Genomic DNA, 72,089 nt, shown 5'->3' with positions numbered 1-72,089 from the left:
GCTGGGGAATGGGGTGGAACACCAACTTTGGGACATGCCATGACCACTGCACCATTACACCCACAGCAGCTAAGACTACATACACCAGACTGCCAAACAAACATGTTGTGGAGGGTGAAAGAGCTCATGGGTCTTTCTCTTCCATGAGGGCTTATACATAGAGAGCAGAGCAGTTCATGGGGAGGGAGAGACATTTTCTACAGTGCTCCATCCATTTAGAAAGGTATCCTGTAAACAACCCCTTTCTCATGCTCTTGTAAGCAGCCACAGTGAAATACATCAGGTTATCAGGAGAAGAAAGACATAAGCCATGAATGAACAGGGAAGGAGACTAAAGGAGAATAACTGAAAATATATGTAAATAAAAAATTAAATAAAAGTGGAAATAATCACAATATAATCATAAAGAAAAGAAAGAATTACATATTAAAGGTGTGTTTTTGGCTTAGATGATTGTGTGACTTTTTGAAGATTGACAGCTTGAGCTTTGATGTGACACTCATCATTTCTGCCAGTTTCCTAGGTTTTCATTCCAACAATTACTCAGCTGCTCTGGTATGATATGGTATGTATAATCTTGCTAGTGTTTACACCTGAATTTTCATTCTATGATCGTGGTTAGGTTAGGATCATGTTGGAGGATGTGGAAACATACAGCATATGGAAATTGATAATTCAAATGTTGGTTTACCAGAGAAGGGATTCTGATGGAGGTTAATCCTCTCCACATAAGGTCTGCAAGACGATTGACTCTGAAAGCTGTTGACCACTTTTGTTGAAGCAGCTTGGTGTCTCCCCTATACCTGTACTGTAGAGTGTAATCTCATGTGATATGGATATGTAATTTCATGATTACATCTCAATCTCATGGGCACACATATCTGGGGGTGGTCAGAAAGATGACTTTTCATTATCTATTTAATTTTGTTATATAGAATACATGCTTCATAGCTGGATCTCTTTTTCCCATGAGGACTGTAGACACTTAGAAGCTCGCTTTGTTCCTTTGTGATCAGGCTAACTATGCACAATGAGCTCACTTTAACTTCCAAGCAAGTTCAAACTTAGACTAAAGGATTTTTGTAACTGTATCATAAGTTTAAAACCTTACAACTATGCACAAGTACAGGGTCACAGATGTCTAACCAGGTTGCTATACACAGCACTCTTAGAAAAGCATGCCAATTCTTTGCCTGTCTGCTAACAATAGACATATGCCTCAAAGTTTGTCACAGGGCTCATAGTCTGTAGCCTTGTAAACTTGTGTTGTCATGGGAATGACTCAATTTCCTATTGCTTACCCTAGGAATGTGCTTTTGACCAATGAGAAGTAACTCACAATTTCTTTTGATCACTTCAAGGCTCCTGTAAAGAAAAGAGTTTTTAGAAGAAGAGAGGGAGAAATTAGAAGTAGGACAGGAAAATTAGAGAAGCAGAAGAATAAAGAGACTGATTTGGAAAAACACAATTGGGAAAGAAAGTTTGTTTGCCCTCAGACAACCTAAGAAAAAAGTCCCTTTTCACTTGCTGTTGCATCCAATCTGAACCCTGCAGAGAGTCTTGGGGCTGGACCCCAAAGGCACATGATAGCATCGATAAGCCAAAAAGCAAAAATGAAACCCTTAACTTTTGGGATGTTTGATTTGAAAAGCAAGTACTACCCTTTTCAGTATTTGAGGTAGACTTTATTAACGCTTCATGCATACAGAAAAATGAACAGACATCTCAGTTTCCAAAAAGTGAGCATGCCTGTACAGTTCTCATGAAGCAAAGAAATCAAGGTTAAACAGAAGTTAAACACACAGAAGTGAACCCTTCTACATATTGCCAGAGATCACATCTGCCTCTTTGTAAAATTTATACGTTGCTAAAATCCATTATGCCCGCCTTTGTGTTTGATTTAACATGGCAGTCAAACTTTTCTAGGAACACCAAATATGTACTAATTATGCATTTGGCTATTGCTTTCTCAATAAAATTTTATTTTATAGTCTATGATCACTATAGACAATTTGAAACTTTACTATAGAAAGTAAAAACAGCAACAAAAGCAAAGTCCATTCTTGTTCTCATCATCCCACAGGCATTCATTTTGACATTTCGACATTTTGGCACCTTGTTATATTATCTATACATTTATTAATTGATAAATTTGTGAAAGAAATCTAAAGTTGCCAGCATTAGAGTTGCTGGGGACAATACATCTGCAAAAGGCACACAAACTCAGGTGGTTAGGGAGCAAAGTACTTGCCTAGGATATTCTTGTGGCAACTATAACTTAAGGTTGTCCTACAAACTTTTTCAGAGGCAGCTGCAATATTGCAGAAAGGTGCTCCTTCAAGGACATATGCTGAGCGTTTGTCTTTTCAACATTAGATTGACAGCATGCTTATCATATGCACAGAACCACTGTGAAGTTGGTCTCAAAGAAATGTCATTATGCTTTGGAGAATACCTCTATGATTTGTTGGTTTTTATAGATTGACAGATATATGAATCAAATATTTATAGAATTTCCACAAAATGTAAAATATATGCACTATGTTGAAAGCAAAACAAAGCCCCTCACACAGCCATGGTTACTTTTAAACAGGTATAACAACGAAGCACTTTGCATTTTACTGCTCATTTAACCTTGCAGTATAAGTCCATTTTTCACTTCCTGGTATCCCCCTTCTCCCAAAGAAGGTATTTTGCCCTTCACATAAGAGTGTCTGTATGATATTCTAGACTGTGTTGAAGGCATTTTTCTTTGTGACTTGGTAAAAATGGCTATTACTTTTTAAAAATACATACCTATAAAAACAACAAATGCAAGCATGGAAGAAAGTAATAAATATAAAATATTTGCAAAATTATTGGTGAATTTTTATCTATTTTATTGAGAAAACAGCCTATTAATATATCTCTTTGCTACAAGGGTTAATGCAAAAATGACTATATACAATTTTTAATCTAGAGTTTTGAATGTCTTTAAGTTCTCAAATGTATCTGTCAATAAAGAAATTTCAATCCACAAATGGTTTAACCAAAAACTTAAAATCCATTTTTGGCAATTACTTCACACTTTATAATACTCAAAATTGCATATAAGTATATAACAGCCCTTGATTTCTTTCATAGACTGATGCTGGCATTTCCTGCTATCATGTGAGAAGATTCAGCTCTAAGTGAACTTTTTCACGTGGACTATTTAGAAATAATGACAGTTCTCATGTGCAGACTGAGAGCACACATCGAAAGTGTCACAGGCTACATCATTATGTATATTCACTTAAGGTTCAACATGCAGGAGGAAAGGAACTCAGGGCTCTGCTGGGGGTTTGTTGCACCATGTTCTTGCATCTGGACCCCTGCCCACCCACAACCAGTCACATCTTGTATTAGGCAGAAGTGCTTGATGGCCGTTCATCCTTTGACAGCACTGGAAGCTCGGTTCTTCAGCAGCGCTGTTCTATGCAGCTGATGCCTGCTAGTCACCCTGCGTGCATTTCTCCTGACTAGGTACAGGGCAGTGGCAGTTCCTCTGCTTCTCATCCTGCCAATGGTCCAAGGTTGCTGTTTTCCAAAATGACCCAGGAAGCCTCCAAAGGGTATACTAGAACTTAAACTAACCAACTCATTCCTTTGGTCATCAGAGCCCTTCTTGGTACCTGCTGGGAGCATGCTTTGCCAAAAAAATATGCAGATTAGGAGATATGTTTGCTCTCTATATACACCTTAGGAAAATTATTTTTTTTTCCTCAAAGTTTATTAAAATACAAAAGTCTCCATTTCCGCCCCTCCTCCCAACACCCTCCCACTCCCCCACTCCCTCCCCTCCTCCCTCTCCATCTCCAATAGCAGTCAGGGTTTCCCGCCCTGCGGGCAGTCCAAGCTCCTCCCCCCTCCCTCCAGGTCCAGGAAGGTGAGTATCCAAACAAATTGGATCCCAAAAATCCAGTATATGCAGAGGAAACAAATCACAGTGTCATTGTCAATGGCTTTTCAGAAAGACTCCGGGCCAGCCACATTCAGAGAAACCGACCTCAATCAGAGAATCTGGCTGGATTACTTGCTCGCTCAGTCCCAGACAACTGGCCTTGGTGAACTCTCATTAGATCAGTCCCCTTGTATCAGTGGGTGATCGCACCCCTCGCGGTCCGGATCTCCTTCCTCATGTTCTTCCTCCTTCTGCTCCTCGTTTGGACCTTGGGGGGACTCCGTCCAGTGCTCCAATGTGGGTCTCCCTCTGTATCGCCATCCATCGTAGGATGAAGGTTCCCTCTGATCTTGCCTTCCTTGCTCACGTTCTCTTTCCTTCTGCTTCTCGTTTGGACCTAGGGAGTTAAGTACAGTGTTCCAATGTGGGTCTCCGTCTCCATCTCCATCCATCGCCAGCTGAAGGATCTATGGTGATAAGCAAAATATACATCAGCATGGTTATGGGCCAAGGCCAGTTCAGGCACCCTCTCCTCTATCCAGAGAACAATCTGGGGATCTCTCCTTGGACCTTGGATCCCATTTATAATCAAGTCTCTAGTAAACCCTAAACTGACTCCCTTAGTTGAGAAATATTCTTCCCTTATCCCATATCTATCCTTCCTCCCTCCCCCGCTCCCAGTCCCACGAGCATTCCCCATTCCGCCCCTGCTCCCTTCTCTCTAACCCTCTCCCCTTCCAGCAACCCTCCCACCCGCCCCAAGCACCCGAGGTTACCTGGGACTCTTGTCTATTTCCAATCTCCAGGAGGAAAACTACCTGAATTTTCTTCAGGTTCACCCTCCTATCCAGCTTCTCTAGGATCATGAATAATAGGCTCAAAGACCTTTAATTATGGCTAGAATCCATTTATGAGTGAATACATACCATATTCCTCTTTTTGGGTCTGGCTTACCTGACTCAGTAAAGCGTTTTCTTTTTTTTTAATTATTATTTTTTTTTATTTTTTATTTAATTTTTACTGGGAACCCCTCCAGAATCAAGTCTCCTGCAAACCCTAAAATGGTTCCCTTAGCTGAGATATAAACCTCCCTGCTCCCACAGCCATCCTTCCTCCCTCCCTCCCTCCCCTTCCCCCAAGCCATCCCCAATCCTCCCCCTCTCCCCTCTCCCTGAACATCTTCCCTTACTACCACCCCCCACCCCCCATGCACCCGCGTTTGCCTGGCAATCTTGCCTAGTTCCACTATCCAGGGGGATAACTATATGATTTTCTTCAGGTTCACCTTCTTATTTAGCTTCTCTAGGATCACAAATTCTAGACTCAAAGACCTTTAACTATGGCTAGAAACCACTTAAGAGTGAGTACATACCATATTCCTCTTTTTGGGTCTGGGTTGCCTCACTCAGTAAAGCGTTTTCTATTTCCATCCATTTGCATGCAAATTCAAGATGTCATTGTTTTTTACCGCTGAGTAAAACTCTAATGTGTATATGTTCCACACCTTCTTTAACCATTTTTCTATTGAGGGGCACCTAGGTTGTTTCCAGGTTCTAGCTATTACAAATAGTTCAGCTATGAACATAGTTGAACAAATACTTTTGTAGTATGATAGGGCATCTCTTGGGTATATTCCCAAGAGTGGAATTGCTGGGTCCTGAGGGAGGTTGACTCCCAGTTTCCTGAGAAACCACCACACTGATTTCCACAGTGGCTGCACAAGTTTGCATTCCCACCAACAATGGATGAGTGTTCCTCTCACTCCACATCCTCTCCAGCATAGGCTATCATTGGTGTTTTTGAGTTTAGCTATTCTGACAGGTGAAAGATGGTATCTCAAAGTGGTTTTGATTTGCATTTCCCTGATCACTAAGGAGGTTGAGCATAACCTTAAGTGTCTTCTGACCATTCGAAGTTCATCTGTTGTGAATTCTCTGTTCAGTTCAGTACCCCATTTTTTAATTGGGTTAATTAGAGTTTTAGTGTCTAGTTTCTTGAGTTCTTTGTATATGTTGGAGATCAGACCTTTGTCTGATGAGGGGTTGGTGAAGATCTTCTCCCAGTCAGAAGGCAGCCTTTTTGTCTTACTGACAGTGTCCTTTGCTTTACAGAAGCTTCTCAGTTTCAGTAGGTCCCATTTATTCATTGTTTCTCTTATTGTCTGTGCTACTGGGGTCCTACTTAGGAAGTGGCCTCCTGTGCCTATGTCTTGTAGACTACTTCCCACTTTCTCTTCTATCAGGTTCAAAGTGGTCAGATTAATGTTGATGTCTTTAATCCATTTGGACCTGAGTTTTGTGCATGGTGATAGATATGGATCTACTTTCATTCTTCTACAGGTTGACATCCAGTTATGCCAGCACCATTTGTTAAAGATGCTTTCCTTCTTCCATTGTATACCTTTAGCTCCCTTGTCGAAAATTAGGTGTTCATAGGTTTGAGGGTTAGTATCCGGGTCTTCTATTCGATTCCATAGGTCGACTTCTCTGTTCTTATGCCAATACCAAGCTGTTTTCAATACTGTAGCTCTGTAATAGAGTTTGAAGTCAGGGATGGTAATGCCTCCTGAAGTTCCTTTATTGTATAAGATTGTTTTGGCTATCCTGGGTTTTTGTTTTTTTCATATAAACTTGATTATTGTTCTCTCAAGATCTGTGAAGAAGTTTGATGGGATTTTGATGGAGATTGCATTGAATCTATAGATTGCTTTTGGTAGAATTGCCATTTTTACTATGTTGATTCTCCCAATCCAAGAGCAGGGGAGGTCTTTCCATTTTCTGGTATCCTCTTCAATTTCTTTCTTCAAAGACTTAATTTCTTGTCAAATAGGTCTTTCACTTCCTTGGTTAGAGTAACCCCAAGATATTTTATGCTATTTGTGGCTATCGTGAAAGATGATGTTTCTCTGATTTCCCTCTCTGCTTCTTTATCCTTTGTGTATAGGAGGGCAACTGATTTTTTGGAGTTGATCTTGTAACCTGCCACATTAATAAAGGTGTTTATCAACTGTAGGAGTCCTTTGGTAGAGTTTTTGGGGTCATTTATGTATACTATCATATCGTCAGCAAATAACGAAAGTTTAACTTCATCTTTTCCAATTCGAATCCCCTTGATCCCCTTATGTTGTCTTATTGCTATTGCTAGAACTTCAGCTATGAACATATATATGTTCTATATGAACAATATAGAACTTCAAGCACTATATTGAAGAGGTATGGAGAGAGTGGACAGCCTTGTCGTGTTCCTGATTTTAGTGGAAAGGCTTTGAGTTTCTCTCCATTCAATTTGATGTTAGCTGTCGGCTTGCTGTATATTGCTTTTATTATATTTAGGTATGATCCTTGTATCCCCAGTCTCTCCAACACCTTTATCATAAATGGGCGTTGAATTTTGTCAAATGCTTATTCAGCATCTAGTGAGATGATCATATGGTTTTTTTCTTTCAGTTTATTTATATGATGGATTACATTGATAGATTTGCGTATGTTTAACCAGCCCTGCATCTCTGGGATGAAGCCTACTTGATCATAATGGATAATTTTTCTAATGTGTTCTTGGATTCGGTTTGCCAGTATTTTATTGAGTATTTTCGCATCGATGTTCATAAGTGAAATTGGTCTGTAATTCTTTTTTTTGGTTGTGTCTTTGTGTGGTTTTGGTATCAGGGTAACTGTAGCTTCATAAAAGGAGTTTGGCAATGACTCTTCTGTTTCTATATTGTGGAATACGTTAAGGAGTATAGGTATCAGCTCTTCCTGGAAGTTCTGGTAGAATTCTGCATTGAAACCATCTGGTCCTGGGTTTTTTTTTAGTAGGGAGATTTTTGATAACAGCTTCTAATTCTTCGCGACTAACAGGTCTATTTAGATTGTTCACCTGTTCTTGGTTCAACTTTGGTATATGGTACTTATCTAAAAAAATGTCCATTTCTTTTACATTTTCCAACTTTGTGGCATATAAACTTTCATAGTAAGATCTAATGATTCTCTGAATTTCCTCTGTGTCTGTGGTTATGTCCCCCTTTTCATTTCTGATCTTATTAATTTGCATGTTCTCTCTCTGCCATTTGATTAATTTGGATAGGGGTTTGTCAATCTTGTTGATTTTCTCCAAGAACCAGCTTTTTGATTCATTGATTCTTTGGATTGTTTTCTATGTTTCTATTTTGTTGATTTCAGCCCTCAGTTTGATTATTCCAGTCTTCTAGACCTCCTGGGTGAATCAGCTTCTTTTTTTTTCTAGAGCTTTCAAGTGTGCTGTTAAGTCTCCAATGTGTGCTTTCTCCATTTTCTTTAATTGGGTACTTAGTGCTATGAACTTTCCTCTTAGCACCGCTTTCATAGTGTCCCATAGGTTTGAGTATGTTGTGTCTTTGTTTTCATTAAATTCAAGGAAGACTTTAATTTCTTTCTTTATTTCTTCCTTGACCCAGGGGTGATTTAGTAGTTGACTGTTCAAATTCCATGAGTTTGTTGGCTTCCTGGAGGAAGCATTGTTGTTGAATTCTAATTTTAATCCATAGTGATCTGACAAGACACAGGTAGTTACTGATATTTTTTTTGTATCTGTGGAAGTTTGCTTTGTTACCGAGTATGTGGTCAATTTTCGAGAAGGTTCCATGAGCTGCAGAGAAGAAGGTATATTCTTTCCTATTTGGGTGGAATGTTCTATAGATGTCTGTTAAGTCCATTTGATTCAATACCTCCAATAAATCTCTTATTTTTCTGTTTGGTTTCTGTCTGATTGGCCTGTCCATTGGTGAAAGAGGTGTGTTGAAGTCTGCTACTATTAGTGTGTGTGGTTTGATGACTGCCTTGAGTTCTAGAAGAGTTTCTTTTACATATGTGGGTGCCTTTATATTAGGGGCATAGATATTCAGGATTGAGACTTCTTCCTGATGAATTGTTCCAGTTATGAGTATGAAATGTCCATCTCCATCTCTTCTGACTGATTTTAGTTTGAAGTCGATTTTGTTAGATATTAGAATGGCCAGACTTGCTTGGTTCTCACGTCCATTTGCTTGGAAAACCTTTTCCCATCCCTTTACTCTGAGTAGGTGTCTGTCTTTGTGGTTGAGGTGTGTTTCTTGTAAACAGCAGAATGTTGGATCCTGTTTTTGTATCCAATCTCTAAGTCTGTGCCTCTATAGGTGAATTGAGTCCATTGATATTAAGTGATATTAATGACCAGTGGTTGTTGACTCCAGTCATTTTTTTTGGGTAGTAGAGTGTATGTGTTTTTCTTCTTTGAGTTGTGCTTGTGAAGGGTCGCTAGATGTTTGAATTATTGTAGGCTGTGTTGGGAATGTTGGATTCCTTGGGTTGTGATTTTGCTTCTAATATTCTCCGTAAGGCTGGATTAGTAGCTACGTATTGTTTAAATTTGTTTTTATCCTGGAATATTTTGTTTTCTCCGTTGATAGTGAACAATAGCTTGGCTGGGTATAGTAGTCTGGGCTTGCATACATGGTCTCTTAATTTCTGCAGTACCTCTATCCAGGACCTTCTGGCTTTCATGGTTTCCACAGAGAAGTCTGGTGTAAGTCTGATAGGTTTACCTTTATAAGTTACTTGACCTTTTTCCTTTGCAGCTCTTAATATCCTTTCTTTAATCTGGATGCTTTGTGTTTTGATTATTATATGGCGAGGGGATGTTTTTTTCTGATCCAGTCTATTTGGCGTTCTGTATGCTTCTTGAACCTTCATAGGAATATCGTTTTTTAGGATGGGAAAGTTTTCTTCTATAATTTTGTTGAATATATTTTCTGGACCTTTGATCTGCAATTCTTCTCCTTCTTCTATTCCTATTATTCTTAGATTTGTTTTTTTTATTATGTCCCATATTTCCTGAATGTTTTGTGATGAGAATTTGTTGGATTTGCTGTTTTCTTTGGTCAGAGCATTTATTTTCTCTATGGTGTCTTCATAATCTGAGATTTGTTCTTCTATCTCTTGTATTCTATTGGTTATGCTTGTTCCTGAAGTCTCTGTTTGTTTACCTAGATTTTCCATAACCAGCCAGCCCTCGGTTTATGTTTTCTTCACTGCCTCCATTTCAGTTTTCAATTCTTGAATTGATTCCATTACCTGTTTGATTGTTTTTTCTTGGTTTCCCAGGGTATCATTTCCGAATTTACTCATTTCTTCAAACTTTTTGTTATATTTCTCTTCAATTTCTTTACTCATTTCTTCCATTTTTTGTTATATTTCTCTTCTATTTCTTTAAGTGAGTTATTCATACCCTGTTTAAGAGACTCTATTGATTTCATAATGACACTGTTTTCCACTTCTCCCGGAATAGGGTGTTCAAGTCCTTCTGTCGAAAGATCGCTGGGATCTGGTGTTTTCATGTTGTTTTTCAGATTGTTGGAGGAATTCTTGCCTTGGCACCTGCCCATCTCTTTCTTCAGATGCTCTCCAATGGCTCTTCCCTCTGCTTGGTCTTCTGCTACCGGATTATTGCCCCCTTGCTATCCAGGAATCACTTTGCCTGCAGTCCTACTTTGCTGCAGACAATCTATTAAAACAAAGGAACTCCCTCCCATTTGCACTCACCGCCCGTCCTGGCCTCGGTGCCCACCCAGATTGAGTTGGAGGAATTTAAGCCCCGAAAAAGGGAGAGAGGAAGGATAGGGGTTCCAGGCAGAAAGCCGGGATGGCCTGGGACGAGAGGGGGTTTAGCTGGGGGAAGCTGCCCCTTTGGAGTAGCCAGGGAGATAAGGATGGTGGGAAGATTGTGTGTTCCCTTTTCCGCAAAATTATTTTTTAAGTATCTAGCTTCCGGTCTTGCTGCTTTGACCCAGAGTTTTACCGAATGTTCTTAGAAACAGCTCATTTGGCAGGACAGAAGGCAGCAATGCGAAGCTCCTTGGAGGACAGGTCCTTCTGTCAGACTGGCATGTTTTAGATCTCAGGCAGCTGCTGACTGCATGCCTTCTGCACCTCTCCTCATCTGTGGAAAATGGGAATAACAACGGTGCTACGCCCATAATATTGAGAGGGCTTCGACCATGGCAATGCTCTTTTCTTGCTTCAGAGTTGACAGCACAATACATGTCCAGTAGTTGCTGATGATGTTTGAATTATGCTGATCAGAACACCATTATTAAGACGTCGACAGCCTCTAGTCTTTATCTACTTTCCGCATATGATATTGTTTGCTGGTTCTAATATTATCTCATTCACATAAGTCTCTCAGGCATCAGGATAAATATTATACATTCTCTTCAGTCACCTGTAACAAGATGAGAAACAATACATAAATTTAGGAGTGAAGCATGAAATAAAATCTGGCTACTTACCAGTAAGGGCAAGTCTTATATCACTGAGTTTGCTAATGTAACCTGAAGCTACTAAAAAATTCTCACCTAGTACAGTGACTTAAAATTAAAAATGTCTTATACTTTCCTTAATACTTTTAAGGAAACAGAAAGCAATTAAATCCATGTGCATGTTTGTGTGTTACATGCTGTGGCAGGTGTTTGGAGACCAGAGGATAACTTGTGAGAATTGTCTCGTCCACCATGTGGGTTCCATTGCTGGGACTCAGGCTCCACTGAGGAGCCTCTATCCATTGACCATTCTCATCCATCCAAAGACTCATCTTGAGATGACTTTGATATTTTGAAGCATGAACTTAAGAAGCAACTAGGAGGCCACATACAATTTTAGTCTTTTTAAAAATTATTCAATAGAAAAAGAATAAGTTTTCTTACATTTTATATGATCATGTCTTTTACTCACCATATTTCTCCCAGATCCTGATCACCTCTCTACCTACTCCATGGCCTTTCTTTCTCTCTCCAAGTACAAACCACACACACATGCATGCACACACACACTCTCACGATCAAATCATAAGCCAATATATACAATGAGAAGACCAGTATGACAAAAAATACACAAAGGTATATAAGACAAAATGTCTACAAAAATACTGCTGATTTTGTTTTGTGTTGACCTGGGCATAGGGCTTCATGTGATTAATATACCCAGTGAGACTCCTTTGGAGAAAACTAATGTTTCCTTTGCAAGTCTGTAACAATTGTAGATAGCTTCTAGGTTACAGGTGAGAGCAGTATCTACTTCCCTCTCTCTGTTCAAAATCCCAGGCTTGAACCAGTGCCTGTCCTGTGTGTACTGTCCCAGTCTCTGTGATTTCGTATGTGCATCAGTCCTAGTGTGTCTGGAGGAGAGCTTCCCTGGAGTCTTCTGTCACCTCTGGCTCTTACAATCTTTCTACCTACTCTTCTGCATAGTTCTCTAAACCTGGGAGGGCTTGGTGAAACATCCCACTCAGCACTGAGTACTTCAGTATGTCCAGTGCTCTGCAAATTTCCAGTTGTAGGTCTCTGTGGTAGTCCCCATCTATTGTGGTAGTCTATCTATTGCAAGTGGATCTAGTTTTAAAATCCAATATGCCATTCTCTGTCTTTTTTATTGGGAGATTAAGACCATTAATATTGAGAGTTATCAGTATTTATTGATTCCCACTAATTTATTGTATGTTTTTATTTCTTCCTCTATTGACTATTGTTTTGGTATTATTTGTTTTTTTGTGTGTCTGTCTTAAGGTTTCTATGGCTATGAAGAAACACCATGACCACAGCTACTCTTATAAAAGAAAACATTTAATTAGTGTTGGCTTGAAAGTTAAGAGGTTTAGTTAATTATTGTTATGGCCAGAAGCATGGTGACATGCAGGCAGAAATGGTTCTGGAGAAGGAGCCGAGAGTTCTGCATCAGTGGGAAGAAAATGCACACTCAGCCTGGTTTGAGCATCTGAGACTTCAAAGGCCACACCTAGTGAGGCATTTTCTTCAACAACACCATACCTACACTGCCAAGGCCACATCTTTTAGTAGTGCTGTTTCTTATGAGCCTATAGGGGACCATTTTCTTTCAAACCACCGCAGTGTCTTATAGCCTGTGATTAAACTTTATATGACTTAAGTTTTCCTTCCAGTGCCTTCTGTAGAGCTGGATTTGTAGACCTAATTTTCTTAAATTTGGTTTTATTGTACAATGTGTTCTTTTGCTGATGGCGATTAATAGTTTTGCTGGTTGTAGTAGTCTGGGCTATCATATGTATACTCTCAGGGTTTGTAGAATATCTGTCCTGGCCCTTCTAGCTTTCAGAGTCTCCACTGCTCACTGAGAAGTCAGATATAATTCTAATTTTAATAGGTCTGCCTTTATATGTAACTTCGTCTTTTCCTTTGCAACCTTTACAATCTTCTCTTTGTTCTGTACATTTAATATTTTGATTATTATTTATGAGGGGGAATTTCTTTTCTGGTCCTGATTATTTAATATTCTGTATGCTTCTTGTGCCGTCATAGAAACCCCCTTTTTTTAGATAGGGAAGATTTTTCTTATGGTTTTGTTAAAAAAAATATCTTCTGTTCCTATGACCTTAGTTTCTTCTCCTTTCTCTTCCCTTTTATTTGCAGATTTCATAGTGTCTCAGATTTCCTGTATGTATTGTGTTTAGAAGTTTTTGGATTTAACATTTTCTTTGACTGAGGTATCCATTTCTTCTACCTTACCTTCAAGATCTGGGATTCTCCTTTCCATATTGTGTACTCTGTTTGTAAGTCTTCTGAGGTTTTGTTAGACTTCCTAAATCTTTTATTTCCTATTTATTTCAGTCTGGGTTTTTAGATTCTTTCTAAAATTCTACTTTTTGTCAAATTTGCTTTTATTATTTCATTCAACTGTTGCTTTGTGGTTTTAATGTCTTCCTTAAGGTATTTATCTGTATATTTAAGGTCCTGAACATATTCATAATTACTAGTTGAAGTCTTTGTCATGTGCTTCAGCTATATTGCATTTCTTTGGGCCTACTGTGGTGGGATTAGTGGCTTCTCCTGGAAGCATATTGTCTTGGATGCTAATATTTGTGTTTTGGTGTTGGTATTTAGGCATCTGAAAAACACTGGGGGGGGGAGTGTTTCCAGGTGATGATATCTGCTATTTTATTGGATGGGCTGGTTGCTGTTGCCTTCTCTGGATCATAGGCAAGTGTGGTGCCTGTGGAATTCCTGGTAGTCAGTATTTCTCTGGGTCAGTGGAAGACAGAAAGGAAAGGAGATGGACTGGAAGAAAGGTTGAGAAGGGCTGAGGAAAAGAGCTAGTAAGGTCAGGTTCATACCCTAAAGCAGAGTTCCCAGGAAGCAGAAGTATGGTGGGAATAGGTCCCAGTAAGACAAAGAATAAATCTGGAGAGAAAGGAGATGAAAGGAACAGGGAACCATGGGTCAGTACCAAGAGTAGTGGTCTTCAGTGAATGGAGCTGGGGTGGCAGGAGGGGAAGCTACAAGCAGGGTGCTCTAGGACTGTGAGAGAGAATGGATTATAGTGGAGGACTGTTGACCAATGTTTCTGTCCCACCCAGTGCTGCAGCCGTTCTGTCCCAAAGAAATACACAGAGGTCTACTACATTAATTATAAACTGGTTGGCTTACTAGCTCAGGCTTCTTATTAACTAACTCTTACATCATACATTAACCCATTATTCTTGTACGTGTTATCTATGTGACTTGGTACCTTTGTCAGAGAGGGATTCTCATCTTGCTTTCTCTCTGTCTGGGTGATGACTGCAGCCTGTGTCTCTCCTCTTCCCAGAATTTGTTCTTGGTGCCCCTCTACTTCCTGCCTGGTTGCCCCGCCGATTCCTTTTTGCCTGGCTACTGGGCAATCAGCATTTTATTAAAAATAATACAAGTAACAGAATAAAAGACCATTATCCCAGAGCAGAGGACAGAAAGAAAAGTGAACAACACCTTCCAGAGTCCAAGTTTGGTTATAATTTTTATTTTAACTAAACATGTGTTGGCCTGGCAATTTAAATTAATATTTACAGAGGGAGTCGATATTTTATATTTTATATCCTTTGCTTATTTTAAGTTTTGCCCAAGAAAATACAATTGACATAGCAACACTTTGTAAATGGGCATTAATAAATGCCAAATCACCACTGAATTCCGACCGAACTCCACACACCAGATACTTTTACATTTAGAGTTTTTTCTCATGATTAATGTTATTGTAATGAATACCAAAGAAATTAATAACCACTTGCCACCATTTGCTGATTAATATTATGCTATTTTTTATTCTCATTTGTCATAAGAATGAGGAGCTAGAATTTTAATGTCTAATATGTAGTGTGAATTAAAGAAGAGGCTTTGTCACACTGACCTTTTCAATATTCCAATCACTGTGTTGCTGACCCTTCAGCCTTCTCCTTAGCAACAATGTGGTTTCTGAGGGGAGTGATGAGCAAACCTATTGGGTAAATGAATCCAATGAGGAAATTCTGTAAGATGTACTTTCATATTTTACCATCTGTACTGGAAATTCAGATTTTAAACCTTTCATTATCTTGACAAACATTGCATTGTGTGCAGAATGTGGCTCCACATAAATCTCTTCTAGTGACAAAGAATGTAACAAGTGTGGGAAATAGCAGAAAGTCGAAATAATAATTCACAGTTTGGGTAGTGCCAGAGTACCATCGGGTATCATAGGAGCTCCTTTTGGCCTTTCCACAGTTGCTTTCAACTGACAACACAGCATGACACCAGTAATCCATGTGCTCAGAGTTTTAGTTTGGACCTAATTACTTGGAATGTGGACTCCACCTAATTAGAACATCATTAGTTTAATGAATTAATATGACATACACTCCATGGGACAATAGCCATCATTTATTTATACTGAAAATAATTTATCTTTGTTCTGATGAGAAATATACTCCTCAAGCATGACTTATTAATTTACTTGTTTATATGACCAACTATTCAGTGAATAGTCATCAAACAGCTAAACAGTATGTCATTATATTAACATTATATTAACAGTGGTTTAACAGTCTAATAAGATTAAATGTGGATGGATGGAAATCAAAATTAGTAAAATTTGTAACTAATTAGTAAAATTAGTAACTTCGGAGTTAGAAATCCTGGCTGCATCTTTCTGCAAGTATGAGGAAGACCTATGCTGGTTTAAAGTAGGTCTTCTGTCTAGACACTCTGCCCTTTAAGGGGAATAGGAGAAGGTAGAGAAAAGACACTCTGAGCACAAGATCTGAGTAATGTATCCACGCATGTGCTAGGATTGCCACCTGCCCTTTGAAGCTAGGAGATGAGAATCAAATGAAATGTCCCTTAGAGAAGTCACGAGGAACCATCCTTACTGTTACAGACAGGGGCCTTCAGACGTGCAAAGGAACAGATTCATTATTAGAAAGAACCTGTTGGTTAGCAGTTTGTTAAAAAGGCCATAGGAAAACAATGCCCATAATCTTGCTAGCTAAAGAGCTGGGAGTAATAAATGTAAATCTGAGTGTGTAAAACAGCACTTGATGTGGCACCACCATCTCTTTTAAGGTAGGAAGTGTTTGTCACATTTGAATTACTGCTACATCAATCACTGGTCTACTTGAGCGTGGGTGTCACCCATACTACAAAAATCTGGTGACCTGATTTAGGTAGAAGAGGAGGCTAGTGAGTCAATCCTATGTTTATCTTCATCTCAAATCAGTCCATATGACAAAGCAGCTATTTGGAGCAGTCCACTCCAGACCCCTTCAGCATCTGTCTGTGTTTGTTGCCAAGCCTCAGTCTCTGCTTTCTTTAATCTATTTTCATTCTGTTCAGCACATGTTATAATTTCTATTTTCCTATCTTCAGAATCACTGAGTTTCTTCTCATGATCACAAATTTGCTGTTGAAGTTTATCTTCTGTGTTTTTTCCTTTCTTTGTTTTTTTTTATATTTCTGGTTTCTCTAAGAATCTGTGTTGGTTAGATGAAGGATGTCGCCTTTGTCCTTAAATCAATGAGCAAATTTAAGAACACTGCATTTAAATGTTCGTTTTAATACCTTTTGTATCTTGACCTTTTTATGGCCAGTCATAATGAATGTTCTTTTCCTTACACATGAACTACAATTTCCTGACTTGCCCTAACTCTCCTCAGTAATATAATATTTGATTGAATATTTTTTGAAATGTAATTATTCTACATTTGTATTCTGATTTTGTTTTTCTTCTCCCTTTTTTCCTTGTCTTTTTTCCTTCTCTTTTCATTTCCTTTTCAGTCTTCAGCCTTCCTCCTTTTCTTCATGTTTATTTGTTTCCTATTCTCTCCTTTCTTCTCTCCTCTGTCTCTTTCTGTCTCTGTCTCTCTCTGTCTCTCTCTCTGTCTCTCTCTCTGTCTCTCTCTCTCTCTCTCTCTCTCTCTCTCTCTCTCTCTCTGTCTGTCTGACTTTCCCCTTATCTTTCAAATACCTTACTCAGGTACAAGTTCTCAATCAACATGGATACATAAGGAGTTCGTGTCTTGGTCCTTCAACTAAATGATCGTATCTGGAGGCAAAGCCATTGCTCTTAGAGACACTGAGGTCAGCACATATTTCTGCCTCAGACAAGTTGGTAATGTGTTGTTACGGTTATTAGTCAAAACATAGAAGTTTTCTGTAAATACACATTTTGGAATTTGTTTCTTGTACTTGCTCAGTTTTCAGAGTTTTCAGATTTTCTTTTCTTTTCTTCCTTCCTTTCTTTTTTTTGACAATTTAGTTGTTAAATCCCTTTTGGCATAGGTATAAGGAGAATTTGCTGACCTCTCTTTTCCTGTAAAGTTATAAAACCATTTCCTTGTGTTTTATAAAGGCAAACTTTTAGGTAGTTATACTCTTGCTAGAAGGAATGCTAGAAAGAATTCATTGTTTCTACTGTAACTATTTTTACATATTCAGCACATAGTACATTATTGTTTGCTTCATGCTTCAGCTTTAAGTTTAACATGACAAATTTTTCAAGTGTTGTCTTTGATTATATACACACATGTATGCATACATATATAATAATCTCTTCTATTAAGTGCTTTGCTTCTTGAAAATATTACCATATTAATAATTACATATTTAATTTACAATAAATATGTAAGTGTCTTAGAGTAACAATATTGATATATCAACAAAATATAGACAGTGTATGTTTTGATGTTGAGTTTTTATGCTATGTGAATATTTTATCTTATTATTGTGTCTGTGTGCTTGCTCATCTTGGAAAAAAATCTGTATATTTTACTTTCCAAATCCATAGACACATTATGCTTCCTGCCTGGGAATGATGATGTCAGTCAGTGAGCTTCCATGCTGTCTGCTGTGCTACACATTCTTCTTATACCATAATTCTGTTCACAACTTACACCTTTTACATTCGGACTTTATGTCAGGTGTGCTGATGTACTTTTAAAATGTGGGATATTAATCATTTGCAATTCAAGTTGTAAAACTGGTTATTTTCTGGCTCCTACAGCTTCTTTCTCTTCGTGAAAGCCTCACACCATCAACCTATAGATCATGATGACCTATAGAACCTGAAGAACATATAGGTTCTATAGAACCTATAGAACATGAAGCATGTGCTGGATATCATGCCTTCACAATTCAAGGCAAGTGGGTAGAGAAATATTACTTCCTGAATTTATATACAAGATTGTGACAAATGAGAACATCTGGTTAGAAAATTTTATTCAAGTGTGGCTTAGTTAGGGTAACATTACTGTGAAGAGACACCGTGACCACAGTAAGTCTTAGAAAGGAAAACATTTAATTGGGGCTGGCTTGCAGCTTCAGAGGTCTAGCCCATTATTATCATGGTGGGAAGCATAGCAGTGCGCAGGCAGACAGGATGCTGGAGCAGGAGATGAGAGTTCTCTATCTGGATCTGCAGGAAGTAAATGCCACAATAGGTCCATTGTTAGCATATCAGGACCTCAAAGACCGCACCCACGGTCACACAATTCTGTTATTTTATCTTCCGCACACTGGCTATGCCTTAATCTACGGCTATTTCAGTCAACAATTGTGACTCCACAGTTACTGGCCTACTTCTCTGGCAGTGGATTGGCTGCTCAGGCCACAGTCTGGTGGTAGTTCTATTCCCTCTGCTGCTGTTAAAGTAAGCTTCAACACAATCTCTACTGTTTTTTTATTTATAAATAAGATTGAGACTCAAAGGCTGGTATGAACATCTACTAGCATAGGGAAACAGAGTCACACCTAGCAAACCTTCTCTCTTTGATGGCACCTCCCAAAGGGAGTATTCTTTCACTTCACCACCAAAAACACCCCGCGGCACTTCAAATCCCTCCCCAATCTTTCTGGAGCATCTCTCCTTCTCTTCCAGATGCCCTCTGAGTGTCTATGATTACTTTCTGTTAACTACTTGCTAACTCAGCCTCCTGACCCAAGGTTAATTTTATCTAATTAATACAAATGCAAACTCAGTGTTCATAGTGTGATCAAATATTCCCCAACACACTTACTCAACAAGGCCATACTTCCTAATAGAGCTACTCCCATTGGGTCAAACATTCAAACACATGAGTCCATGGGGGTCATTCAGGTGCAAACCACCACAAAGCATGAGTCAGAGCTTATATATTGTCTAAACTCAAAAGAATAAAGCAACTGGGACCCTACCAATAAATAAATACATAGACCTTCTAAGTATTCCTCCCTTAATGAGCAACTATTATATTGTTTATCAAAACTATTTCTCTTCATGTAATGTTATAGAAGTTTCAATCAAGTATAATGTCTTAGGTCATTTTCCATTGCTGTTCATAGAATATCCAAGACTAAGAAATTTATGAAGAACCTATACCATCGCAAAAGCATACAAAAGTAAAAATAGTGGTGAAACAAACTTCAGGTACATCCAACTCAGCTTCAGAAATTACACACTAAGACCAATACGTCTTCAGCAATGCCCCTGCCTCCCTCTCGACTTTGCTTTATCAAGAAATTCTTATGAAGCAAACCCTAGAAGTCAGACTATTTATTCTGCAAACATTTTTAGTATTTTTCTAAAAGATATATAAAAATAACAATTGCATTGTCATAGGCAAAAGTAATCATTGTTGTGATTTCGAGTTGTTCCATAAATTTCCTTGTTTTACAACAATTTGTATGAATCAAGTCTCAAATTTTTAATGTTGAGGAAAACTGGACACTTGTCCTGTAATTTTAATACTTATATTGTTGAAGAAAACCAGACATTTTTCTATAATTCTTCAGAATCTGGGTTTTGCAGATTGTATTTTTGTTAAATGCTCAACAAGATTTGAAACTTCATTTTTATTATTTTTTTTTTACTTTCTTTGTTAACTGGCATTGGGTAAAGTGGTTTAATAGACTAATTCAGATACTGGGTTTGAATAGGAAATATCCCATATAAACTCATGTATTTAAGTATTTGGCTTTAGGATGGAGACAGGCTTTAATATGGGGCCTAACTAGAGGGAGTAAGTCACTGGGTTGGACACTGAGGCTTCCTTTTCAGCCCTGCTTCCTAGTCTTTCTACTTCCTGGGTATGGAAATATTTTGATAGTGGCCTCATGATTATACCACTATGCCTTTTCTGCCATATGGGCTGTCTACCACAACTGGAAAGCAAAATAAATGCTTCCTTCTGTAACTTACTTTTGGATCATGGTAATGAGAATAGTGACCAGTACGCCAGGTAATTTTTCAGTGACAAAGCTGCTGGACATATATCAGTGAGTTTTTCAGTATCAGATATTGCCTGGTAGCCTCTCTCTCAGCGACTCAGGGAGTGGATGACTGGATCCTTAAAGTTACTATTCAAAGTTGCAAAATGAAGTCATTCCAACTCTTCCCTCATATCTTGGGTTACTTACAAATACATGTAAAAGTCAATATATTTTACAATTGATAGAACTATATTTATAAACAAAGATTTTAGATATAAAATTATATAGCTTTCACATGAAGATCACAGTACATATAAAACACTACACCTCAAAAATGAACCACAAGTATCAAATCATGATTTGAAATACCTTGCAAAAGTTTTGCTTCTTGTGTTCTAGAAAGCTCTTTGTGTCCCCTTGCTCAAGAATTCTAACCACACAGATTGACAGTACTACCAATAAGATCACGATTGTGGTGTGCTTACATGTACAATAGTTGCATATGCGAATTATAGGAAGCAAAGATGAATACAAAGAAGAAAGGACATTATCTATAATCTATTACATGGAGAAAACTCCCACATAGTTCTCTTATAGTATTATTAATCTGTCCACAGAGCTTCAGTGTTTATTAAAAAATCATGGCCGTCAACAGTAATTCTTGAGCTGTTGAACAGAGAAGAAAATTTGGTGAAAAACATCAGTTAAATATTATTATAAAACATATGCAGTTTCCTTAGACCACCAAAAGAGCAGACCCATCCAGAACCTCCAGAAGAGAACTATTATGCACAAGGGATAAGCTGGAGCAGACCGATCATTCCCAAAGCTGTTTGGCAGCCCCAAGAGATGGCAGTGTAAGAACAAAGACCAACTTTCAGAACTGTGTCTTCCTGAGAGACAAACTGATAGGAATAAAAGGAAAATCTCTGTGGAGTTAGATAAGGAAACTTTTTGGAAGTCTACTTCAGAGTTAAGCCTCAAGAGGGTTAGGTTTAATTGGAACAAGAATTGGTGCAAAGGACAGTCAGTCCTGGTCAAGGTGTGATGCCTTGATCATTTTTTTCCAGCTTGAGTTGAAAAAAATGTGTGGGTTGTCCTTGATCCTTCTCTATAATGCCCTCTTCATTCCCACTAAAGGCCACATTTCCTCTGACGACTCACTGATCAATTGGGAAGACCCTGGATCCAAAGAAACTGCTTTTTCTCTTGTTTTTTTACTTGAGATACATTGAGCTGCCATCTATTCCTTTGATTGTTGGAACATTAACAAGTTTTGGGAAAACAGATTTTGAGTTCAGTTGCCTACAATAATTTGTGGTTAATGAATTGTCTTAAGGGTTTTATGTGTCTCTCTCCCACTGCTTGGCAAGGTAGTGGTCTCATCTCCATTTAAAGCCTTTTCTCATTTGAACCATTTCTACGAGTAAGGGCTTTTTCACTTTTCACAGCCTATTTCATTTTACTGTCTTTATTGCATTTTAACAGGGAGACAAAGGACAACACACACAGAACTGTGGGAGCCTCACTTGCCACGATTTTGCATGTTTGGACTAAGCTCTATTCATCCCTTAGCTCTGGTAGTGAAGACCTAAAGTGCAGGTCATAAAGGAATAGCCAGGCCTGAAGGTCTGTGAAAGAGCTCCCTGATAGGATGTAAATCATGCTCTTAGAAAAGTATTTGTTCTCTAAAAGTGTCCAAGAAGTTGAAATGACAGTATTAATTGTGCCAGTTTCATAGTAAACATAACACTAAACATGGGGTACATGAATAGAAGCAAACATTTATTTATAATCCATTATATAGGAGGCATTCTGTATACTTTCTTTAGCATTAAAATAATATACACTTATGATGACAATTTTAATGTTACAGGAGTGTATGTAATCCAAGGTTGGTATTATTCTGATATTTTTCTCCCAGCAGAGTAGTTACTGACAATTTTATTTGTATGTGCATATACATATTTATAACTTCATGTTCTGGTTTGTCAATAATGTGCTCAATGTTCAAGTTCACAAATTTAATGTAATTCATTTTTCCTTAGAATTAAAAAAAAATTCTTACCACTGTCTTCTTATAAAAAAAATCCCCTCTCTCTTTCTTTTTTTTTTTTTTTAGCATTATCTTCTTTCCTCAATTTAATTATTTTTGCTATTGTTGGTACAGTTAAGGCTGAAATGAATATCCTTTAACATCTATCTTTTCATAAAATACATTTCTAGAAGTGAAATCTAAGGATTTGGGGATCTTGCCGTTGCTTAGACATGACAAACCTCTCCCAAAAGGTGCATCCTTCAGGTCACACACGGCGCTGCAGTGTCACTCCAGGCTCTTAGCTTGTCCTTCTAATCCTCAGGATTTCTGACAAAAGAAAACTTTAATCCCTATTTTTGTCAACTGAGAATAAAGGCTTCAGATGTCTTAAATGAAATAGCCCGAGGTTACAAAGTGGCAATGTGGAAGGCATGTTTTATCCAGTACAAAGACCCAGCTCTTCCATAGTCAGGACTTGCTGACACAGAATCCACACTGATTTTGCCACTCCATTGGTTTTATGTCTTGAAGAAGCCGGATTGTAACTAGGGTGCTAAAACAACGGAGCCCAAAGAAATAAAGATGTTTCTAGGAACTCCATGCTGTGAGGGGAAAACCCTAAAGCCCCTGTCAGAGAGAGAACTTGCTTCCAAGAAAGGGATGCCACAGAGTTATGTCAAGTCAAAACATGTGTGTTTCCTGGATTTTGTCTTTTTTATAGTATAGTGTAGTAATACTGCTAGAGGAAAGACAGGGTGGAAATAAACTCCCATAAAATTTTCATGTGAAAATTTCTATTTTCTATTTTCTTCTGAAAAGCGGGAATATAAATGAGAGTGGTGGGCTTCTATATATAAGTACCCAGAAGTAACGCCATGTTACTCATTCTGTTTTCCTTCTCTAGAAACTCAAGTCATTAGACTAGATGATTTTAAATCAAGTTTGAGATGACCTTTAACTTAACTTTAGGTGCTTCTGTCCCAGGCTTCCAAGTGCTAGATGAAAGTCATGTACCATAATGCCGTGCTTTTTTCTTCCCTTCAAATTCTGCTACTTCTATTTCCAATTGAACTTTTAAAAAAGAAAAATCATTACAACTGGAGCTAGCTTTAGTGAGATTAATATGGTAGCAATGAATTTAAAATCTCATGCTGTAGGTAAACTTTCTGAATGTGTCCTATCTGTTGACTCTACTGCTCACTAAATGTTTCTCATTCACTAACTTGTGTTGTCCTTCCTGTTCTCTCAGGAGTAGTGTACAGTTCCTGCCTAAGTTTTACAGATGAATATGATGACAGAAGACAAATATGTTGCCTAAAATTATACACCTCATGGCAAGTATTTGAATATACTGTCAACCATCAGGGATTGAACTACCAAATTGTCTTGTTTTTCAGTCTGGAAGGAAGCATTGGATAGGAAAAAGATAACATTTCTCCTTCTTCCTCTTCTTTATCTTCTTCACATGACTTATAAAAGGTCAATCATTTTCTAGACAACCAAACTTACCTTTGTTGTGAGGTAGGCCCACCAGAGACCACCACCTGGACGTTTTTTAAACTGTAAAGAAAATATTTATTACCAGCCAGATGCTGCATAGGAACTTGCCTAAATTATGCATCCTTGAGCCTTATAATCCTTTGTCATTTATGCACAAAAACTATTTCCTGATTGTTACATTGTTACATTTTAATTAGCAAGAAGCACAACTACAGAAGCCAAAAAGCAAGGTCATGCATTTAGGAACTTTCTTGGATCAATGGAGGAAGTCTTTGATAGAATAGGTATTTGTTCCCATTTTGTCAGGTATTGGGGTGTACATGTTTGTCAGAATGTTGCCTCTAATGTGTCTTCATTTGTGCTAAGGTCTGGGGGTGTGTTATGCTATCTTGAAAGAAAATTAAAAAGACAGTATGAGAGTGAATGTTTTCCCATGCTCATGTGTTCTCAGAATTAATATTGTGAAAAGACTACGTTACCAAAATTATCTGTAGATTCGATCTTTATCAGAATTACAATGGTGCTCTTTGTGGGTCTAGAAAATTCATTGAAACCAAATGGAAGCAGAAAATATCCTCAGAGAACGAAGGACTTTTAAGTGGTAAGAAATGCTGGAGGTATCACAATACCTAATCTCAAATTGTGCTGTAGAGCCATAGTAACCAAACTGTGTGATGATAACAAAGACAAGCAAGCAAGCATATAAACTTTGAAAAAGACAGTTTCTTCAAAAGAAATTTTACTCATAGAGAAACTAACCTAGACCTCCATCTCTCATTCTGCATAAAAGCCAATTCAAAATGGATAGAAGACCTACAAGTAATATGAGAAACTTGGACCCTGCTAAAGTAAACCGTTGATAAAGCACTTTAAGATATGGACATAGACAAGGACTTTCTGGAAAGTAACACAGGAAATAAACACGGGAATTAATTAATTAATTAATTATCAATTAATGAAACTGTAAGCTTTTGTGCAGAAAATATGCAATCAGCTAAGTGAAGAGGCAGCATACAGACTGAAAAACAATAAAACCCCGTTTGCCAGTTGTGCACCTGACAATGAATTAACATTTAGAATGCATAAAGTGTCACAAAAATTAAATATACACCCCCCCAAATCATCTAATTTATAAATGAGCTAATGGGCTGAATAGACAGTTCTCAAAGAAAGAAATGCAAACGACCAATAAATATTTGAAAAGAGCCCCAGCATCCTTAGCAAGCAGAGAAAGCATCAAACTCCTTCCACATTTCATCTAGCTCCAGGCAGAAGGTCTATCATCAACAGCAGCATGAAGGGCAGCAAATACTTGCAAGGATGCTTAGTTTCTTTTCTGCCACTGTAATAAACACCATGACCTAAACCAACTTGTCCTGGTTGTTTTGTTTGTTGTTTGTTTGTTTTTGTCAAGCTAGAGTTACCTGAGAAGAAAAAACTGTAATTGAGAAAATGTCACCCTTAGGCAGCCTTAAGCAAGTCTCTGGGAACATTTCTTAATTAGTGATTGATGTGAGAGTGCTTAGCCTATTTTGGGTGGTACCAGCTTGGGGAGGTGGTCCTTGGGTGCATAATAAAGCAGGCTAAATAATCCTACAAGCAGCATCACTTCATGGCCTCTGCTTGAGTTCCTGTCCTGACTTTCCACAGTGATGGACTGTTAATTTAATGTGTAAAATGAAGTACACCCCATACTGCACACACACCAAAGTTTCCTTTGAAGTCTTAACTATGAGAAAAACTGATGGCAGGATTGTAGGATATGTCTGTGACAGATCTGACTATGCTGTTTTGGGAGGATCATAGAAGGACTTTGGAACTTTGGTCTAAGGAAACTATTGAGTGTTCAGAGTTTAATGGGCAGTTGTGGGAGCTGGGAAGATGGGAATGCTTAGAGATTCCTAAAATCTTGGAAGTTAGAATGCAGATGATGGAGATTTGCCTAGTGGAGTTTTGCAGGAAAGCAAAGAGTCTAGCAGTAATATTTACATGGCATTTTGAATTACAGATTTGTAGCTCTTGTCATTTGGAGGTGAAAAATTGGCTAGAGTTAAAAGGAAACTAAAAATACTAAAGCAAAATCTTTGTTTTGCTGGGACAGTTGAGACTGTCTAGCCAGGATAGTGAAACAGTTGTGACTGAGAAGAGACTAACATCACTGAGGCAAAATCTTTTGGGAAGTGTTTCCCTGGAGTCAGCACACAGGTGGTGTGGTTCAGAGGAGGCCAAGACTGCACCTTATACTGGCAGCTGAACTTGGTATAGTGTGGTCTCACATCAATCATCCAGTAAGACAGTTCCTTGCTGACATGGCCATGGACTAATCTGACCAAGACAGTTCCTCAGTTGAGACTTCCAGTTCCAAGGTGGCTTTAAATATAATTGACAACTTAAATTAACCAGCTCATGGAGAAAGGGGCACACTTACTGTTGGTGGGAGTGTAAACTGGCGTGATCAGTATGGAAATCAGCGTGGAATTTCCTCAACAAACTAAAGTTAAATCAACCGTATGATACAGACACACTACTCTTGGCTACATACCTAAAAGATCTGAAGTCAGGATACACAGATTTTTGCCAATCATATTTATTCCTACACTAATCATCATTGCTAAGGAAAGAAATTTGAGTAGATGCCGATCAACAGATAAATAAAAACCTGTTTTCTCCCCTCTTGAACACCATGCTGCTAATTTGTTGCAAGAGTAAGAAACAATTTGTACAACTGTAGGTGTCATCTGGTGCTGCTGTCACACAAGTTGCTGAGAAGGACCAGATCTTAGACAGTGTCCACTCATTGCCTGCTAACATTATTGCCATATAATTAGCATCTTGCTTCCTCTTAACACATTTGTTTCTATATCCAGCTGTTCCCCTCTGCATCCCCTTCTTAGCTATTGACAGTCTGATATGAGAAATAGAAAGTGAATCTCCCAGGAATCTGATAAAGTTTCATCTCTGAATCAGAGATAACTTTTCCCCTATGTTAGTTTTCATCTCTAGCTGCTTAGAGTACTGCTCTGCCTTTGTGCACAACCTAAGTGACAAAAACTGTTTACAACTGGCCACTCTACTGGTGATGGCTTTTGTGGAAATTCTAGGGGAAAGAACACAACAGTTTGACTCCAAACGGTTTTTAAATATTCAGGTAGTTCAATTCATAAAAGTTAATTTCCTACCTCTTCCCATGGAGGGAAGCAGTGAAATGGGGTGGAACAGAAGCCTTATGTCATCTGAGAATTTGGGAGGTGAATTTGCAGCGTGCACAGAGCTCAATAATCTAATTTCTTGCTTCCCAGGAAAACAAGGCATATTTATAATTACTAAGAGGGACATGAACTTAACTGTACTTTTTAACATAAAGGGCAAACAATTACATGAATATGTAATGCACTTTGGTATCAAAGGGGCATGCGAGGTAAATTAAATGCTGCTTTAATTTTCTTGTGTAGTTTAAAATATCAGAAATTGATTTTTCGTTGGTTTCGGTGTAGGAATTGGAGCAAAAGCTGTATCTGCCTTAGTGCTTTATCCCTAGTGCAGGCCAGACACATGGTAGACTCTCATATGCTAATTAATTATGTAATGAGGATACAGTTGAGAATAATAAAATCTGCAGAATTCAAAGTTTCACTGTTCTTAATATCTATGAGCATGTGCACAAAATAAAGTAGTGTTTGCTTTGTTCATCACCATTTTCAGATAGCCTGGTAACATGTTCTTAGCAAATCGGGCATTTTAAGGGACTGAAGTACTCCAGCATGTGAGTCATAGTATCTGCTCAAACACACTCCTGGTTACACCGTACTGATTTGTTCGGTTCCATTACAAAGACAAGCAAAGTGTCTACAGCACAGCAGTCACAGTGCTGTGTGCAAGGTGTAGCCAAAAACAAGCTATGGTGAATGACAGACTGCATAGCTTTTTAATACATATTTATTTGCTTCATGTGTATGTATGTGTCCAAGTGTATGTATAGTGTCCTCCATGGACATTACACGTAGGCATCAATCCCCGGAACAGGAGTTCCAGGTACGTGTGAGCCAGCCTTTGAACGCTGAGAACCAAGCCCAGATATGCAAGATCAGTAAACACTTAGTCTTTGAGCCTTTTCTTCAGCCTTCAGACTTCACAACTGTGAAACTGTGAAAATCTCCAATTTGGCTTACCACCACTACTGGGTAAGGCAATGTACATACAGGGTGTTGGTTTGCACATGGGATGTGTTCATGGGCTTGGTCCTGAGCTGGTAGTGCTGTTTTCAAAGACTGTGGAAACCTTTAGGAAGTCGAGCCTTTGCTGGAGGAAGCGAGTCACCCGGTGGGTCTTAAGGATTTACAGCCCAGTTCTCCTTGCAGACAGAGTTCTGCTTCCTGACAGTGGTACAATGTAACCAGTTGGCTCACGTTCCTGTTGCCACAGCTTGCCTCTCATGACTTCTCAAACCATGAGTAAAGACAAAAGAAAAATCATGTTGTTGGGTATTTGGTCACTGTTATGGTCTCTGTTGTCCAGTGTTCCATAGTTTTATTTAAACTTTTAGGCTTCTTTCTGTCCCAGGAGATGAGTCCTTACTTAAGGTCTTCTTTCTGAAACAGCAAGTGCTCCTGACCACCATGGTGAATGACTAACAGAAATACTGGTCCACCCTACTCTTTTTTGCCAGCTTTTATTGTGCTTAGGTGCACGTGTGTGCAAATACATAAACTTTCAACTACTCTCTCTAATGATGGCGAATAGAATGTGGGTAGGCAAGCTCAGCTAAACATTCACACCGTGGCGTAAGGTTTTAGAACATGATCAGGTATCAGCAGTCACACTCCTTGCCTTGTTTTTCCTCCCCCCCGTCTCTCTCTCTTTCTCTTCTTTTTTTTGTATCTTCCACTGTCCTCACTACCTAAAGTTCAAAAAAGTAAGTGTGTATGTGTGTGTGTGCCCATGCGCATGTGTGGAGAGTGGGATTGGCATGGTGCATGTATATAGGTCAGAGGGTAACTTGGCAGAGTCAGTGGCCTCCTTCCACTTTTATGTGAGATCCAAGGATGAACCTTGGTCAACAAGCTTGCATGGCAGCACCTATACCCACTGAGCCACTTCACCAGCCCTTTACTTGTTTAATTTCTGCTGGCACCTTACATGTTGACAACTTTCTATGCCCCAGTTCATGCTATTTCTAAAAGGGCTTTGCCTCTAACGTCACTTTCTATACTTGAAATAGCTCCCATTCAAGTTATAAAAGTAAACAGAAAACAAATATGTTTATATAGTTCATAAAAATGTGCAGGAAGAATTATGAAGCCCCAGAGCAGGAATTGATGGGGTCCTCTGTAGAATGAGTAGAGGGGATAGCTTCATGGGATGATAGGATGCACAATGATTCTGGGTAGGCATTAGGAGTCCTGCCATTTCCTGAAGCAATCTCAGGCAATGTGTTAGAACTCTTAGGATCATTTTAAAGCTTGCTTTCTCTAAAATGACTCTAAGTTTAGGAAGACAATTTAGCTTTTTAGTGTCTCAACTTCTCTTCACTGAGAGGCAGATAAGGATCTTCTCTGCTATAAAGACAGAATACAACAGTGTTGAGAAAGCTCTTCCATAGGTCTAAGGAAATTATAAATGTCATCTTTCTCTTGATGGTATGACCATAGCAATGATGTTCCCTCCTAGTCAACTCATGTCTGTGCATCTCTCTGCAGAGCTCCAGGAAAGACCAAGGCCTTTTGACAAAAGTCATTCCAAGGGAAACATAGAGACTTGACCCAAGCCCTTCAAATGCCTGGAGTCTGACACAATGATAAACTTGGCACTGCTGTATCTCTATGGGACTATCCACGTTTCCAGTAACCTCGGATGACAATTGGGTGGGAACAGTTGTTACCTTCTTCTGTTTATGGAAATGTCTACTAAGAGACAAGGAGAAAAAAGGAGAAATGATTTTATTTTAAGGTAAGACTAAGAGACCAGGATTATGAAAGGCAAGAAAGATGTCTCAAAAGTAAGAGTACAATCAAGCAGGGAAACGGGAGAGAAGAGGGAGTAGTAGCTACTGCAAGGTTTCATGGTAAACTAGCGAGCACAGGTGGCCTACAACTAAAGCTCTGTGAGTCTTAAAGCTTAAATAACTGGGTTATAACTTTTATGCAGTTTGTCAGTCACTTTCTTCTGTATCCTGCAGAATGTCTGGCAGACTCCATCATGAAGCAGGAACCCTGGATTACTGTGTCCCCTGTAGGCAGGTTCAACAGTCATTTTTCTGTAAGTCCTGCAAGTCCAGTTCATTCAGCATACCACCAAGCAGTCCAGGCAAGAGCAGTTTCCAAATGGCTAACCAATTCCATAAGGAGTCTTTTCGATGCCCATCATCCTCTTGAAGCACATTGGTGCTGATAGAAACAGATGTGTCTCATTGTCATGAAAAGTACTAAGTTTTTAAGACATTTTAAATACAATATTCTGTTAGTTTTTGAAAGGTTTGAAGAATACCTTTCCATCTGAAATATATCTCTATAATCTAGAAAACCTAACTAACGTGGCTACAAGCTTGACTATTATAGATGACTACCTATTAACTTGTATTTTTTAATTATACATTACATTTTTAAATGGGCTGCACAAACACAATACCTTAATCAAAGGCAGAAATATACATATAAAAATAGACCTTAATTTTATATCAATAGACCAAGATCCAAACCAATGTAAAGTGTTCATCTCTGTAGCATATCCCCTTTTAAATGTAAACAAACATTTATAAACAATCACTGAGGGAATTTAGGCATTGTTCTCTAGACTACTTCCTGTTGATTGGGGGTGCTGTTAATCAGATCTTTCATGGGGTATCCCGTGTGGTAGGTCCATCTCATCCAGCAGTCCTGAAGCTGTCATGGAAGTTGGACCATCTGGGCCATTGATTCAGGGACTCTTGTTTGGTCAAACCATATTATCTGGTAAGAAATTCAAAGCTTTCTATCCTCTGTGGAAACCAAAGCAGAACCTCTTTTCCAAAGCAATATATCCTTAGACCCAAATTTTGAAGTCAAGTTACCTTTAAAATATATATTTTTGTTTAGCTTTGCAGCCCATACAACGAGATGTCTCTCTGTACTTAGCTCATTCACAGTCAGAAACTTTAAAGAAACCCCAATAATATAAACAATCTAATCTCTGTGTATTTTCCATCTTTTCATGGTTTATTTTTCTTTACTCCTTTAATCTATGACTGTCTTTTCTCTGTCTATTTAAAGATTTTGTTTTTTTACAATTGTTTAGTTTTATAACTGTCTATACTCTTTTTCTTCTCTCATTCAAGCCTATATACATTTTTAAACACACTGTGACCCATTTAGAGGTTTATTTCTGTCTGAATCTGTCTTTATTGTGTATCTGTAATCATTTCTGACCAGGAGACCTTTTAAAGTGATAAGCGGCTTGGTTTCAGTGGCCCTGGGTGCTGGCTCAGCCGCTCTCAGCCTTTCAGTATGGCAGAGGTAACTTTACCACCAGCATTGCAACTGCAGGGTAGGAGATGGACTTACCATTGCTTTCTGGGAAGAAGCATGCAGCACATAAAACATTTTTATCTGAGTAAAAGCTAAATCTGCTGTGCAGTGCACTGCCCAGCCTAGAAGTATCTCTGTGTATGGCAGAGGGAATTCACCATGCTCTCCTGCCTGTGCATGCCCAGCAGACCTGATCTGGTGGTTGCCCAGGCAGAGAGTGCTGAGCTGCTGTCATTCTCTCAACTAATTTCCTACTTTCTCCCGACCCCTGAGCAGGTGTACAAGGACCCAGACCTGAAGTGGGAGGCAGGCCATGTGTTTTAACTTCAGTCATTCCGGCGCCACTTTGTAGTCAGAGACTATTCTTTGTTTCTGGCTGCCTGGACATGAATAATCACACAGAAGCTATGTTAATTATAACACTGGTTGGCCAATAGTTTTTGCATGTTTCTAGGTAACTCTTACATCGTAAATTAACCATTTCTATTAATCTGTGAATTGTCATGAGGCTGTGATCTACTGGTAATTTTCTGGCTGGTGGCTGGTATCTTTCGACTTAGACAGCTACATCAGCTACATGGCATCTCTCTTTCTCTCTCTCTCCCTCTCTCTCTCTCTCTCTCTCTCTCTTTATATATATATATATATATATATATATATATATATATATATATATATATATATGCCTATATGCCTTATGGGGACCACCCCTTCTCCTTCTCCTTGCTGTTTCTTCTTTTACTTCTTCCCCTTACTCTTCTTCTTCTCCTTATTCTCCTCTTTATTATTTTTCTCCTCGCTACTTCTTCTTCTATTTCTTCCCCTTCTTCTTCTCCTTCTCCTTATTTTTCCCCTTATTTTTCTTATTATCCGCAACTTTTCACTTCAACTTTTCCCCTCGCATGAAAAATAAAATAAAAAAAACATGCAAAAGTAATGTACTTGAGTTAATTTTTTACCCTCAGATCCTCACTTACCATAGACATCCAGTTCTGAGCCTTGAGGGGGTACTGAGGCTATTCCTCAGGGCCCCTGATAAACTACTCTCCCAAAATAATTCTATTAGGTATAGTTTACATTGCCCATATAATCTTGGGTATGTGGCCTTCCATGGAGTTTTTGCTGTGTTTACTATTCTGAAGTTGTTCCCTTCACACTATAAATACCCTTTGACCATGTATACTGGGTACTGACATTTACTAGAAATTAGAGAAGTCTGTTTTTACAAGTTTGTTATCAAACCACTAACCCATTTCAAGTCAAGTCCTTTTGGGACTAAAACATGGTATGAGCTGAAGACAAAGCTCGCTGGAAAGTGGTGAAAATGTTCACAAAAGTACACCTGGTCCAGATGTTAACAGTTGCACACCCTACAACTAGAATGCCAGGCAGGAGTTGCTCCTCTCTCTCCTTAGACTACCAGAGTCTGGACTAACATTTATTCAGAATGCATGAAACCTCATTGCCTCTTCTGAATGCTCTGCATGTTGTTTAATCTCCATAACAACCCCAGAGAAACTGTCAGTAGCAAGTTCTAGTAGGAAAGTGCTATCATTCCCTTCCACTTCCAGATAACCTGGTTGAGGCAACAAAGGGACAGGAAACCTGCCCCATTCGTTAACAAGAGTCAGGCTTGGGGTTTGGGCTGCTACATTCTGTCACTGGTTTCTCTCTATGCACAGTATGGTTCTTCTTTTAGGAAGAAAGAAGGTAAAGGAGGGGGTGGGTCTTCTTTCATGATGGTGTAGAGATGTCGGGAGTGATGAAATTATGGCAGGCCAGCCACACGGAGGGCAATGACTGTGACTTTCTAGGAACCTGGAAATCACTTTAATCTTAATCAGGGAAGAAATATGACCAAGCTTGCCTCCTCGAATGATCATGTGTTTGCCAATCAACCAAGTTACGGAGGTATTTCTTCGGTCTCTAGCCCCTGGCCCTGGGCCGCAGTACAGCTACATGCTCTTTCCAATAAAATAAAATAGCTCACAAATGGAAACCGTTGCTACAGGGGGTTAATAAAATCGCAGGAGGCCAGGAAAGTCAAACCACAATTTAAAATCCTCCCTTCACAGTTGGCAGCTGGGGAGTGACTTGTGAGCGTGGGCTCTTGGCAGCGAGGCCTTCCTTGACAGTATATTGCATCTCCTCCTCCTCTTAAACCTTTCTGTTTATTTTGTGGGAGGGTAAAGTGCCTGACAGACCTTATCCAGCAGGAAGCCTTAAAGTTTTCAAATTCCAGCAACCTCTAAGCCAATACAAAAGCCTTGTAACTACGACACTTGCAAATTTGGGGACCTGACAGGTATGTGCCTTGCCTGCCTGTCCCCCTCTCACCCTCCTCTCCTGCTTCTGTGACACCCTCTCCATTTTTCATCTTTCTCTGGATCCCACTCCCAGGGGTCCAATGTTCTCCCATTGCCACAGTCTCTGACTGCAGCTCCCTAGGGCAAGTCTGCCCTTTGCACAACTGCCCACCTTTCAAAATTACTTTCCTACATTTCTAGTTACAGGCATTAAACTTCTCCTGAGACTGAGCTCAAGTACATGTTAGAAGGAGAGCAATTTAATTAAATTGCCTTCCCACAAGGTATAAATAACTCATAGCGACACCCTGCCTTATACATCTGATGGTTCCAGGTATGTGGGCAATTAATGAATCAACTGAAACCCAATTACTACGTAAAGAAGTGTGGTACAATAGCATCTTCTACATGAGGCCATGCTTTAGCATACTGAACAACAGGCATCCTTCATAGCCACCCTGCATCCTGCTAAGGCAGTTTCTATCCTGCATGTAATTAGATTTACTCCACAGTGCTGGACACATTCATCAGCTGTGACCTTCTCATCACTTGGGTCTCTCTTGTCTGAGTCCTACAAACCCAAGCATGACTATTTGTCTTTGTTCTGTGAATGACATCATATAACAGGACGAGTAAGCAAAAGAGTTAGGCAAAAGATAAGATAGAAAAGAAGTGTGAGTGAGCACAAGTTGGTCTATGTCCAAATGAGAAAAACAGCTCATTTAAAAAGTGGTAAATAATCATAGGGGAAGTGTTGGTGGGCACAGGGCAGGATGCATGGAAAGAATGCTTTCATATACTGTATTATAAAGACATATTTGAACTTCACACTGCAAAAAGGCATCAACACATACATGTAATCAATAACTCAGCATGCACATGCACCACTAAGGGTTTGTTTATTCTGAGAGAATCTCCTTTCATCCCAAATGCCCCTGGAGGGATACAACACTACTAATAGCAAATATCAATAGACTCAACATTCCAAGATGTGCCTAAACCCAGACATTCACAGAATGAAGGTAGAATATGATGTACGAAAGTAAGACAAGAATATGCGCCACGTGCCTCAGAAATGTGGATTACTACCTGAGTAGAGATGGAGACTGAGTTATGAAGTGACTGACAGCCTTTGTTCCTATCTTCTCCCAAAGTAATCTACTGGATAGAGAGTAGATGGAAGACAGATCTTTAGGCTGTTGATCCACTGTCTTCTCAGATTGCCTGCTCTCTGATAAAATGCAACTTTAAAGATTCAATTTCTGCCTCTGCTTATTGACATACATACATGACAACCACATGTGGACTCTGCGATCCTGATTTCCCTTTGAGGAAATCATCAAACTAAGAGACCAAATTCATGGGTAGGCCTTGATTTGAATGAACAGATAGAGAGATAAACCTTCCAATCTTTTATAGGTTTGCTAACACTCCTGGGTCTAAGTGTCATCGTTTGTAAAATTAGGGGTTGGTGGAGGTAGCTTCGGGTCCTGTGAGAATGTATTGGTACTTACCCCATATCAGCTATCATGTAGAGAATCTGGACTTATGGGTCTCAACCCAAGCTGCTTTTCATATGGACTGAGGACCAGAGATTTTTGTTATTGTAGTCTGGAAGAAAGGTCATCTGCACAGAGAAACACTGTAGAAAGATCTCTGAACCTGTAGCCAAAGATTTGAGATCTTGCCCCAGTTCTTCTGCTCACAACAGCTGAACTTTGGTATAGTAATACAACTATGCTGAAACTCATTTTCTTTGCTTATAAACAGGGATTAGAAACATCTCCATCCCCTACTTTATTATAAACCTTGAAGCTACACAATTCCTGACTTCTCTTATTTTTCAGACCAGCTTTGTCTTGGTAGTCAGGGGTAAATAGCCTATTGCCTGGTGACTTCCAAGGAAAGCATGGACAAACAGGAGTGATGTTATAGTTTCTTGACTTCATATTTAAAAGAAATTGGCCTGCCAATGACTTGTAACAAAGTTTCTATTGAAAGCTCTATGTTAGAAAACCTCATTATATTTCTGAAAATACAGTTTTTATATTAAATTCTAAATGAATACAGTTATTATAGAATATAATAAAAGCCTTGCAGTTTCATGAGATAAATAATGCAAGTGTTTCTTTTCCTTATATTTCTAAAGGGAATACTACAGAAAAGTAAATAGACAAAACATTATCTAAGACAAAGAAAATGACAGTTTAGAAAGTAAATGCAGATCCAGGCTGTCAACTGTGTTAATGGCAAGGTCATGGAGGTGACATTTGCAATATTTGTCTTATTTCCCTCTCTTCCAGGTATGGAGGAGTTTTGATTATTTTTTTCTAGTTTTACCCATCACTGGAAATATACTCTTAGACTATATAAGCTTAATGTCTTCCCTTAGAGAAACGTAAGATTGAAAACCACACATTTCTCATCACAGACCAAACTGCTGATTTCAGGCTAAAGGAAAAAAGTCTTAACCTCAGCCCTCTTCAACAGCAGGGTCCTTAGAGGGTCAGATTTGCTCTGCATGGCCTGGAATTGCTTAGCAGCGCTTCTTCTTCTGTCATGTCTCACACTGCAGAGTTTGAATGTCACCTGTATGTGACAAAAGCCACCTAGGTTTCCTCGGTCACTGCCCTCATTTGCACTGTGCTGTATCTGTTTACTTACCCTAGCAGAAAATCATCTGTGGTATTGCACTGGTGCTGCTCATGTGCCTGCCTAATGGTCGAAGGGAGATAATAAGTTTGTCTGGATCAGAGGCTCTGCTCTGTATGTCTCTTTCATCCTGTATTAAGTTTTTAAATCAAAACCTCAGATGTGAAAGATGTTGAGAAAAGGATAGAGACAGGAAGGAAAAAAGATCCCTAACTACATTGCTATTTTTATAAGTGAATTAATTGTCTGTTAAAATGCAAATAAATTGAAGGTAAGAAAGGAACAGCTATCCTAAAAGGCTCAGAAACAAGATGTACTGTGTAATTAATGTTTAGGAACTAGTATTCAAGACAAACTTCACTTTGGAGTGAGTGATAAAGAATTACAGCAATATCTATGTCAGTCACAACTGGGTCAGTGCACACCATCTATCAACTTCTGCTTTCAACTATAATCATTTACGTAATTGAATAAAGCTCTTCTGACTTCCTTAGATCACTGGGCCTTTTAAGAAATGATGTGTTTGACTGCCACGAGCCTACTTGTTTGAACTTCCTTCCCTTTGTAGTTCTTATTTATTAAGCATCTCCTATGTGCAAATGCCTCCCTGGGAGGTTATGAGGCACACCCTCTCTTCTGGAGGATGACAGGTCAAATGCGAGGCAGAGAGATGAGTATCTATCATGGGCTGAAGTTCCCCCTTTTCACCCACTTCATATATTTAAAATTGATAACCACCAGGACTTTCAAATGTTCTTATGCTCAGAAAGAAGATCTATAAAAAGACAAACAAGGTTAAATGACATCATTGGAGTAGGCATTAGTCAAAGTGACTGATGTTTTCATATGAAGAGGAGATTGGGGTGCAGACATTCAAGGGGAAAAGAATGAGCCAAAGAGAGGGAGGGGTATTAATGATGCCATCCCTGGCAACACTGTAAACTTGGCTCAATGTTAGTTCTTTTTATTTTTTTAATTTAAGTATGATTACATCATTTCCCCCTTTCTTTCCACCCTCTAACCACTCCCATGCACCTTCCCTTGATCTCTCTCAACATCATATTCATAGCCTCCTTTTCTTTACTTATAAGTATATATATATGTATATATACATACAACATACTGAGTCTATATAATATTACTTGTATGTATTCTATGATTTTAGTACTGAATACTTTGTATTGGCTATTAACTTTCCCTGGGGAAAACTATTCCACTCCACCACTCAGTCCTCTGTATTCTTCAGTTGCCTGTAGTTCTTTGTCTAGGGTTGAGTCCTTGTTAGATTTTCCCTTCTATATTAGGATATCTATTGTTATCATTCTTGTTCAGATCTACATGCTGATGATGTAGCTTCTTTGACATTTCTAAAAGACACAACCTCACAGCAGACTTTCTATTTCTCTGACTCTTAGAACATTCTTCCGTCTTCCATGATCCTGGAGCCTTATTGCGGGAGTTGTGCTGTAGATGTGTCAGTTGGGCCTGGGTACCACGTGATCACTTGTTCTCATCATTTCAGAGCTTCTTGATAAGTAGATAAATTTCTGTTGTTAAAGTTTCCATGGTAGTTCTAAAAGCATCCCTTGCAATCTAATGCATATCAATTAAAATATCTTGGAAGAATGGACTGTGAAGGATAAATGTCTCTGGGTGAGAGTCAAATGTAGAATAATGACCTCCCTTTAACAAACAACTCACATACTGCATAGAGAGGCAACTGCTAAGGAGAATCTATAAGGGAACTTTACTGCTATTCTTACTTTGAAGATAGGAAACTGAGGCACACAGTGTTTATGTGAGTTGCTCAGATAACAGAGCTAGGAAGTGTCAGTGCATGCATTTAGACCAAGGCAAACTTTTTCCAGTTACTGGTTTTATGACTACAATATGTTTTTCCTACTTAAAGTTACCAAGAGTAGTATGAACTGGGGAAGGGGATAATCTTTAAATCAACCATTTTAAGAATTTAAAAAAATATGCTTTCTCTTCTATAAATAGAGTGCAAGAAAAAGACATATAGATAAAGTAATGAAAGCTATATGAAATTCAGTGCCTCAAAGACAATTGCAATTTATTAAGTGTCAACATGACACTGTGTAGGGCTACCTGGAAAGGGGTTGGCCAAGTGGCTAGCAATGTGTGTGTGTGTGTGTGTGTGTGTGTGTGTGTGTGTGTGTGCGCGCGCGCGTGTGTTCATCTTGATTATGTTAATGGATGTGAGAAGATCTGCCAACCGTTGTCAGCACCATTCTCTGAGCAGAGGATCTGGGATGCATAAGAATGAAGAAGGTGAGCGGAGCACCAGTTCAGCATTAATTCACTGCTCTCTGTTTTGGGGGTGGGTGTCATGGGACTGGCTACTTCACGTTCCTATCACCTTGACTTTCTCAAAATAATGGATCACAACATGAAATTGGGAGCCAGAGAAACCCTTCCTCCCTTAAATTGCTTTTGTCTGGGGTTTTCGTCACAGCATCAGGAAAAGAAACTAGGACGATGGCCATTGTGACCTGTTGGGACCTAGCCAAAAGAAGGATACATGGAGAGCAATGCCTCCGGGAACTGTGAGAGAGAATCCAGCAAAAAAGGCAGAGGGCTTTTCACCTCAGGTGCATTTTTCCCCCCTGGATTGTTCTTTTTTTTTTTTTTTTTTTTGAAAGTAAATTTTATTAAATTATAAAAGTTTCCATTTCCGCCCCTCTTCCCAACACCCTCCCACTCCCCCCACTCCCTCTCCTCCTCCCTCTTCGTCCCTTAGGGCAGTCAGGGTTTCCTGCCCTGTGGGAAGTTCAAGTTCCTCCCCACTCCCTCCAGGTCCAGGAAGGTGAGTATCCAAACAGACTGGATCCCCAAAATCCAGTATATGCAGAGGAAACAGGTCCCAGTATCATAGTCAATGGCTTTTCAGAAAGACTTCGGGCCAGCCGCATTCAGAGAATCCGGCCAAATTCCGAGAATCTGGTTAGATCACGTCCTCGTTCAGTCCCAGTCCAACTGGCCTTGGTAAACTCTCATTAGATCCGTTCCCTTGTATCAGTGGGTGATAGCATCCCTCGCAGTCCTGATTTCATTTTTCATGTTCTTCCTCCTTCTGCTCCTCATTTGGACCTTGGGGGGCTCAGTCCGGTGCTCCAATGTGGGTCTCCGACTTTATCGCCGTCCTTCGCCAGATGAAGGATCTATGGTGATAAGCAAAATATACATCAGTATGGTTATGGGCCACGGCCGATTCAGGCACCCTCTCCTCTGTCCAGAGAACAATCTGGGGGATCTCTACTTGGACCTGGGATCCCATATATAATCAAGTCTCCTGTAAACCCTAAAATGACTCCCTTAGTTGAAATATATTCTTCCCTGATCCCAAATTCATCCTTCCTCCCTCCCCCCACCATCCCAGGCCACCGAGCTTTTCCTATTCCTCCCCTACTCCCTTCTCTCTAACCCTCTCCCCTTCCATCAACCCTCCCACCCCCCCCCCATGCACCCGAGGTTACCTGGGACTCTTGTCTATTTCCTACCTCCTGGCAGATAGCTAAATAATCTTCATCAGGTTCATCTTCTTATTTAGCTTCTCTAGGATCACGAATAATAGGCTCAAAGACCTTTAATTATGGTTAGAATCCACTTATGAGTGAATACATACCGTGTTCCTCTTTTTGGGTCTGGCTTACCTCACTCAGTAAAGCGTTTTCTATGTCCATCCATTTGCATGCAAAATTCAAGATGTCATTATTTTTTACCGCTGAGTAAAACTCTAATGTGTATATGTTCCACACCTTTTTTAACCATTCTTCTATTGAGGGGCACCTAGGCTGTTTCCAGGTTCTGGCTATTACAAATAGTGCTGCTATGAACATAGTAGAACAAATGCTTTTGTAGTATGTTAGGGAATCTCTAGGGTATATTCCCAAGAGTGGAATTGCTGGGTCCTGAGGGAGGTTGACTCCCAGTTTCCTGAGAAACCGCCACACTGATTTCCACAGAGGCTGCACGAGTTTGCATTCCCACCAACAATGGATGAGTGTTCCCCTCACCCCACATCCTCTCCAGCATAGGCTATCATTGGTGTTTTTGACTTTAGCTATTCTGACAGGTGTAAGATGGTATCTCAAAGAGGTTTTGATTTGCATTTCCCTGATCGCTAAGGAGGTTGAGCATGACCTTAAGTGTCTTCTGACCATTCGAAGTTCATCTGTTGTGAATTCTCTGTTAAGTTCAGTACCCCATTTTTTAATTGGGTTAATTAGAGTTTTAGTGTCTAGTTTCTTGAGTTCTTTGTATATTTTGGAGATCAGACCTTTGTCTGATGAGGGGTTGGTGAAGATCTTCTCCCAGTCAGAAGGCAGCCTTTTTGTCCTACTGACAGTGTCCTTTGCTTTACAGAAGCTTCTCAGTTTCAGTAGATCCCATTTATTCATTGTTTCTCTTATTGTCTGCGCTACTGGGGTCCTACTTAGGAAGAGGCCTCCTGTGCCTACATCCTGTAGACTACTTCTGACTTTCTCTTCTATCAGGTTCAAAGTGGACGGATTAATGTTGATGTCTTTAATCCATTTGGACTTGATTTTTGTGCATGGTGATAGATATGGATCTACTTTCATTTTTTTACAGGTTGACATCCAGTTATGCCAGCACCATTTGTTAAAGATGCTTTCCTTCTTCCATTGTATACCTTTAGCTCCCTTGTCGAAAATTAGGTGTTCATAAGTTTGTGGGTTAATATCTGGGTCTTCTATTCGATTCCATAGGTCGACTTCCCTGTTCTTATGCCAATACCAAGCTGTTTTCAATACTGTAGCTCTATAATAGAGTTTGAAGTCAGAAATGGTAATGCCTCCAGAAGTTCCTTTATTGTATAAGATTGTTGTGGCTATCCTGGGTTTTTTGTTTTTCCATATAAACTTGATTATTGTTCTCTCAAGGTCTGTGAAGAAGTTTGATGGGATTTTGATGGGGATTGCGTTGAATCTATAGATTGCTTTTGGTAGAATTGCCATTTTTACTATGTTGATTCTCCCAATCCAAGAGCAGGGGAGGTCTTTCCATTTTCTGGTATCCTCCTCAATTTCTTTCTTCAAAGACTTAAAGTTTTTGTCAAATAGGTCTTTCACTTCCTTGGTTAGAGTAACCCCAAGATATTTTATGCTATTTGTGGCTATCATGAAAGGTGATGCTTCTCTGATTTCCCTCTCTGCTTCTTTATCCTTTGTGTATAGGAGGGCCACTGATTTTTTGGAGTTAATCTTGTATCCTGCCATGTTACTAAAGGTGTTTATCAGCTGTAGGAGTTCTTTGGTAGAGTTTTTGGGGTCACTTATGTAAACTATCATATCGTCAGCAAATAACGAAAGTTTAACTTCATCCTTTCCAATACGAATCTCCTTGATCTGCTTATGTTGTCTTATTGCTATTGCTAGAACTTCAAGCACTATATTGAAGAGGTATGGAGAGAGTGGACAGCCTTGTCGCGTTCCTGATTTTAGTGGAAAGTCTTTGAGTTTCTCTCCATTCATTTTGATGTTAGCTGTCGGCTTGGTGTATATTGCTTTTATTATATTTAGGTATGATCCTTGTATCCTCAGTCTCTCCAACACCTTTATCATGAATGGGTGTTGAATTTTGTCAAATGCTTTTTCAGCATCTAGTGAGATGATCATATGGTTTTTTTCTTTCAGTTTAATTATATGATGGATTACATTGATAGATTTGCGTATGTTGAACCAGCCCTGCATCTCTGGAATGAAGCCGACTTGATCATAATGGATAATTTTTCTAATGTGTTCTTGGATTCGGTTTGCCAGTATTTTATTGAGAATTTTCGCGTCGATGTTCATGAGTGAGATTGGCCTGTAATTCTCTTTCTTGGTTGTGTCTTTGTGTGGTTTTGGTATTAGGGTAACTGTAGCTTCATAAAAGGAGTTAGGCAATGACTCTTCTGTTTCTATATTGTGGAATACGTTAAGGAGTATAGGTATTAGCTCTTCCTGGAAGTTCTGGTAGAATTCTGCATTGAAACCATTTGGTCCTGGGCTTTTTTTGGTAGGAAGATTTTTGATAACAGCTTCTAATTCTTCGCGACTAACAGGTCTATTTAGATTGTTCACCTGTTCTTGGTTAAACTTTGGTATATGGTACTTATCTAAAAAAATGTCCATTTCTTTTACATTTTCCAACTTTGTGGCATATAAACTTTCATAGTAAGATCTAATGATTCTCTGAATTTCCTCTGTGTCTGTGGTTATGTCCCCCTTTTCATTTCTGATCTTATTAATTTGCATGTTCTCTCTCTGCCGTTTGATTAATTTGGATAGGGGTTTGTCAATCTTGTTGATTTTCTCCAAGAACCAGCTTTTGGTTTCATTGATTCTTTGGATTGTTTTCTCTGTTTCTATTTTGTTGATCTCAGCCCTCAGTTTGATTATTTCCAGTCTTCTAGACCTCTTAGGTGAATCAGCTTCTTTTTTTTCTAGATCTTTCAAGTGTGCTGTTAAGTCTCCAATGTGTGCTTTCTCCGTTTTCTTTAATTGGGCACTTAGTGCTATGAACTTTCCTCTTAGCACTGCTTTCATAGTGTCCCATAGGTTTGAGTATGTTGTGTCTTTGTTTTCATTAAATTCAAGGAAGAGTTTAATTTCTTTCTTTATTTCTTCTTTGACCCAGGGGTGATTTAGTAGTTGACTGTTCAGCTTCCATGAGTTTGTTGTCTTCCTGGGGGAAGCATTGTTGTTGAATTCTAATTTTAGTCCATGGTGATCTGACAAGACACAGGTGGTCACTAATATTCTTTTGTATCTGTGGAAGTTTGCTTTGTTTCCGAGTATGTGGTCAATTTTCGAGAAGGTTCCATGAGCTGCAGAGAAAAAGGTATATTCTTTCCTATTTGGGTGGAGTGTTCTATAGATGTCTGTTAAGTCCATATGATTCAATACCTCCAGTAAATCTCTCAATTCTCTGTTTGGTTTCTGTCTGATTGACCTGTCCATTGGTGAGAGAGGAGTGTTGAAGTCTCCTACTATTAGTGTGTGTGGTTTGATGACTGCCTTGAGTTCTAGAAGAGTTTCTTTTACATATGTGGGTGCCTTTATATTAGGAGCATAGATATTCAGGATTGAGACTTCCTCCTGATGAATTGTTCCAGTTATGAGTATGAAATGTCCATCTCCATTTCTTCTGATTGATTTTAGTTTGAAGTCGATTTTGTTAGATATTAGAATGGCCACGCCCGCTTGTTTCTTAGGTCCATTTGCTTGGAAAACCTTTTCCCAACCCTTTACTCTGAGTAGGTGTCTGTCTTTGTGGTTGAGGTGTGTTTCTTGTAAACAGCAGAATGTTGGATCCTGTTTTCGTATCCAATCTCTAAGTCTGTGCCTCTTTATAGGTGAATTGAGTCCATTGATATTAAGTGATATTAATGACCAGTGGTTGTTGACTCCGGTCATTTTTTTTTTTAGGTAGTAGAGTGTATGTGTTTTTCTTCTTTGATTTGTGCTTGTGAATGGTCGCTAGATGTTCGAGTTATTGTAGGCCGTGTTGGGAATGTTGGATTCCTTCGGTAGTGATTTTCCTTCTAATATTCTCTGTAAGGCTGGATTAGTAGCTACGTATTGTTTAAATTTGTTTTTATCCTGGAATATTTTGTTTTCTCTGTTGATAGTGAACAATAGCTTGGCTGGGTATAGTAGTCTGGGTTTGCATCTATGTTCTCTTAGTTTCTGCAGTACCTCTATCCAGGATCTTCTGGCTTTCATGGTTTCCATAGAGAAGTCTGGTGTAAGCCTGATAGGTTTACCTTTATAAGTTACTTGACCTTTTTCCTTTGCAGTTCTTAAAATTTTTTCTTTAATATGTATGTTTTGTGTTTTGATTCTTATATGGCGAGGGGATTTTTTTTCTGATCCAATCTATTCGGTGTTCTGTATGCTTCTTGAACCTTCATAGGAATATCGTTCTTTAGGTTGGGAAAGTTTTCTTCTATAATTTTGTTGAGTATATTTTCTGGGCCCTTGATCTGCAGTTCTTCTCCTTCTTCAATCCCTATTATTCTTAGATTTGGTTTTTTTATTGTGTCCCAGATTTCCTGAATGTTTTGTGAAGAGAATTTGTTGGATTTGCCGTTTTCTTTGACCAGAGCATTTGTTTTCTCTATGGTATCTTCAGATTCTGAGATTCGTTCTTCTATCTCTTGTATTCTATTGGTTATGCTTGATTCTGTAGTCTCCGTTCGTTTACCTAGGTTTTCCATATCCAGCCGGCCCTCGGTTTGTGTTTTCTTCATTGCCTCCATTTCAGTTTTCAATTCTTGCACTGTTTCCTTTACTTGTTTGATTGTTTTTTCTTGGTTTCTCAGGGTCATTCACGGATTTACTTATTTCTTCAAACTTTTTGTTATATTTCTCATCTATTTCTATACTCATTTCTTCAAACTTTTTGTTATATTTCTCATCCAATTCTTTAAGGGAGTTATTCATATCCTGTTTAAGGGACTCTATTGCTTTCATAATGGCACTTTTTTCCACTTCTTCTGGGTTAAGTTGTTCAAGTCCTTCTATTGTATGGTCCTTGGGATCTGGTGTTTTCATGTTGTTTTTCAGATTGTTGGATGAGGTCTTGCCTTGGCGTCTGCCCATCTCTTACTTCAAACGTTCTTTATTGGAACTTCTGTTACCGGGTCAGGTTCCCTTCTTGGGCATGGACTTCACTGACAGAATGCCCACCTTTCCTCAGGCAGGCTATTGAAGCACAGGCACTCCCTCTTTCCGGGATGCGCTTACAATGCAGGCTCAGCTTGCAAGGCAGCTGAGCTGGGGAAAATTTTATTGCCCCAGGGGGAAGGGAGAAATATAGGAATTCGTACCTGGATGGGAGCTGGGATGGCAGGCAGGAGGGGGTAGCCAGCACTGCAGGGCAACCTGGGCGTCTATGGGGTCGGGGAACGCCCAAGCTCCTCCTCGCTGGGACCCTGCCACGGCCCGAAGCAAGCTCACCCCACCAATGGCCCTCTGCTAGAAGTCAGGGCCCCTGCTGGTCAGGAATGTGGCTGAGCTGGCACCTGGTCCACCTGTCCTCAGGGAGGCCTTTAAGACCCAGGAACTGCCTCGAGCCGGGCTGTGCCTACAGCCCAGGCCCAGCTCACAAGGCAGCTGAGCTGGGGAAATTTTATGGCCCCAGGGGGAAGGGAGAAATATAGGAATTCGTACTTGGATGGGAGCTGGGATGGCAGGCGGGAGGAGGTAGCCAGCACTGCAGGGCGACCTGGGCATCTATGGGGTCGGGGAACACCCAAGTTCCTCCTCACCAGGACCCTGCCACGGCCCGAAGCAAACTCACCCCACCGATGGTCCTCTGCTACAAGTCAGAGCCCCTGCTGGATGGGAGCTGGGATGGCAGGCGGGAGGGGGTAGCTAGCACTGCAGGGCGACCTGGGCGTCTATGGGGTCGGGGAACGCCCAAGCTCCTCCTCGCCGGGACCCTGCCACGGCCCGAAGCCCCCCCTGGATTGTTCTTAAATGTGATTTTGTGCCTCCCATGTTAAACATTTACATTCAATTTATAAAACATCTTTATTCTTGTTGGAGGTCAGATCACAGCTATAGAACCCAATCTGGCCATTATACCCTGAATCTGGATATGGCCCTATGTCTTGCTTCATGCTTTCCTGGAAATAGTCTATAGTGCATGCCAGGCAAATGTGTTTCAATCGGTCTGTCCTGAGAAAGCTCTGGGGAAGGGCTGCTCTGTTACTATTTAGTATGTGGTTATTGTTATTTATTTACATGTTTCTTTCTGAACTCAAACACCCTTCCTCAGATTGTTGTTTTCTTTGTTAGATTTGTATATAAAAGTACAATGAAACTGAAGTAAGGTTGTCTACAGCATTAGACTGTAGTCCACCCCCTTCTTTCAGGTCCTCAGATCTCCGGTCCAGCAGAGAATATCTGCACAGGCCGACAAAATTCAGCAGTGAATATCTTTCCAGATAGCGTCCTGTAGCATAAAATAGAAATATGCTTATGTAATCATATCAGAACTATACCATACCACATATGCTGTTCATTCTGAAACCTGCTTTTCTAAAGGTATCAGAGCAATGGCACTAATTTAGAGTCTGCACCATCACTTTAAATGGCTGCATGCCATGTACCTCTGTAATATTGTTTGTTGACTACTAGATAGTGGATGTTTCTAATTATTTCACCTTGTGCACAACACAGCAATAACAAGACGAATTCATCTATCAGTTCCTGTTTCATGAGAGTTAAAGCATGAGTCCTGAACAAAGAATGATTAGAGGTCAGAATTTACTTAACTTAATTATCAGGAAAAAATCCTGATAGTGGTGCCAGTAAGAAAGAGGCCAGGTGATGCAGTTTTGCTTGGGTTGAGAGGACGCCTCAGGACAGCATGACTCAATTTTTTTGTGTTTTACTTCTATACCAGACAGATTATTTGCACAGTAATATACAAGTCAGCATGCAAGATATCAATGTCTGGAATGTAAACAGTGAGTTCTATTCCAAAGCAGAGACATTGTCTTAGACCTAATCATTGTCTTGGAACATTTACATAACAGTGCCCCAGGACAATGGCTGAAGGATCTGCGATACTTTCATCATTATTTCCAAATTTAGGGTAATTTTTTCCTGAGATATATTTGCTGTTATATGTTGACATATTGAAAATGGGTATAGAAGAATGTAGGTTGAGAAGGTCCATTCAGCAGAATGGCTGAGATATCACATCTCAGGTATCCTGTGATGAACAGTATCGGGTCCATTGTAACATTTGTTGATCCTTGATTTTCAACTAAGTCATAAAGTTGTCATGAGTATGAATTTCATCTTAAATTGCTCCTATATTTGTTATAGCAGTTAAATAGGCTCATTGAAATAGCCTGTTTGAACTAAGAAGAAATTTGGTTTTTTTTTTGTTTTTTTTTTTGAAAGTAAATTTTATTAAATTATAAAAGTTTCCATTTCCACCCCTCTTCCCAACACCCTCCCACTCCCCCCACTCCCTCTCCTCCTCCCTCTTCGTCCCTTAGGGCAGTCAGGGTTTCCTGCCCTGTGGGAAGTTCAAGTTCCTCCCCACTCCCTCCAGGTCCAGGAAGGTGAGTATCCAAACAGACTGGATCCCCAAAATCCAGAATATGCAGAGGAAACAGGTCCCAGTATCATAGTCAATGGCTTTTCAGAAAGACTTCGGGCCAGCCACAGTCAGAGAATCCGGCCAAATTCCGAGAATCTGGTTAGATCATGTCCTCGTTCAGTCCCAGTCCAACTGGCCTTGGTAAACTCTCATTAGATCCGTTCCCTTGTATCAGTGGGTGATAGCATCCCTCGCAGTACTGATTTCGTTTTTCATGTTCTTCCTCCTTCTGCTCCTCATTTGGACCTCGGGGGGCTCAGTCCGGTGCTCCAATGTGGGTCTCCGACTTTATCGCCGTCCTTCGCCAGATGAAGGATCTATGGTGATAAGCAAAATATACATCAGTATGGTTATGGGCCACGGCCGATTCAGGCACCCTCTCCTCTGTCCAGAGTTTGTTGGCTTCCTGGGGGAAGCATTGTTGTTGAATTCTAATTTTAGTCCATGGTGATCTGACAAGACACAGGTAGTTACTAATATTTTTTTGTATCTGTGGAAGTTTGCTTTGTTACCGAGTATGTGGTCAATTTTCGAGAAGGTTCCATGAGCTGCAGAGAAAAAGGTATATTCTTTTCTATTTGGGTGGAGTGTTCTATAGATGTCTGTTAAGTCCATTTGATTCAATACCTCCAGTAAATCTCTCAATTCTCTGTTTGGTTTCTGTCTGATTGACCTGTCCATTGGTGAGAGAGGAGTGTTGAAGTCTCCTACTATTAGTGTGTGTGGTTTGATGACTGCCTTGAGTTCTAGAAGAGTTTCTTTTACATATGTGGGTGCCTTTATATTAGGGGCATAGATATTCAGGATTGAGACTTCCTCCTGATGAATTGTTCCAGTTATGAGTATGAAATGTCCATCTCCATTTCTTCTGATTGATTTTAGTTTGAAGTCGATTTTGTTAGATATTAGAATGGCCACGCCCGCTTGTTTCTTAGGTCCATTGTAGCATGAGGGCCGGCTTGTTGGGGTTTCTGTCCCTTCCGGTACCCCAACAGCCAGCAAGCAACAAAGAAAATAACAGAGAGTCTACATTAGGTTATAAACTGATTGGCCCATTGGGTCAGGCTTTTTATTAGTCCTTGTAACTTATATTAATCCATTATCATTATCTATGTTAGCCATAATGGCTCAGTACCTTTTTCAGCGGGGGCAGCTTACATGTTGCTTCTTCAGTGATCTGCGCAGGAGTGGCGAGGGAGCTCTGCTTCCAGAATACTCCCAGTCTCTTTGCTCCACCCCTACTTCCTGTCTGGCTTTTCCGCCTATACTGCCTACCTGGCCAATCAGCGTTTTATTAAAATGATTGACAGAATACAGACAATTCTCCCGTATCATTTAGCTCCTTTAGCCAATCGTCGCTGAGTTACCAGCCCATTGGGGCGTGGTCTCTCTCCCTTTAAAAAAAGCAGCGGCTGTCCTCCACTCTGTCTTTGTCTTCCGGCTCCGTTTCCGGCCCCTGGACTCCTTTCCTGTTCGCGCGGAGGGGCTGTTGTCTGGGACGGTAATCTGTAAGTTTTTTCCCCTTTAAATAAATAACCATCTATTAATCATAATTCCAAACTGGTGTGGGATTGTCTGTGACTTACGCCTTCATCTGGCGCCCCACGTTGGGCGCCATATGTAACATGAGGGCCGGCTTGTTGGGGTTTCTGTCCCTTCCGGTACCCCAACAGCCAGCAAACAACAAAAAAAATAACACAAAGTCTACATTAGGTTATAAACTGATTGGCCCATTGGGTCAGGCTTTTTATTAGTCCTTGTAACTTATATTAATCCATTATCATTATCTATGTTAGCCATAATGGCTCAGTACCTTTTTCAGCGGGGGCAGCTTACATGTTGCTTCTTCAGTGATCTGCGCAGGAGTGGCGAGGGAGCTCTGCTTCCAGAATACTCCCAGTCTCTTTGCTCCACCCCTACTTCCTGTCTGGCTTTTCCGCCTATACTGCCTACCTGGCCAATCAGCGTTTTATTAAAATGATTGACAAAATACAGACAATTCTCCCGTATCAGTCCATTTGCTTGGAAAACCTTTTCCCAACCCTTTTCTCTGAGTAGGTGTCTGTCTTTGTGGTTGAGGTGTGTTTCTTGTAAACAGCAGAATGTTGGATCCTGTTTTCGTATCCAATCTCTAAGTCTGTGCCTCTTTATAGGTGAATTGAGTCCATTGATATTAAGTGATATTAATGACCAGTGGTTGTTGACTCCGGTCATTTTTTTTTTTAGGTAGTAGAGTGTATGTGTTTTTCTTCTTTGATTTGTGCTTGTGAATGGTCGCTAGATGTTCGAGTTATTGTAGGCCGTGTTGGGAATGTTGGATTCCTTCGGTAGTGATTTTCCTTCTAATATTCTCTGTAAGGCTGGATTAGTAGCTACGTATTGTTTAAATTTGTTTTTATCCTGGAATATTTTGTTTTCTCCGTTGATAGTGAACAATAGCTTGGCTGGGTATAGTAGTCTGGGTTTGCATCCATGGTCTCTTAGTTTCTGCAGTACCTCTATCCAGGATCTTCTGGCTTTCATGGTTTCCATAGAGAAATCCGGTGTAAGCCTGATAGGTTTACCTTTATAAGTTACTTGACCTTTTTCCTTTGCAGCTCTTAAAATTTTTTCTTTAATATTTATGTTTTGTGTTTTGATTCTTATATGGCGAGGGGATGTTTTTTTCTGATCCAGTCTATTCAGTGTTCTGTATGCTTCTTGAACCTTCATAGGAATATCGTTCTTTAGGATGGGAAAGTTTTCTTCTATAATTTTGTTGAGTATATTTTCTGGACCTTTGAAATGCAATTCTTCTCCTTCTTCTACTCCTATTATTCTTAGATTTGGTTTTTTTATTGTGTCCCACAGTTCCTGAATGTTTTGTGATGAGAATTTGTTGGATTTGCTGTTTTCTTTGGTCAGAGTGTTTAATTTCTCTATGGTGTCCTCAGAGTCTGAGATTCTTTCTTCTATCTCTTGTATTCTATTGGTTAAGCTTGTTTCTGAAGTCTCTGTTCGTTTACCCAGATTTTCCATATCCAGCCAGCCCTTGGTTTGTGATTTCTTCATTGACTCCTTTTCAGTTTTCAAATCTTGAACTGTTTCTATTACCTGTTTGATTGTTTTTTCTTGGTTTCCCAGAATTTCATTTACGGATTTACTCATTTCTTCAAACTTTTTGGTATATTTCTCTTCCATTTCTTTACTCATTTCCTCAATTTTTTTGTTATACTTATCTTCCATTTCTTTACGGCAGATTTTCACCTCCTGTTTAAGTTCCTCTATTATTTTCATAAAGAAGCACTTAGAGTCGATTTCTTCTATTTCTTCTGGAGTAGGGTGTTCAATTCTTCTAGTTTCGAGCTCCCTGGATTCTGGCGATGTCATGTTGCCTTTCAGGTTGTTGGAGGAATTCTTGCATTAGCGCCTGCCCATCTCCCCCACTCTGGATGAAACTCCTCAGCACTTTCTGGATAGAACTCCTCAGCACTCTCTGGGTAGGACTTCACAGCACTCTCTGGATAGAGCTCCTCAGCCCTCTCTGGGAAGAACTCCTCAGCAATGCAACAGGGCTAGCTGGTCTTCCCAGGACCCGGGAGACAAAGGGCCCGCAGCAGTGGGGGGAGGGGAGGGGTCCCTTGGAACACCGAAGACCCTGCCGCAGAAGCTGAGGGGGGAAGGGCTATGCTCCTTTCCCGGACAGGCAGCACCCACTCAGCTCTCTGGGAAGAGCGCCTCAGCAGGGCAACAGGGCTAGCTGGTCTTCCCAGGATCCGGGAGGCAAAGGGCCTGCAGCAGTGGGGGGGAGGGGAGGGGTCTCTTGGAACACCGAAGACCCTGCTGCAGAAGCTGGGGGGGGGGCTGTGCTCTCTTCCTGGACAGGCAGGCTGCCCAGGTGAGCACCCACTCACCTCTCTGGGAAGAACTCCTCCCTAAGAAGAAATTTCAACACTCATTTTTTTAAATGTGTTTTTTTTAAATGGTGATGGGTGTGGAGTTACTGTCTACATAAATTTATGAAATGTTTCAGAGACCACTAAGCATTACAGAATAGGAAAGCATTCTCTTATGTGGATGTCTTACAGCTGAAAATTGTGATGTACGCTTGTAACCTCAGCATTTGAGAGGCTGAAATAGGGGGCCAGAGAAGTCAAGGCCAACCTGAGCCACCTAAAAAAAAAAACTATCTCATTAAAAACATGAACCCAAACACAGTGTATTAAACAAATAAGAGAATGATTAAATATTTTCTCTGGAAGATTGTGCTGCCTGCTGGAGTGTGCTTGGAAGAACATCAGCCATCTTTGTGCCATTGGCCTTCCTGTCGATCCGTAACCAAAGCTCTACCTGCTGTAGTTCCTGGAAGAAATAAAACTGTGTGCCAATGTTCTATCTTCGCGTTTTCCCTCCATTTCAGTCATAATCTTGGCTTTAGAATGACTCATGATTCACTGAATGGAGTGAACCAACACTGTTATTGTGGCTTGCCAACATTTTCTTGGCTTTAGCAAAAAGAGTTCTGTCTGACAGTCGCTTGTCATGCTGCAGCCTCATATGTAACAGCCCACTACAAGGTCTGGGGCCCATGACTCATTTATTGCTGCTGTCCTCTCTAAGATGTTCCCCTGGGTCATTTACCACCTCTAGTTTTCCATTTTTTTCCAGTCGGATAACCATTATCAAGAAATCCCTTAAACAAAAACAACAATATAAATTGCTGTAGGAACATCACCATTGCTCAGCCAGGTGTTTTTCTTCCTGGATTAAGTCACTTAGGATGGTATCATTGAGCAGGACAAGTGACTGGATAGACTGGCCCAGCTTGTCTGTTTGCTCTGAGTCTTGTGGAAGACTTAAGCAGAAGACTGGAGAAAATTTTCAATAGGTTTTGATAGGCACCTCTGCTTTGGACATCATAACATCGGTGCTCTTCCTTTAACGTTAGACATTTTATAGGATAACTTCTCACGTGCCTTGGGGAGGGTATGTGATTCCTTTTAAATTGAAGTAAGATCACCTGGTGAAACTGACTTGCTGCGTAGAGTCCTTCTTCCTGAAACCACCTTGAAAGGAGAATTGTAAAATTTTCAAGGTTTATTTTAGAGCTTTATTAAAAAGGAAAGCATAGTTTATATGTATTCCTCAGAGATCAATACAGATTGATGCCAATCTGCAATCACCTCTTCATTTCTATGTGCAAGAGAAAAGCCCATGCAAGCAGAATCATGTGGGAGGCATTCATGAGCTAGTCCTGCCCAACATGCTGGACTGACCGAGGAGGAAGAAACAGCTAGGCTGTTTTAGATCTTCAAATCAAAGGGTAAATGCAAAATCTGGGATCGGATGACTTGAGAATTTGGTTATTTTCTTTGAGAGACATAATTTTGAAAGAATAAAACCTTAGAGTCCCAGTGTCTCACTGTGAAACATAAAGATGAGGGTGTCGTGGTCTCAGTACTACAAGCAGCGCCAGCACCAACAGTGAGCCGCTGGCTGAGGTTCAAATGGCAGGCTGTGTCAGAACTTTTACAGACATCTCTCCTGAGGTCCTAATATTTCTATGAAGAAAACTAAGCCCAAAAAAGAGAAATATGACTAAAACCTCAACTTCCCCAAGTACTGAGCTTTGTTTATTTACTATAGACACACAGTTAAGTACAAACAGTTCCCTATCAGCTGGTATAATTCACCTAGCAAAGTTTGAGGATGCCTCAGCTCCATTCTTCATTTTCGCCTCGGGAGGAACGGGCTCATCAACTCTTTCCTGAGACATGCCAACAAATGAAGTGCTGTGGACTGGCAGCCAGGAAGGGGATCCTAGGAGATGGCATTAGAGTTTCCTTGGAGGGAGAGGACAGGTCAGGATTCCTGGGGTGAGCAAGAGAATGAAGGTCCCTCTGGTGAAGGGCAGAAAGGAATGCAGTTTGTGGGAAGTGACAATCAGCAAGAGTTCATAAAGAAAATTTTGAAATTATAGCTTATAATTATAAAAAACCTAAGCATTTAGAACGTTCTTAGAATGCGTCTCAAGAGAAAGTGTTTGTGTCTCATCTCCTTAAAGACCAAAGAAAAACAAAAATGTAACAGAAACCATAAATGAAGTTTCAGCAGAAAGGGTGATAAGGAATGGCTTCAGCTTACCTTTCTGGGAATTTTATGATCGTTTAAAATAGTTCTATTTGAATTATTATTTCCTTTAGGCAACAATGCCCAATTAAGTAGGCTTATTAATTAGCAAGTGTTGGTAAATAGTTTGAGGAGAAAGCCACAGTTCAGGAATGACAGACACATCTTTGTCTACTGTTTCCTTATGGTTTGTTTTGCAGCTTAGAAAGTCAAGTACTAATTTATATAAACAACCAGAAATTATAGCTAATAATAATGGATTTGTGAGAAATGTGAAATTTGTTTGAAGTGACCTCCTCATTCCTTCCACTCTCTAATTAGTTTGTGTCTGTATATCTACATTGGGGTGATTAGCGACTAAAGTTTGAGAACCAACTCAGCCATGGTGCTACTAAGAAAAGAAAAATGGGCATTTCTTGTAAGCTTAAGGGGTGCATAGTCTTAGGTGGAGCAGTGATTTGTAGTTTAATGGCAGCTTACACTACAGGTCACAGCCAAAGTCTTGGTTAAAATTCTATGTGGACTGTGATTTTTTTTTTTAAAAAAGGTACATTTTAGTAGTCATTTGTTTACAAAGAGATCCAGGGCAGGAATATTAATCTGAGTAACAGATTAACAGTTTATGTTTTAACAAATTAACCTAGAAAGCATAAGACAGAAGAGATATTTTAGTCTTTCCCCATCCTCCCAAGGATGCTTATACCAGAGTTTAATGCTCAGGAATAGAGGCACTGAAAGACAGCTGCTCTGTAAAGGAATTGCCACCTGCTGAAGTGGGAAATTTCATCTCAGTGAAGTGTCCCCATGTAGGCCAGCAGGCTGCCTGGCAGGGCAGCCCCAGCACCTCCGGTCACACTGTACAGATGGGAGAGGACTGCCCTAGAAGTGATCATGGTTGTTTCTAGAGGGTTCTCCAAATTTAAATTAGATATAGGACGATCATAGGAATTGCTGATGCGTGCTGCAGTTTTTGTGTGGCTTCCGGGACTCTAAGGCTTCACAGGTTGAAACTGGATGTTCATTGAGGTTCCAAAAGTTAGGAAATTAATTCAACTCTGATGTTTAGAGATGATGACTTTGGAATTATAGTGAAATTTGGGTGGGATTTTTAGAATCTAGGAACAGGTGCCTCACATAACCTTTGAACTCTGCCAGTGAAATCTCATTGGAGGCTCCTCGACTTATCACCTTCAACATCACAAGCCAAATTAAATCTCTTATCTTTATAGAGTAGCCTGCCTTAAGTATTTTACTATAGTAACACAAACTTGGCAAATAGAGAGGAGACAGAAGACAATGAACCTGATGATAATTTTATCATTAAGGCTGCTTTCCTTTCCAAGGGGCTGGCAAGGATGGTGAAAGCAAAGAGTGCTAGAAGAACAGTTACTCATGTTAGAGAATTATTTGTGAAAATAGAATGAATATTGATGGTACCTGAATAACTCCCAGATACTTCTAGAAACATACACAGTGGGCTGAAGTTGTTGTGATTTAAGTTTGTCTCTTATTATACCCATAAATTTTGCCTAAGTATTTCTCACCATCCTCTCTACAAGAACCAGGTGACCCCAAGTTCTACTTTCCTTAATCATTTTAGGCAGAATTCTGAATACCGAATCACAGCATTCTCTTTTCCTGATTACTAAATTAGATTGCTGCTGGAGCCAAATAATGAGCTGTTGAGCAACTTTCCATGGCTCTCTGAGTAGGTTCAGTGGAACTGTCCGTGGCTTTAAACATGTACCTTTTTCCATGCTGAGACCACGCAGAGCAAGAGATTTGGAACAATATCAGGTCAGGGAAAATATAATCATGGGAGAGTGTTGACTGTCATTTCTGGCTTTGAAGATGAAGAAAAGATCCAAATAGTGAAATAATGTGAGCAGGCTCCAGAAGTGGAGAATAGCATCTACAGAAGGGATCCAAGGTAATGCACCCCACTTCTACAACATTCCTAGAGTTCTGCCAACAGCCTCATTCGTAGGGACTCCTGAATGGCATAGAACTCTACAAACGTCTTTACTTTGGCTTTGTTAGGCGAGAAATACTGACACTGGTTTACAGACCTGTGCGATGGTAGATGGCTATCACTGAATGAGGAAATCAGTGGTCTGTTATTACAACAGCTATTGGAAGCCAAAGCAGCAACAAGGCAGTTCCTCCTAAACTCTGTAAGAAAATGAAATATAATTAAGATTCGACTGGTATGACAGCTCAGAGCACCTGAGATGCACATGTGAGACACTTGATTTCTATCTTCATTCCTCAAAAAAACTAACCAAACAAAAGAACTTCATTAATTAATGGGACTGGTATGGTAAGGGAGTTGTTTTTAACCTTTATGTTTTCCTCTCTCTTCTTTGATGCTTAAAAGAAAGACCCATTAGTAAAGAGTAAGCCCTGAAAACATACATACATACAAGTAATACTTGATGGAACGAGCAGGTTAAAATGCAATAATAATTATTAAAAGAAGAGGCTGTGAATTTGAAGGAGAGTAAAGAGGAATATATGGGAGGGCTTGGAGTAATAAAAAGGATGGGAGAAATCTAATTATATTATAATCTTAAAAATAGAAAATAAAAAATAAATCAGGCTGAGCAAGTCATGGAAGAAAGACAATAAGTGGTATTCTTCCATGGACCCTGCCTCAGCTCCTGTCTCCAGGTCCCTGCCTCGAAATTCTGGCTTCCCTCTGCCCAGGGTCTAACCTGAGAGCTGTAAACTGAAATAAACCCTTCACACCCTAACAAAAAATAAAAACTCATTAGTCAAAATCATGTTTCTAGTCTTTCAGTGCAGAGCTGTGATTCCTTCTGCTCTCTGTTTGCTCAGATTTTTTTTCCTGTCCACATACTAACCAGGGCCAACCCTGCTTAGCTTTCAAGACTCACTTTAGCACATTCTAAGTGGGATAGCTGAAACCTCTGAATTTTTATGCACAGCAGTAAATGCCTTGATACCCTTACCTTCACACACTCTCCTTGCCTCTATATTTGGAGCACACACACCACAGAAAACCAAAGAGTCTGGGGACCATATTAGCAAAGCTACTGACAACCTGACTTGATCAAACAAATTAAAAAGTTAAAAGTTAAAAAAAAAACAGAAGACTGGTTTTCTTTATATTTTACTCTTCACTATCTTCAGCCTTTATAAAGGGGGGGGACACTTATTGATTAGATATGTGTCAGCGGTGCCTTTCATATGCTACTACTCAGAATTTGGAAGGAAACCAGAATCACTGTGTTGTTTCATTGTTGTTCTGGTTGGTTTTGTGTCAACTTGACACAAGTTAGGGTCATCAGAGAGGAAGAGGCCTCAGTTGAGGAATCTATAAGGTATTTTTTCAATTAGTGATCAGTGGGGGAAGGCTCAGTCCATTGCGGGTGGTGCCAATCTTGGGATGGCGGTCCAAGGTTCTATGAGAAAGAAGATTGAGAAAGCCAGCAGAAGCAAGATAGTAAGCAGCAATCCCTCCAATGCCTCTACATCAGCTCCTTTTCCTAGGTCCCTGCATTCTTTAAAATCCTGTCTTGACTTTCTATGAAGATGAGTAGCAATATTAAAGTGTAAGCCAAACAAACCCTTTCCTCTCCAACTTGCTTTTTGGTCTTGGTATTTCATTACAGCAATTGAAACTCTAACTAATACAACATTTGTGAATTAATGTAGATTCTTTTTATCTTTCTGCAATCCTCCCCAAATTTAATTCTGTGGTCAGAATTCCATGTCAAAATCTTTTTTTTTAAAAAAATTTACTTTTAGGAAGACAAAATCCATCTTGAAGCTTAATTCTTATTTGATTACAGATAAATACAAAACTTTGACAAAAGTTAATTTAACAAAGTTAATTGCAGTAAGGCTGACATTTCCTAAAAGACAGTCTTCAAAACATTACAGAGGAATCCGAATTTTGAAAGTATACGACAATTGGAATGAGCAATGTTTTTCTAACTTCTATGTACCTATGTCTCCCAAAGGCTCACGTTTTACCACAGTTGCTTTTTCTCTGACTGACCCTCTGGTATTGTATGGTACACAGATAGTTGTGTGAGCCCTGACACAAAGAACTATGGCAGCCTGTATTGGCCATGCTAGTACAGTCTATGGGTGAGAAACAACACCCTGTTGTTAATGCAACCAGAGTTGATAATCAGTTGATCCAGTGTTCCTATTTTGGAACCCACTTTGGTCTTTCTCTTTTGGAAGGAACACGTACTATCTCTGTTAAATTAAGAGTCATTAAAGTAGCCAGAAGTGGTGGTACACACCTTTCATGCCAGCACTTGGGAGGCAGAGGCAGGGTGATTGTGATATGTTCAAAGTCACGGTCAGCCTGGTCCACAAAGTGAGTTCTGGGACATCCAAATCTGTTACACAAAGAAGCGATGTCTCAAAAAACCAAAAGGAAAAAAATCATTAAAATAAATATGACTGGAGATAAAGTCATTCTTCACTGTAAAGAAAAATATTGAAAGGAATGTGAGGGAGAGTGGCTGTGAGGGTAAATGATTCTCAACAAAGTTATCCTCATCTGGTTTATTTAGTCAGGTCTGCTAGGCACACTAATTTGCCTGCATTCAAGTGCCACCTCTTCAGAAGCAGTCAGCCTCTCCATCCACACCTGCTTCCATCCCACCCACCCTCCTTCAGCACACCTAGCATCTGAGATTGCACTTGTTTCCCTTCTAGAACACTGGATTTTCCATCTCACTGAAAGGAGGATTCCATAGTGTCCGAAACTAGTTGTGATAGAGTAGAATCCATGCACAGTTTTAAAGTAGAAGAACAAAGAAAAAAATGCATACCTTGGTGGACAATGTTGGGGTTCCGTGAGATACCTACTGGGTTGTTTTTGATTTTCTCTGGTCCTTCCATTACCCTGTTTCTTGCCTTTACTTCTTACTAATGTACTCAGACCACAAAGGATTATCCTGTTGGAAGTTCCCCCTTTTTTACTTTCATTTGAAATTAAAGGGGATAACTCAGTTATGTCCTCAAAGTTCCCTATAGTTCTCAGTTCTATTGTTTTTTTCATTTTTTTAAAATTTACTTATTTATTTATAAAAATTTCCACTTCCTCCCTTCCTCCCAATACCCTCCCATTTCCCCTACTCCCTCTCCTCCTCCCTATCCAGTCCTAAGAGCAGTCAGGGTTTCCTGCCATGTGAGAAGTTCAAGTTCCTCCCCCTTCCCTACAGGTCTAGGAAGGTGAGTATCAAAACAGACTAGGATCCCAAAAATCCAGTACATGCAGACGAAACAAGACCCAGTGCCATTGTCAATGGCTTCTCAGTCAGCCGCCTTGTCAGCCACAATCAGAGAATCCAGTTTGATCACATGCTCGTTCAGTCCCAGTCCAGCTGGCTTTGGTGAGCTCTCATTCGATCAGTCCCCTTGTATCAGAGGGTGAACGCACCCCTCGCGGTCCTGACTTCCTTTTTCATGTTCTCCCTCCTTCTGCTCCTCATTTGGACCTTGGGGGCTCAGTCCAGTGCTCCAATGTGGGTCTCCGTCTCTATCTCCATCCATCATTGGATGAAGGTGCCCTCTGATCCTGCCTTCCTTGCTCATGTTCTCCCTCCATCTGCTTCTCATTTGGACCTAGGGAGTTAAGTCCAATGTTCCAATGTGTGTCTCTGTCTCTATCTCTATCCATCGCCAGATGAAGGTTCTATGGTGATATGCAAAATATTCATCAGTATGGTTATAGGCCAAGGCCAGTTCTGGCACCCTCTCCTCTGCTGCCCAGGGAACAATCTGGGGATCTCTCTTTGGGCCTGGGAACCCCTCCAGAATCAAGTCTCTTGCAAACCCTAAAATGGCTCCCTTACTTGATATATGTACCTCCCTGCTCCCATATTCTTCCTTCCTCCCTCCCCTGCATTTTATTCCCCCAAGTCATCCCCAATCCTCGCCCCTCTCCCTAACCATCTCCCCTTACTTCCACCCCCCGCCGTGCATCCAAGTTTGCCCGGCAATCTTGTCTACTTCCAATATCCAGGAGGATAACTATATGATTTTCTTGAGGTTCACCTTCTTATTTAGCTTCTTTAGGATCACGAATTATAGGCTCAAAGATCTTTAATTAAGGCTAGAATCCACTTATTAGTGAGTACATATCATATTCCTCTTTTTGGGTCTGGCTTACCTCACTCAGTAAAGCGTTTTCTATTTGCATCCATTTGCATGCAAAATTCAAGATGTCATTGTTTTTTACCGCTGAGTAAAACTCTAATGTGTATATGTTTCACACCTTCTTTAATCATTCTTCTATTGAGGGGCACCTAGGTTGTTTCCAGGTTCTGGCTATTACAAATAGTGTTGCTATGAACATAGTTGAACAAATGCTTTTGTAGTATGATAGGGCATCTCTTGGGTATATTCCCAAGAGTGGAATTGCTGGGTCCTGAGGGATGTTGACTCCCAATTTCCTGAGAAACCGCCACACTGATTTCCACAGTGGCTGTACAAGTTTGCATTCCCACCAACAATGGATGAGTGTTCCCCTCACTCCACATCCTCTCCAACATAGGCTATCACTGGTATTTTTGAGTTTAGCTATTCTGATAGTTGTAAGATGGTATCTCAAAGTTGTTTTGATTTGCATTTCCCTGATCGCTAAGGAGGTTGAGCATGACCTTAAGTGTCTTTTGGCCATTCGAAGTTCATCTGTTGTGAATTCTCTGTTCAGTTCAGTACCCCATTTTTAATTGGGTTAATTAGAGTTTTAGTATCTAATTTCTTGAGTTCTTTGTATATTTTGGAGATTGGACCTTTGTCTGATGAGGGGTTGGTAAAGATCTTCTCCCAGTCCGAAGGTAGCCTTTTTGTCTTACTGACAGTATCCTTTGCTTTAGAGAAGCTTCTCTGTTTCAGGAGGTCCCATTTATTCAATGATTCTCTTATTGTCTGTGCTACTGGGGTTCTACTTAGGAAGTGGCCTCCTGTGCCTATGTCTTGTAGACTACTTCCCACTTTCTCTTCTATCAGGTTCAAAGTGGTCAGATTAATGTTGATGTCTTTAATCCATTTAGACTTGATTTTTGTGCATGGTGATAGATATGGATCTACTTTCATTCTTCTACAGGTTGACATCCAGTTATGCCAGCACCATTTGTTAAAGATGCTTTCCTTCTTCCATTGTATACCTTTAGCTCCCTTGTTGAAAATCAGATGTTCATAGGTTTGTGGGTTAATACCCGGGTCTTCTATTCGATTTCGTAGGTCGACTTCTCTGTTCTTATGCCAATATCAAGCTGTTTTCAATACTGTAGCTCTGTAATAGAGTTTGAAGTCAGGGATGGTAATGCCTCCAGAAGTTCCTTTATTGTATAAGATTGTTTTGGCTATCCTGGGTTTTTTGTTTTGCCATATAAACTTGATTATTGTTCTCTCAAGGTCTGTGAAGAAGTTTGATGGGATTTTGATGGGGATTGCATTGAATCTATAGATTGCTTTTGGTAGAATTGTCATTTTTACTATGTTGATCCTCCCAATCCAAGAGCAAGGGAGATCTTTCCATTTTCTGGTATCCTCCTCAATTTCTTTCTTCAAAGACTTAATTTCTTGTCAAATAGATCTTTCACTTCCTTGGTTAGAGTTACCCTAAGATATTTTATGCTATTTGTGGCTATCGTGAAAGGTGATGTTTCTCTGATTTCCATCTCTGCTTCTTTATCCTCTGTGTATAGGAGGGCAACCGATTTTTTGGAGTTGATCTTGTATCCTGCCATATTACTAAAGGTGTTTATCAGCTGTAGGAGTTCTTTGGTAGAGTTTTTGGGGTCGCTTATGTATACTATCATATCATCTGCAAATAACGAAAGTTTAACTTTATCCTTTCCAATTTGAATCCCCTTGATCTCCTTATGTTGTCTTATTGCCATTGCTAGAACTTCAAGCACTATATTGAAGAGGTATGGAGAGAGTGGACAGCCTTGTCGTGTTCCTGATTTTAGTGGAATGGCTTTGAATTTCTCTCCATTCAATTTGATGTTAGCTGTCAGCTTGCTGTAGATAGCTTTACTTATACTTAGGTATGATCCTTGTATCCCCAATCGCTCCAACACCTTTATTATAAAGGGGTGTTGAATTTTGTCAAATGCTTTTTCAAAATCCAATGAAATGATCATATGATTTTTTTCTTTCAGTTTATTTATATGATGGATTACATTGATAGATTTGCGTATGTTGAACCAGCCCTGCATCTCAGGGATGAAGCCTACTTGATCATAATGGATAATTTTTCTAATGTGTTCCTGGATTCGGTTTGCCAGTATTTTATTGAGAATTTTTGCGTCGATCTTAATGAGTGAGATTGACCTGTAATTCTCTTTCTTGGTTGTGTCTTTGTGTGGTTTTGGTATCAGGGTAACTGTAGCTTCATAAAAAGAGTTTGTCAATGACTCTTCTGTTTCTATTTTGTGAAATACATTAAGGAGTATAGGTATTAGCTCTTCCTGGAAGTTCTGGTAGAATTCTGCATTAAAACCATCTGGTCCTGGGCTTTTTTTTTGTAGGGAGATTTTTGATAACAGCTTCTAATTCTTTGTGACTAACAGGTCTATTTAGATTGTTCACCTGTTCTTGGTTCAACTTTGCTTTATGGTACTTATCTTAAAAAATGTCCATTTCTTTTCCATTTTCCAATTTTGTGGCATACAGGCTTTTGTACTAAGATCTAATGATTCTCTGAATTTTCTCTGTGTCTGTGGTTATGTACCCCTTTTCATTTCTGATCTTATTAATTTGCATGTTCTCTCTCTGCCGTTTGATTAGTTTGGATAGGGGTTTGTTGATCTTGTTGATTTTCTCCAAGAACCAGTTTTTGGTTTCATTGATTATTTGGATTGTTTTCTGTGTTTCTATTTTGTTGATTTCAGTCCTCAGTCTGATTATTTCCAGTCATCTACTCCTCCTGGGTGAGCCTGTTTCTTTTTTTTTTAGAGCTTTCAGGTATGCTGTTAAGTCTCCAATGTGTGCTTTCTCCGTTTTCTTTAATTGGGCACTTAGTGCTATGAACTTTCCTCTTAGCACTGCTTTCATAGTGTCCCATAGGTTTGAGTATGTTGTGTCTTTATTTTCATTAAATTCAAGGAAGACTTTAATTTCTTTCTTTATTTCTTCCTTGACCCAGGGGCGATTAAGTAGTTGACTGTTCAGCTTCCATGAGTTTGTTGGCTTCCTGCGGGTAGCATTGTTGTTGAATTCTAACTTTAATCCATGGTGGTCTGACAAGACACAGGTGGTTACTAATATTTTTTTGTATTTGTGGAAGTTTGCTTTGTTACCGAGTATGTGGTCAATTTTCGAGAAGGTTCCATGAGCTGCAGAGAAGAAGGTATATTTTTTCCTATTTGGGTGGAATGTTCTATAGATGTCTGTTAAGTCCACTTGATTCAATACCTCCAATAATTCTCTTATTTCTCTGTTAAGTTTCTGTCTGATTGACCTGTCCATTGGTGAGAATGGTGTGTTGAAGTCTCCTACTATTAGTGTGTGTGGTTTGATGACTGCCTTGAGTTCTAGAAGAGTTTCTTTTACATAAGTGGGTGCCTTTATATAGGGGCATAGATATTCAGGTTTGAGACTTCCTCCTGATTAATTGTTCCTGTTATGAGTATGAAATGTCCATCTCCATCTCTTTTGATTGATTTTAGTTTGAAGTCGATTTTGTTAGATATTAGAATGGCCACACCTGCTTGTTTCTTAGGTCCGTTTGCTTGGAAAACCTTTTCCCAACCCTTTACTCTGAGTAGGTGTCTGTCTTTGTGGTTGAGGTGTGTTTCTTGTAAACAGCAGAATGTTGGATCCTGTTTTCGTATCCAATCTCTAAGTATGTGTCTTTTTATAGGTAAATTGAGTCCATTGATATTAAGTGATATTAATGACCAGTGGTTGTTGACTTCGTATATTTTCCCTTTTTTTGGGGGGGGGTAGTTGAGTGTGTGTTTCCCTTCTTTAAGTTGGGCTTGTGAAGGGTCGCTAGATGTCTGAGTTATTGTAGGCAGTATTGGCAATATTGGATTCCTTGGGCTGTGATTTTCTTTCTAATACTTTCTGTAAGGCTGAATTTGTGGCTACGTATTGTTTAAATTTGTTTTTATCCTGGAATATTTTGCTTTCTCCGTTGATAGTGAATGATAGCTTGGCTGGGTATAGTAGTCTGGGCTTGCATCCACGGTCTCTTAGTTTCTGCAGTAACTCTATCCAGGACCTTCTGGCTGTCAATGTTTCCATAGAGAAGTCCAGTGTAAGTCTGATAGTTTTACCTTTATAAGTTACTTGACCTTTTTCTTCCTTTGCAGCTATTAATATTCTTTCTTTTACCTGAATGTTTTGAGTTTTGATTATTATATGGCGAGGGGATTTTTTTTTGATCCAATCTATTTGGTGTTCTGTATGCTTCTTGAACCTTCATAGGGATATCGTTCTTTAGATTGGGGAAGTTTTCTTCTATAATTTTGTTGAATATATTTTCTGGGCCTTTGATCTGCAATTCTTCTCCTTCTTCTACCCCTATTATTCTTAGATTTGGTTTTTTTATTGTGTCCCAGATTTCCTGAATATTTTGTGATGAGAATTTGTTGGATTTGCTGTTTTCTTTGGTCAGAGCGTTTTTTCAGAGTGTCTTCAGAGTCTGAGATTCGTTTTTCTCTCTCTTGTATTCTGTTGGTTATGCTTGTTTCTGTAGTCTCTGTTTGTTTACCTAGATTTTCCATAGCCAGCCGGTCCTCAGTTTGTGTTTTCTTCATTGCGTCCATTTCAGTTTTCAAATCTTGAACTGTTTCCATTACCTGTTTGATTGTTTTTTCTTGCTTTCCCAGGGTTTCATTTACGGATTTACTCATTTCTTCAATCGTTTTGTTATACTTCTCTTCCATTTCTCTACTCATTTCTTCAATCGTTTTGTTATACTTCTCTTCCATTTCTTTACGGCAGATTTTCACCTCCTGCTTAATTTACTCTATTAATTTCATAAAGTTCTGCTTAGAGTTGATTTCTTCTATTTCTTCTGAAGTAGGATATTCAATTCTTCTAGTTTCGTGCTCCCTGGATTCTGATGATGTCATGTTGCCTTTCAGGTTGTTGGAGGAATTCTTGCATTGGTGCCTGCCCATTTCTTCCTCTCTGGATGAAACTCCTCAGCACTGAAGTAGGGATAGTTGGTATTCCAAGGACACAGGAGACAGAAGGGTGACCTTGGTTACAGGGTAGGATCAAGTGGAACACAGAAAATCCTGCAGCATAAGCTGAGGGGGGAGGCTGTGCTCTCTTCTGGTACAGTCCACCCCGGATAGCCCAGACTCAGCCCTCTGGATAGAACTCCTCAGCACTGAAATAGGGACAGCTGGTAATCCAAGGACACAGGAGACAAAAGGGCAACAGTGGGGGCAGGAAAGAGTCCAGTGGAACACCGAAGACCGTGCTGCAGAAGCTGAGGGAGGGGGAGCTGTGCTCTCTTCTGGGACAGCCCGCCCCGGCTAGCACCCAGTCACCTCTCTGGATAGAACTCCTCAGCACTGAAATAGGGACAACTGGTATTCCAAGGACACAGGAGACAAAAGGGAGACAGTGGGGGTAGGGAAGAGTCCAGTGGAACACCAAAGACCCTGCTGCAGAAGCTGAGGGGCTCAAAACCTTTTAACATAATTTTTGCGATTATAATAAAATTATAGAATTTCTTCCTTTCATATAACAAACCTCCCATATACCCCTCCCCATGTTACTTGAGATTCATGAGTTATTTTTTCACTAACTGTTTTTAGGTTTAAGCTGTTCAATTTGTATAATGGTAGATTTATGTATGGTTCCGGGATGACTATTAGGTACCATACAACAGATTGGTGTAGTCTTTTCTGGAAAAGACCACCTCTCCTGCTTCCAGCTTTCCTCACCTGCCTATAGTTCTTTGTGTAGGGTTAAGGTCCTGTAGGCACATCCATTGGTGTCTTCCTCGTTCAGCTCACATTTGAGCAGTTGCGTTGGTGAGACTTTATGGGCACAGTTTCTGATGTTATTAGGAGACACAATCTCACAGTTCCTTCAATAATTTTGTACAATGTGATTTGATCATAATGACCTCCTCCCCTATTCTCAAGTCTTCTTCCTTCCCCTTTATTTATCCATCCTCTCTCTTTTTTTAATTAAAAAACTCATTGAGTTCATGTAGTACTGTCTATATATTCTGGATATGTGTCCTTTCACTGGGGCATTGTAGACTCGACATATGTACTTCTCATGATCCAACCTCTGACCCTTCTCATGATCCCACTCAAACCGATAACCTCTTTTTATTTGATTATTACTGTTATATAAATGAAGCCAGCAGGTGCATACAAGAGTATGCTCTTAAAAAAATCCACTCTCCCTCTCCCAACAGCTTCATTTGATAATAGCTCCTCATCTAGGGGTGGGAGGCACATCTGCCTCCACTCTCCTTACTCCTACTTGATTTTGCTTGATCTTTAACAATCCTTGTGTGAATTGTTGAAACCATGAGTTTATATGTTTAGCTTCTCTGTTGTGTCTCAGGACACTTTTCTTTTAATCATCTATCACCCCCCGGCTCTTATACTCTTCTCATTCTCTCTTCCATAATGATTCCCAGGCTTTGTTATATAGGAGTATGATATAAACATCTCATTTAGGGTTGAGTGTTCTTTGGGCTCTTAATTCTTTATACCTTGGTTAGTTGTGGGCCTCTGTGTTAATCACCATCTATTGCAAATAGTAGATTCTCTGATAAGGGTTGAGAGTTCCATTAATCTATGCCTATAATGATAATTCAATATCTATTTAATACAATATCTATTTATCAGATCATAGTACGAGGTTAGGATCTCATCTTGGGTCTATGATATGTCTAGGCAAGATTGTTGACCAGATTATGGTACCAGGAATGTATTTCACCTTGCAGAGTGGAACTTAAATCCAATCAGAAAATATCTTTTTTTTAAAAAGATGATTACAATGACAAGACAAACAAAACCAACAGATAATAAAGTGTCCTTAAGCACACAGATACTGTGAACCCTGAAAACAAGGATGGGATATATTGATGAAAACAGATGGGAAGTTCTTTCAGATGCTTATGCACAGGAAAGAGATGGATATTCATGACGAAGCTGAATCACTAAAGGAGTACAGGTTAGAGCAGGAACACAGGGGTGTGCAGATGTCCTGAGAGGACATCAGGAGACTCACTAGGCCATGGTAATGCTTACCACTTTGTATAACTCCTTTGTTATTGGAATAAAGTGCTTGACCTTTTCATGTGTGCAGAAGGCTACAATGTGCTCAATGTCACAACAGATCTACGTCTGTCTCTTCTGCTTGTCCTTGCCCAACACCATGCCTCTTATCAATTCTGACCCTGAATATTAATATGCAGTTGGAATCTGATTAAAAGAAAGAGCCTTACAGGAAAAATGCATTAACCCAAAAGCTGCCACTTCGTAGGTGATGTGATGGGGGAATGTCCCGCTGATCTCTGCACTAAAGGAGGGTTTTTGATGACTACACATCTATGATTAAACCTTAGCTTGCTATATGCACAGAGCACTGCAGTCCTGTGCAACCGATGTATCCTCTTAACTTGAAGTAGTGCAAACCACACACCTATAGCACTAACAGGTATGAAATATGACAGAAGCATCTGAGTGATTCCTACCCCTGCCCACAAGCAACTTGTCCCTAATCAGGGGAAAGGGGTTCTGTCCACAAACTGAGAATGGTCTGAAGGCCAGATTAAGCCATAAAATTGAGCACTCCTGTCACAGGACACGAGAAGAGCTCTTGCAGCTTTCTATTCTACCTAAGGTGCCGCGGTTGTTGTTAAACAATAGGAGATTAAGCTCTTGTCAGGCAAGTTAATGAATTTTGGATTGATTTCTGTCTTCTGCAATGCTACTGATGTTTTTGACAGATATGATTTATAGGTCCTTCATTGAGTCTATTCATGAGAGAAGTTGTTTATTTGAACTGATAGGCAAGCTTCTAATGTTCCCAGTGAAAAATGCTGAGGGCCAGAGGGATGGCTGGGGCAAAGGTTCCCCCTGGCTGTCTGGGACCGGCATCTCATAAATTTGTAATCAAAAGCTCGGAGAACTGATGAGGGCAGGCAGGCTTGGAAATTGTTTTGGTGACATTTGACCAGTGGAATGCATCTGGAAAATATATGTCTGCTGCCACGGCAGGTCCTCCACGTGGAAGTCCTACTTTCTGTTCTATTTTGCTTTCTTTCCCCCCTTTTTAAAAAATGACCTAAGTGATGTCTGCAGAATGAGGCAAGAACTTCAACCACCACACCCCCCAACCCCACCCTATGTTAGTGTGCTATAAAAACACTGTTACTTAGAGATTAATTTTTTATATCTTTAAGATATCAATAACTCAGTACACTATGTATACATCTCAGAATACAGGGACAATTTGAAAGTTTGCAAGTCGAGCGGGTTCCATAGTCCATCGACTACAAAGACATCCTTACAGATCCAGTGACCACGATTTCCTAATAGCGTACACACACATGCCTCTCAGTGAAAATTGCCCACTTATGAAGAATTTTCTTGCCTTAGGATGTCCTCCCACTCTGGATGAGTGTGCCTTCTATGTGAGAAAGACCTGGAGGGAGGCCCTTTCCCCCAGTTTAGAATATCTATGTTCTGTTATTAAGATTTGAAGCTTCTCTGGGGGTTGGCTGAAGACTCAGTGAAAAGTCTGCTTTCCCACTGTTGTGTATGTATGTATGTATGTATGTATGTATGTACATATGTATGTATTGTGTACATATATAAGGTCTCATTCTCTAGCCCAGGCACACAATCACCTGTCTACCTCAACATCTCAAGTGCTGAGATTACATATGTGTACACCTATACCTGGCTTGCTCTTTCTTTTCTTTTTTTTTTTAACATAGATAGTATTCCTGTTAACATGTCTCAAAAGATTTCCTGAACATAGGTCATGACTGAGTGTCTGGTTATCAGGTGGTCTAGCCTACAGCTCAGGAGGCAAGGATGGGAAAGATGACCACTATAGAGAGAAGTGAGCAGGGTGGGGGCAGGGGATTTCAGGAGTGATAAGGGACACATGGAAGTGTCCTGGATGTTCCATACCCAAGAGCTGTGAAGCCTGCTGTTGCCTTAGGATAAAGACATCCTTACTCCTACTGTCTCCTGAGCCTGTTATGGTAAGAAGATGATACAAGAAACCAGTCTCACACCGTCTTTCCCATTAGAAGTGCTTCACAGAGTTCCAGGAATTTCCAAATTATATTGCACCTATAATGAAAAGTAGACTTGAGACACAGGGTACCTGAGAAGCAAATGCCAAAAAGAAATACACATACTAGTTTTACAATTCACATCTTGTGATAATCTTTAATGATGCCTCTCTCAGAACATGATATGACAAGGAAAGAAAAAGGCAAGCTTTGAAGTCAACTGGAACAGCATTAGAATGAGCTTGTCATTGTGTCGACCCTGGCTGGGACCACAGGGTGCTGCAGCTTTCATGAGCTTAGAGGGTTGCTCTTTGCAGGGCTGGCACGAGCTTCTCTTGTCTTTGTTGTATATTTAAGGGGTGTAGTTTTTATCAGGATTGTTTCCTGAGTTTGTAAGAATTTAGGCTTCTTTTTCTTTTTCTTCTAAATATGATAAGCCCTGGTTTTCTTTCTTCTGATTATGTTCAGCATGATGCAGCTTTTACTTCTCTTTGTTATTGTAACATTAAATAGACCTGAAATACAAGCCAAAGACGGGGAACTCAGGGCCGTAGAACAATGCATGAACATGCCTGTTGCAAAAGAGAGAAGCAGCAGCTAAAATTAATTGAAAGAATGTTTTTGTTATAGCTAGTTCATGTCTGGACTCGGTGCTTCTAGGTGTTTCAAATCTTAATCAAGTAATTGAAATAAAGGTGCATACAAATTGCAAATTAGCAATGAAACCTTAGTAACAAATAAAGCTATAGTATAGATACAGAGTCAAGAGTAACAGCAGGCTACATGGAGCTATAAGTACTCCAGGGTCCCTAATGAAATCTTAGGGGAGGGAGGACTTTTGCTGCTAAGTAGTGCACCATTGCAGTTTTCTATTTTGGTTGACAGACATGCCTAGTTCTGCAAGTCATTGTTCATTTCACATGTCCTTTCCATGATTGATCAGATTTTAATCGTGTGTATGTTTAATTATGCACAAGGCAGAAGATGGTAAATAGTGAAATTTTCATAAAAGCTCACTCAGAACACATGATGAGTTTCAGTGTCCATGCACTCAAAACCGGTCTAGGCTGTATCAACTGCCTTCCTTCTGTACCCAGATATGCTTGGAAAAGGCTTAAATAGAGACTGAGAAGTGCACACAAGTTGCAAATTACCACAAAAAAGAAAAAGAAATAAAAAGAAGGAAAGAAAAAGAAAAGCTTATTCACAAGCAAAGCAGGCTGAACAAGGGTCACAGGTGAAATTCTGGTGGTTGTTGGGGAAGGAAAAACATTTCCATTGCTCGGAGTGGAATGTACATACACCCAGTACACCCTGTTGTAGGCTGGAGCCCTACCTTGCTAAACACATTATGAGAAGACGGGATTGTGTGTACTCCAAACCATGTGCAGTCCAAGGATGCTAAAAACTTCCCTGGGCTTCCCTGCTTCTTTTCCTTTAATCGAAGAGTGGTTACCTTTCCCAGGAAGTGCTAGACTTTCATTCATGCAAATAAATGCATTTAAAGAGTATATTTCTTGTCCAGGTCAGGTCTCACTCAACAGTCTCCTAGAATGCCACCTGATATGTATGCCTGGAATTCTGAAGAGGTTCCACATACGCAAAACTCCAAGAGTGCCATTATTTACAGTGATGAGGCTCAGACTCCTCTGCGGGTGTGACAGAATGACCCACACTGTTCATTAGGTAGTCTCTTGGAACAACTGGCCAGTGGTGTTTTTAAAGTAGAGCCAGAGGTTATTAGACTTTTCTCAAGCAATGTGATCAAAAACATTTCAAATTATAATGAATTAGTCACCTAAAAGTTGTAATAAATTACAGGCTCTGGTTGGGCAGTCCTAGTGAGGGCCCGAAACTACAGACTCTGATTGGCCAGTCCTGGTGAAGTCTGAGAATCTGTATTTCTATCAAGCCCTAAAACGACAAGGCCGTGGACAACAAGCTACCCTTGACAAGTAACCAAGACTAGCATGGAAGAGTAGTGGACAGTTTGCTGTCACTGGTAATGGCCCTCAGAAATCACTACCCCATTTGAAAATAATCATTTGGCGGAATCTAGCCATTGTCTCCTCTAGGTCTGAAGTGCGACATGTGGAAGGAAGGGGAAACAAGTTCACAGGAAGCAGAAACCATGGCGTCCTGGGAAATTAGCATCGACCTAGGGATCACACAGCCTGGTTCTTCTCCCGGTTCTGTAACAAAACTGGGTCAACTAAGCATCACTGAGGGGAGTTAGCACTGCCACCCCAGCCTGTCTTCCTTGGCTGACACAGGAGGCAGAGAGGCAGAGTGTTTTGTCAGGACCTGACAGACAGAGGTGTGGAATGTTTTAAGGAGGTAGTTGAGGTGGGGGTTGAATTTTCTTCTTTGTGTGCCTGAGTCTGAGTCTTCAGAGTTTTGTCTCTAAGACTAGCATCCTCTTCAGTAGCTCTGCACAGGGGCATGGCTGATGGATATGGTCAGGTTTCTGTACCATCTTTCAGTGAAGAAGCCAGAAAGCAAACTCAGCTTGTTTTCTCTATCCCAGCATCTTTGATAACATACAAGAGGAAGAATGCAAAGGAATGGAAATGTTAAGTGGGGCAGAATGTTAAAGTGGGTCAAGGAGGAAACGAAGTAGTGCTTCTTCTATATTCTCTTGAGAAAATGCTGTTAAAATTAGACCTGCCACAGATAACAAGTGTTATAAACAGCCTCTCGTTTTCTAGGAAAAAAGCCTGAGCTATCAAGGAATTCAATTATTGTGTATAAAACAGCTAAGAACTTGGGTATATACTGGAGAAGAGATATTTTGTTCATTTTTTGAGAGAGGATGTCTATGTATTCATCCAAATAAAGTCCTTAACACAGTAAACATAGGAAATCATTTTTAGAAGCTGCATTTTTTTTTCTTAAAACAGATTGAGTTCATTGATTTGTGATGAGTAGATATGCGTCTGTGTGAATGTCTGCACATGTGTGTGTATGTGTGTCTGTATGTGAACATCTGCATATGTGTGTATGTGTGTCTGTATGTGAACGTCAGCACATGTGTGTATGTGCATCTATATGTGAACATCTGCACATGTGTGTGTATGTGTGTCTGTATGTGAATGTCTGCACATGTGTGTGTATGTGTGTCTGTATGTGAATGTCTGCACATGTGTGTGTATGTGTGTCTGTATGTGAATG

The sequence above is a fragment of the Myodes glareolus genome, chromosome 13, assembly GCF_982192425.1.
Source record: "Myodes glareolus chromosome 13, mMyoGla1.1, whole genome shotgun sequence".
In the NCBI taxonomy this organism is placed as follows: domain Eukaryota; kingdom Metazoa; phylum Chordata; class Mammalia; order Rodentia; family Cricetidae; genus Myodes; species Myodes glareolus.
This window is presented reverse-complemented; position numbering follows the sequence as displayed.